At 34.4% G+C, this 72089-nt stretch overlaps 1 long non-coding RNA gene across 1 annotated transcript; it reads left to right on the top strand.

Annotated features, from left to right (window-relative positions):
• Positions 1–26503: 26503 nt before the first annotated feature.
• Positions 26504–47062, top strand: LOC124888995. Its single transcript, XR_007047632.1, has 2 exons — positions 26504–26998; positions 46748–47062. It is a non-coding gene; the product is annotated as an uncharacterized LOC124888995 (long non-coding RNA).
• The last annotated feature ends 25027 nt before the right edge of the window (positions 47063–72089 follow it).

Here is a 72089-nt window from a genome sequence, read left to right as displayed (position 1 = left end):
CTAAAAACTCTTCTCGCAAGAATCTGATAACTGGAATTTAACTTTATTTTGGGTTAACCGGGTCAAAGAAGACATAATAGAGGAGAAACCTTCAACAAAATAATGATAGTAACCAGCTAAACCTAAGAAACTCATAATGTCGGATAAAGAGATAGGTCTAGATCAATTTTTCATAGCTTCTACCTTTTGAGGATCAACTCGAATACCTTCAGAAGAAACAATATGACCCAGAAAGGTAACTGACCTTAGCTAAAATTCACACTTGCTAAATTTGGCAAACAACTGATGATCTCTAAGGGTTTTCAAGACAATTCAGAGATGATCTACATGATCAGTCTTATTTTGGAAGTATACAAAAATATCATTTATGAACACTATAACAATCATATCTAGGTACTGTCTAAACACCCGATTCATGAGGTCCATAAAAGCTACTGGGGCATTAGTTAGCCCGAAAGATATGACCAGGAATTCAAAATGACCATAACGGGTGTGAAAAACTATCTTTGGAATATCACACTCTTTGACTTTAAGTTGGTTATAATCGGATCTCAAATCTTTTTTCAAGAAACAACTGGCACCTTGTAACTGATCAAATAGGTCATTAATCCTAGGAAGAGGGTACTTATTCTTGACTGTGACCTTGTTGAGCTAATGATAGTCAATGCACATACAGGTGCACCCTACGGAGACATATTGGGCCTTATGAAACCCTTATTAAGAAGATCTTTGAGTTGCTCTTTCAACTCCTTAAGTTCCGTAGGGGTCATGTGATATGGAGGAATAGAAATAGGCTGCGTACCAGGAAAAAGATCAATCCTAAATTCTATCTCTCTATCGGGAGGTACCCCTAGGAGATCTTCAGGGAAAACATCGAGAAACTCATTGACAACACTAATGGACTACATAGTCGGAGTCTCGGACGTAGTGTCTTTAACTCAAACCAAATGATAGATACAACCCTTGGATATCAATTTCGTAGCCTTAAGGTAGGATATAAAATGACTTTTGGGAGCTACAAAATTACTGGACCACTCATAAATTGGCTCGTTGGGAAACTGAAACTTGACTACATGGGTACGACAGTCTATAGACGCATAACAAAAGTGAAGCCAATCCATACCCAAAATAATATCAAAATCAACCATGTCTAGCTCAATCAAGTCTACAAACATGATTTTGTTAAGGACGGTGATAGGACACTTCTTATACACTTGCTTAGCAATAACAGATTCACCTACTAGAGTAGAAACTAGAAAAGGCTCAAGTATCTTTTCAGCACTGATTTTAAAATTAACAGCCACCAACAGAGTCATATAAGAAAGACTTAACCCAGGGACCATTAACACATACATATCAAAGTAAAATCCAGAGAGCATACCAGTAAAAACATCAGGTGAATCCTTCTACCCCTAGCAGGGTGGTATAGCATAAAAGTGACTCTGGCATTGACCACTTAGAGTACTAGATGAGACACCCTGAGGAGGAGTATGACGTGCTAAAGAGGATGGAGCACTAATAGCCTGACTCTGGGCACGAATATCATAACTCATCTATCTAGCATATGGGCAATCCCTGAATCTGTGGTCCAACTTACCACAACCAAAACAACCCCTCCGATCGACTAAGCACTCACCAAGATGGTCCATACCGTACTTCAGACATGGGGGAGGACGAGGTTTGTTACCCACACTGTCTTAGGACCTGGACATAGTAGGCCTATTACCCTGCTTCTGCTTAATTCTGAATATGGGAGCACTGGCTGATGAAGGTGCTGGCACAAGTGAGCGGTTCTGGGACTGAGGGAGATTCCCTCAAGAAAATCTAGTCTGACCATACCCCTGCTTCTCTAATCTAACTCTATTATTTTCCCTTACTCTATCTCTCTCCTTCACCTTATTTACTTAAATCTGCTGAGCATGAATCATTATTCTTGAAAGGTTTGTGTCCCTATTAAGCATAGCGGATCTAGACTCTTTCACAACGTAACCAGATACTCCAGCCAAAAACTTACTCATACTAGTTCTATAATTAGCCATCATACCGGGAGCATACTTAGATAATTGGTTAAACTTATGACAATACTCCTTAACTGTCAGGAGGCCCTATCACAAGATCATAAATTCTTTTAGTTTTGCTTCCCTCAGCTATGGGGGAAAGAATCTGTCTAAGAACGCATCCTAGAACAAGTACCAAGTCATGGGACCAGCATCCTCCCCTCTACTCTTCCTCTATATCTCCACCCAATCATAAGTAACATATTTCAACTGATAGGATGCTAGCTCCACACTTTCTTTCTCCATTACATGCATAATTTAATTGATCTTTTTCACCTCAGCAAGATACATTTATGGGTCCTCACCTGTCTTTGACCCATAAAACTTTGGCGGATTCATCTGCATAAATTTAAGAACTCAAGCAGCCTTTGAATTACCTTTTTGTGGAGGTGGCACTATAACCTGTGCACGGATCTGAGCATTGGCGGTAACCGCCTGGGCTAATGCTTAAAAAGCTGCCTAGAATTCTACGTGGGATACTATCTCACCTAAAGGATCAACAGGTTGAGGTCATTCATTTTTTCTATGAGCTTTATAAAGAGGAATTTTTTATCATAATAGAGTACGAATTAGTAGCAGAGAGAAATAGTCATTGGCACGATAGGCTTTTGAAAGAAAGAAACAACTTTTCCTAAAACATCCTATAGCTTCTTACTCATAGATGTGGTGCGCTACACACCGATGATTAAGACTCTACGTAACGTGGCTTGTCAGACTCCCTAGGACTCTTTGAACCTTAGGCTCTGATACCAAGATTGTAACTCCCCAAGAACCTATCCCAAGATGTCACACGGTGCTTAAGGACACACGTGGCCCCAAGATAACCCTCCCAACCTATCATCAGTTTTAGAACTCACTATGATAATAATCAAGCTAAAACAAGGAAGAACAATCCTGTCATAAACATACTAGAATATGATGAAGTACTGGACTATACAATCAACATATCAAAATTTCTGTACATATTGGTACTCTAGTCTGACAAAAGCCTCTACTACATAAGACTGAGGAGTCATTGGGACAGATCCCCAACAAACTCGTACTGAACTAAAAAGAAACAACTATCTACTAACAAGGAAAAATTAGGGATATAGGTCCTCAAAACCTGAAGACTCACCAACTATAAAAATGTAGATGAAGGTACTCAAAGATCACTATTGCTGCTGAGACTGAGCACCCAAACCTACATCATGAGGAAATATAGAACACAGAAGAGTATGGGAATCAGTACTTGGGAATATACTGAGTATGTGGGGGTGTATGCAACATTATTAAATAATATCATAAATGTAAAATAAAATCATGCATACTAACAATAATGACTCTCTTCACTTGAATTTCCTGAAATATAATTTCCATAAATCATTAATAATAACACATGCTTCATAAATCTCATAAATCATTGGACTCAACTCAAAATCTTTGACTCATGACTTAGAGTGACTCGGTAACTCAAGAAACTTAGACTATTATGGACTTGGGAGTTTCTTATAACCGACATAAACTATGTGAGCCACATGCAGTCCAATATTTTGCCCTCCTAAGGAAAGAACCCCACATTTCTGGGAGCGTTATACTCCTGCCAGGGAGTATTACATCAAACTCATCTCTGTGATCACAACTCAGCACTTTGGCCCTCAAATCTTAATCCTATGGTGGCACGTAGTTCTGGGGAAGTAGGATGCGCTGAACCTATACTTCCCACTCTGAGCTAAATACTTCTCCCAGACTCAGCTCAGAATACATTAGGCAATCCATCTCAATTAACTCAAGGGTCTAACATGAAGACCAAAATATAAATACATCTCATCTATAAATCATAAATAGCTTGTGGATTCCTAACTCGACTCAAACTCAAACAATTTTTATCAACATCAAGTAGACTTGCTCATCAAATTATACCAGGTATCAAAAGCTTCAAAAAAATATCATAGGACTCATTCTTGATTCTCAAGCTCAATATCAATATATATATATATATATATATATATATATATATTCAATAATTAAATTCTCATGAAAAATCTTAAAATCATGACTCTTATCATTTATCACTTAGAATTCATCAATTCATAGTAGAAATGTACAATTCATTGCATAAATTTCCAATTTAAGTAATTAAACAATGAAATAGTCATGTATATCAATCTTGAAATAGCTTAATTCTCATAAATCAATGATAAAGTACTTTGGGTATAAACCCAATTGCAAAATCATGAAATTCCAATAGTAAAATCAATTCTTTGGTCACAAGAATGAAAGGATATTCTTGTTCAAGCCCCACATACCTTGATTATAATTCGGAATGAATAAACTTGCTATAGACTTCTTTTCCCACTTCTTGAGTTAGGGTTCTTGATGTTCTTAACTTGGAAGTTTTGAATTTTGAACTAATTTGTGAAAACTATGGCTCAAGTTTGAGATGTTTAGACAAGAATTGGATTGGATTTTGGAGAGAAACCCTAGCTTTTGGATGGAATGGAAGAGGAAAATGAGGATTTTCTCTTCTATTTGTATATATATAGTGGGTAAGGATAGGTGGAAAGACCAAAATACCCTTAAGTAAATTCTAGAACTGGAGCTTAGTTTTTGGTCCTGCCATGATGCGCCATGATCGTGTACCTTCACTGGATTTTGAAAATTAGAAAACTGCTCTATGGCATTATGCTGTGAAGTCACATTTGCCACCTTGGTCATGACCTGGAATGGCACCACAACGCGGTGAGATCACGTTGGTGCATTAGAATTTGACAATCCTAATATTGAGCCTTGGCGCAATGTGGTAAATATCATGGAGACTCATTGGAAAATGACAATAGTCATTTTGGCTGGCTTCACGATGGGCTAAAGTGCCAGGTGGCACACTGTCTCACTAAAATGGCTCTAATTCTTCACCCGCGTATCGGATTCAGGAAAATTTAGTATCGATGGAAAGCTTATTCAATGCTCTACATGAAAAAAAGTAGAAATTAAAGAAATACAACATGATATAAAAATCAATCAATTTGGAAGTCAACCATATTCACTTAAAAGGAAAATTTAGGCTTAAGGAATGATTGGGGTATTATAAAAATATAGCTGTGTGCCTAGAGCCATATTATGTTTCACAATACTCACAGTCAAGTAATGTTACATAGAATTCAGTAAGTCATGTAACTCAGGAATTCTCAGAAATATCATGAACTCAATACTCAGTAAGATCAGTAATCTCATGAACTCAGTCAGTTATCAGATATCAATAGTATTCCATCGGTCGATGGAATTTAGTAAACTCGGTCCATGTATAATCAGTCAATCATGTTCAGTCTCTTTAGATGGTAGTAGAAATTAGCATAGAATGAACCCAAGGATGGGAACACACACTGTCAGATAAGGGCGTGATTCTTAGCAGTCATCCTTGTGTTCCAGAACTATGTAGCCAGCATTGGTTGAGACATGAACACTTTCAGATGAGGGTTAATGAGGTGGATAAACACTGTCAGATGAGGCCCCCACTATTCTCTTTTAGGGACACTGTCAAATGCGGGTACCCACAGTTGTCCTTACCAGTGGTGCGGTATTGATACCCTTCTAATTCGGGCAACGATTAGACCCTAGCTCAGCTATTCTAGCACATTTGGGGCATGTCAGTTACATAACTATTTCCACAGTTTCAGTATCAGTCTTAGGAAAAGAACTTAGATAGTTCTTTATATTTTAGGGCTGCCAGATATAGTCAACTCAGTCACAGTACGGAACTCAGATAATTCCATCAGATTTAGGATTATCAGACACAGTCACTCATGTTATCAGTTATTTCAGTTATCAGAACTCCAATATCAGTCATGCTAGATATCAGTAAATTCATGTCATCAGTATATAGATTCAATTATCATGTTCTCACAATCTCAGTTCTATGTATTCATATGTGCACTCTTACGTCCATATTAGTCAGTCAATTGTTATCATTCATGCATATAAGCCTTATGTATTTAGCCTACCTCAAATGTATACTCAGTACATTCTTTTGTACTGACGCATTTGTGCTACGGTGTTTTATTTTTATGTTACACCATAGGTTCAGAGACACGACTCCCAGATCAGCAACAACAGTAGCATTCTAGGGTTCAGATTTTTAGCCATGAGTCCTCATTCTCTGAGGACGTGATCATATTCTATCATATCAGTTTAGTTTTCAGTTGACGAAGTTAGTTGGGGATATGTCCCATCAACACCTTAGTCAGACAGTTAGAGGCTTTCAGATGACTACAGTATTTTTCATATTTTTCAAACTTTAGTATTTCAGTTTTGTTTTGATATCGAGATACCACCCTTTGTTAGACGTTATTGTTATCATTCAGTTATGTTTAGTATTGGACCTTTCAGCCTCTTAGTGCATGTTTCCATATTTTTTTGTCATATTATACAGTTTACAGGTACAGATATTAGTGAGCACCGTATAGCGTTCCGGTTCAGATAATCGGCATGTTACAGAAGCCCTCATGGAGAAGCCCAAACAAATCACAAACTTCTGCAATGCGTCCACTATTGGCCTACCATATACAAAGATACTCATGATTTCACTTCTGCTTGTGATCATTGTCAGTGACAAGGTACTATTTCTAGAAGACATAAACTACCTATGACTCCTATTTTGGAATTAGAAGTCTTTGATGTATGGGGCATAGATTTCATGGGACCTTTTGTGTGTTCATTTGGCATAAAATAAATACTTATGGTTGTAGCCTATGTTTCTAAGTGGGTGAATCAATTGTGCTTCCTAATAATGAAGTACGTAGTGTCATTGTATCTTTTAGAAAGAATATCTTTTCTTGATTTGGTATGCCACATGCTATTATTAGTGATGGAGGGTCATATTTCTGTATTTACCTATTTAAAAGTCTGCTTGAAAAATATAGAGTGAGCCATAGGGTGGAAACACCCTATCATCCGCAGACTAGTAGATAGGTTGAAGTATCTAATAGATAAATCAAGTCCATATTAGCAAAGACTGTGAATACCTACAGGACTAGTTGGGCAAGAAAGTTAGATGGTGCATTATGGGCTTACCGCATAGCTCACAAAATCCCCATAGGTGCTTCACCTTATCAGCTTGTGTATGAAAAAGCTTGCCATTTACCAATTGAACTTTAGCATAAAGCACTATGGGTGTTAAAGAAGCTGAATCTAGAGTGGAAGGATGCAGCAAAGTCAAGACTGAATAGAATCAATGTGTTAGATAAATTTCAGCTTTGGGAAAATGAAAGTTCAGCACTTTATAAAGAAAAGATGAAGTTGTATCATGAATGCTAGATTTAGTAGAGGGCATTTGAAAAAGGTGACCAGGTGCTACTATATAATTCCAAGCTTCATTTGTTTCTAGATAAGCAAAGGTCGAGGTGGCATGGACCATTCATAGTTATAAGACTTTATCCCTATGGTTATTTAGAGCTAAAGAGGGATGGTGATCTCCTGTTCAAGGTAAACAGACAATGAGTGAAGCACTATACGGGAAATATAGAAGACATAAATGAATTAGCTGAGATTAACCTTAATAAAGGCTGAGTAATCAAGGCAATTGCATTATGTCGCAGTGGTAAATCAAGCACTACTCTGGAGATAACCTATGTTTTTGTACTTATTTCATTTATAGGGTAATATGTTTGTTCAATGTACAGGACTACGGAATGCAAACAAAATTAAGAGAATGTTAAAAGTAGTCATACAGACTCTTTACGAGTTTTATTTATACGGTACGACTCATAAGTAGGAGTCATATTGACCCGGGAATAAAATCAAAATTAGAAAAAGTTTCTGGAATAGATACGATTCTCAGAATGAGTTGTACCCTCAAGGTATGGTTCATCACCTTGAGTCGTACTCATTCCAGAAACCTAAGTAAGTTCTAGGGCTATACGAGTCAAGGAAATGACCCGTAAGCCTGGGTATGAGTCGTATACACAAATTGCACCCATTCTTACTAGGTCAAATCTTGGGTTGACTTGGCCTAACTATTCAATTAAAAGAAGAAAAGAGACACCCGATCAGGCACCCGATTAACCCAACTCTCACCCATATTATTTTTTACCCTAATTGCAAGCATCAATCTGCAAAATCAATGAGTTTTCAGCTAGATTTAGCTATGAACAACTTCAAATCTTTCATGTTTTAGGATTCAAACTTGAATTTGGGAAGAAATACACATTGAACTCGAGTACTCAAATTCTTCAAGCATCACATAAGTTCCTAACCTCATTTTCTCTACTTTGCTAGCTGAAATTAAGTTAGGTTCATTAGTAGGGACTTGGGTTGAGTAAGATTTATACAATCATTGAATTATTGGTACCCTATCTTAGCTCTTCTTGTTGAAAATTTAAAATTAGGGAAGAACTAGGGATTGGAAAATGAATTTGATATATTTGTGTTGAATTAGGTGATGGATATAGCTGAAATTTGTAGTGGGCATTTTAGGAAATTGCTAATGAGTGAAAATTTAAAGTTGGACTTCTATGTTGCAGTGGATGCGAGACCTCTTATGACTCGTACTTACCGGTACGGGAGGCATAATGGGACTCATACCCACTGACAACATAGCACTTTAACAAATTTAAGGTTCTAGAATGGATACAACTCGACCTTACAAGTCTTACCCAAACCATACTATTGAAACCTAATTTTGTCCCGTCGTTCTTTCAAGTCATCTCTCTGTGTTTCTAAATAATTTTTATAACTTAAGAACACATGTTATTTCTATAATTAGGAATTTCGCTGCCATGTTATATTTTAAACTAAGAATCATTGATAACATTATTATTAATATTATCTATTAGTATTTTTGTTATATTTTAAATTATCTTTGCATTTCCTATAAACTTTCACAAAAGACATTTATTTCAATTTAATAAGTATATTAGTGGCTTTCTTCTTTATAAATATTATTGTTCAAATCCAAATTTATCATGCAACTTTGTTTGAATATTTTAATATCAATAAATTTTTAGCATTTATTCTGATATTTATAATATGTTTTTGTTAAAAATTTTATTTAAATTAATTTAGAAAGTCTAAAAAACATAAGAAAGAAGGTATTTTAATTTAGTCTATTTACAATTTTCTTGCAATTTGGCCCAATTTCAAGATATGGCCCATAAAGACCATCTTTTCTCTTCCCTTTTCCATTTCAATATTACATGGATGCTACATTTGTGCCACATAAGGCGCCAAAAGATCACCGCACACACCTATCACACACTTGTAACACTTCTTCCATAATCAGCACATGCCTCACCACTTGTCTTGATCCTATTAGCAGGTCAAACCCAATAAATTTCCAAGAACTCTAAACTACCTCTTACCCTCACTTACCTAATTAAAATACCCATAATACCCTTAAAACCATAGAATTAGGCCTAAATCTCCTCTCTCTCCCTTTTATTGAATACATGATTTCTCTTTCCATATAGACATCAACGTCTTCTTTTCCCCCTCAAGCAAAAATATAGACTCCTTTCATCATGGATGAAGTTTTCTTCTCCATTCTTGTGTCATGGCTATGACAATCACGTGAAGAGTTGAATAGATCTAAGATCCAACGTTTGTATTTTCAACGTTCAAATTGAATGACCAATTCACGCTCAAGAAAGAGAAGCCTAGTTTCCTCTATAATTACTTGCGTTTGAAGTCCATTCTAGGGAGACTTTTTGGTAGTCTCTACTCCCACAACTCTTGAAATATTATTTCTCCTTCTTTTCTAAAAAAGCACTTCTGGTCTTACTCTATTCCGTTTCTCAGCTTTTGTTTCCCACGTTTGGTTCCTTCTTAGTTGAGACTTTAGCTTTTGAGTATTCTCTGAGTTTGTTTTTATTTAATTTCAAGTCTATATCGATGATGCAGCACCTCGATTCACTGCCTCATAATCGGTAAATTCGCCTCTTATTCCCTTATTTCACCGTTGTGAATAAAATATTGTGTGTGTTCTATTTGTGCAAAGAAAAATATATATATATATAGTTTACTTGGTTTAATCATAATATTTAGTGATCTTAAAGTATTTAGTTCTATTTTTTCCGAAGTCTGTAGAGATTCAATGTCATGCACCTTTCACGTCTTAGCCATCACGATTTAAGAAATGGTTTTGTTTTTGTGATTAAACAACCAATTAAAAACAATTTTGATTTGTGTTTATGTTGCCTGATTTCTCTGTATGGTAAAAGATTTTATATAGTTCATGCTTTTTAATGGTATGTCTATTTGTGGCACATTCCACTTAGTTTGAAATAGTATATAGACTAGTTGCTCCCTTTCTTCTGGTTAAAATACATATTGAAATTTTCTTTTTTTTTTTGTTTAACTTATAACATGTATAAGGGACTATGTTTAAATTTCATATGCACTTTAAACTAGTAGTCTCATTGTAGCTTAAACAGATCTGACTTAGTTACATTAGGTTGATCGAAAGTTATCTAATTCGGCATTTGTTCATCTCATCTTTTGAATACTACGTTGGTTGTGATATTTTACTTGGTTCTATGAATTTAACTGCTTTACTAATTTCATTACTCCTTTATGCGTTTAATGTTCCTTCTCGAATAAGAAATTTCGAACTCATGTCTTTCTATGTAGACACGTGTTAGATGTTTGCTATTCCACTTACTTAGAAATGTTGTGCAGACCATATCTATTTATTTCTTTTCATAGAAAATAAACCCACATGTATTTCTCTTCATGTTCTTGGCATATATGGATTTTTGGTCACTGTACCCATTACATTTTCTAGAGTATGCTTGCGAACTATTCTTTTAAATACATAGATAACATGTCATCCTATATATTTTTTGAGTGAACTCATTGTAGCTTAAATCTGATGGACCTTTAAGCTTAGCTTGTGCGTAAAATACATGTGTTAGGATTTAGATAATTTGAGTTTAGTCCAAAAGGTTATCTCATTCGGCATTTGTGCACATCTCGTTTTTCGCATAATGTATTCGTTATCCAACATTATTTGATTCTGTGTAAGTTGAATTGTCTTACTAATTCAATTACTTTCTGTTTATCTGCATGTACACTTTAGGAGCAAACAAATTTAGGGTCTTAAGGCTAGACCCTCGTACCCGCATGGAGTATCAGAATGAGACTGACACTATCTCTCATCTGACTGAGGAGTTATATTTCATACTCTTAAGTCAAAACCGCTAGCTGTCTAGTGCCTCTTCCTTCCCACTAAGTTTTATTTTCTATACATATGATTATCATCTTTTATTTACACCTTGAACATTATTGTTTGAAATTTGTGCTTTGTTGGCTCGTATTTGAATTGGTATAAGTTATTTAAATATGATTAACACATTTAACTATTTCTCTCCCTAACCTTTTTATTGAATTAAATTGTAAAGTTGAAGGTTAAAATTTGACAGGTAAGAAATACATCTTTTAGCGTTAAGTGACTTAGTTATTAGAAAAAATCATTTTCTTTTTGATTAAAGTTAGCTTTGTATTAATTAGTAATATGGGGTTGATAAATATAAATTTTGCGGTAGAAAAATTTATCGCCGCAAGACTTGAAAACCGACTTTAATAATTTTAGATATGGTAAATCAACCTTACTTTCTATCAATTTAAAATATAAGAGGGCAGCTTTGCCAAACCAACCTCTCAAGGCCCTCTTTTGGGGAATTTCAACTGACTAGAGAATATTTCATTTATTTATTTATTTTAGCCATGTCGTGATAAATAGTAAATTATCAAATTATTGTAGATTTAAACAACTATATTTTTATAGCTATTCATTTAGTGTAGGACAATTAACCTATATTTATAAAATTTGATTTAAAAGGGCAAAAGAGTTATTTTTTTAGAATAAAGAAAGCATGTGATGGTTTTTTAACATAATTAAATTTTTTATATTTTCAAAGAACCAATTTTAAAATAACTATCTTTTTTACAACAATAAGGTTGCACTATTTTTAAGAGGACCTATAAGAGTTATCTTCGATAATTTTGAAAAGTAGAGCGATGAAGAGGCCCCTCTAAAGTTTTTTAACCTTTTCTTATAAAAAATTAGCATGTTAATGTATTTTCAATACCTTACTTATATTTCTCTTAATATAAATTTAATTTCTTAATCAACCTATGTTTGGTCGGTTAATCATAGTTAGCGGATTCTTTAGGGTGTCTAATTCATTTCCTTTAGGATAATTAGAATCCTTACCTAGAGTCTTAGGTTAAGTGGACCTTAAAATGAGGTCTTTATTTTGCTTTAATCGCATAGTTTATAATAGGTGTCATAATTCACCATAGAATTAATTAGGTGGCAACTTCCTTAATTTGATGAGAAGTTTTTACAATATGTTGTACGCTATTTTGATGTCGTGTTAAAATGGGGCATAATAGCTTGGCGACTTTACTGAGGAGTTAGGTTCTTAACCATAAAAAACTTAGATTAATAAGTAAGTTTTTTCTAATATTTGTTTATTTTACCTTATTTGCTTTATGTGTTTTTCTTGGTTATGTGATATAAGCTATTTATTTATTATTTCCTTGTATGAATTATTTGTCATTGCATTATGTAAAATGTCATTCCTTCATATTTCTTCCATTCAAGAAAATTGACACAATCACACGTACACATGAGGTGCATTTCACACACTCACAAATTTCTTTCAAATTCTAAATTTTAAGAGAGTTGGCGTATGTGTGGTGACTCCAGATCTTTTTCTGTATGACCGTGTAGCCTTCTCACTCGAGTTGTCCACTCGGGAACATTGTATCTATATCACCAAATCTTAGAAGAACTTAAGATACAGCTTCCTTGGTGTCATTCTATGAATTTAGTAAAACACCATTATGTCAAATGGGTTTACGACCCGACACAACCTCTAATAATATGTGCATGTGATAATGATAAATGGATCCAAGCCTACTTATGACAACATGAGTTTGGAAAATGTGTTCTTATTTTATTGTATTTACATTGTAGGATGGATTTAGTTCTCCAAGTCCTCAAAATTAGAATGGTTGAAGGTGTTCCATACAAGTTGAGGCTATGGTGGGAAAATTTTGACGCGACCAAGAAATTAGTGATCACTAGGAAATTGGGGTTCCTCCCTACACTATTCAAGATCTCCACCAAAAAGCATATGGTTAGAGTGTTGATTCTATTTTGGGACCCAGATCAAGTTGTCTTTACATTCAAAGACTTTGAACTCACCCCCATATTAGAGGAGATCTATTATGTCACTATTTTGAAATATTAAGGGAGAGGTCAGATCATCCCACACAGTCAGTCAGGGAAGAAATTTCTTCTCTACTTTGGATAAAAGAACATTGATAAACTCCATTACCTCAAAAGAAATTGGGTTTCTTTAGATTATTTGTACGAGAGATATAGTCGGCAAGATAGTTATAAGCTATTCAAGAAGGAATTCACTTGCATTTCTACCCATTGGAGGGTTAGATGTTCGATTGCATTTTCTATTGCTTTGCTAGGGACTTTGGTATTCCCACAAGAATATGGAATGATCGGTACTTGCATATGTTCTGTGGCTCGAGAAATTTTTAAAGGAGTTGATGGCACAGAAATCACTTTGGTTCCTATGATCTTGGCAGAAATATTTCGCGCACTTGGAAAGTATACAAGAAATGAAACAAAGTTCTTTGAAGGTTTCAATATACTTCTGCAGATGTGGGAAAAAGAGCATTTCTACAAGCGTGACAATATCACTGACATAATGTTTAGTGCTTCACATAAGATTGACACTTATGATGACCGAATGAGGAGGTTCATGTCCTCGGTCGGTACTGATGATTGATTTGAGTTCTTAGCGTGTCATACCAGTGTCCAAATCTAGTGGAGATACCCATTACATTTATATTTTATGCAATACATATGATGGAAATGGATTTATTATATTGATCTTATCAAATTAAGAGGTCTACAACCATATGCCCTAGTGCATGTGCTCTGACAGTTTGGTCATACACAGATCATCTCTCTTTGAGAAGATATATGAGTTTTGGAAGTCCTTTTTAGACTATACATCAGAGTTCCCAGGGCCAGTAAAATTCTACATGAATGGAGTAACATTATCATAATAGAAGTGAGATGTGGACCAGTAGATTGTATGATAGAATATCAGGTATGGGTTAGAGAATATCATGGAGATATAAAACCCAGTACCGAATGGGAACAAGGTTTTAAGGATATTGTGATGACTATTTGGATAAGACATTTTCATCATAGAACCACAGTGGTCACGCCTGAGATGTCATCTCAAATGTCCAACGTAATGCAGTATTTGGATCATGCAGGAGAAGTTCTTAGCAATGTTCGAGCATTTCTTCCCTTCCTCCACTAACGTGATCAAAAGCAGGGTCTAGGCCAAACTTTAGGGTTGTCTTTTTAACTTTTCATATATTTTAATTTTATTTCTTACCATTGTACTCGCTCAGTATTTCAATGGAACTTGGCCTTTTTATTTCCAAACTCAAAATTTTTCTCAAATTAATGACTTGAATCAATTTATCATAATCTCAATTATTTAGTGCTATGGCCCACCTCTTGGCACAAAAGAGGTCCCTTGTATAATAGGATGCTTCTTGATTATTGAATTTTTGTTTTATTTATGTGCTTTGTTTACAACATGAAACATGTTTTTCTTTTTCAACATTGTTTGCTTAATTGTGGGTTATTTATTCAAAATTATTCTCTCATACTGATATATTTATATCTTTTAAAGGTTTTTCTTTCTTTTAATTTACTTCCCCAAGGGTTGATTTGTGTTAAATACGAACTGATTGATCACCCATACTTTACGAGATCAAAAGCACAAGCAAACACCAACATGACTGATTTAGGTACACTTGATAGCTTAGGACTTATCACTGTCCCCAAAGGTGAACCCAAGACTTCGAGCGATAGGGGTGAAACCCTTTATGATGAACATATAGCTTATATGATACAACAAATGGCCGACATACAAAGTGAAATCGATCGACTTCGAAAACATATCAAACTATCTATTAGCAAATATACTCCACTTCCTAAACATGGAATGTACCACTGTACCATCTTCTTTTCCACCTGATTATTCTTCCACTTCCCACCAAATACCTCACTCCACCAAAACAACCCAATTTATTTCAAATCTCCCATTAGCCTATAAGAAAACAACCCATAATAAGTTGACTCGCAACAAATAAAGCCATTGCCCTTCACTACTTCTTATGTTTCTCAAGCTCCACATACCCAAACTATCCTAATTGCCAAAACTACCCCAGTCATCCAAAACCACCAAACAACCTCATATATATTAGGGTCAAATATTGTAATTCCTAATATGCAATATGTGAGACAAGTATATGTAGTGGGAGCTTAACCTGTCATTATCCCAATACTAACCACACAACAAGTCAATCCTTATAAGGAGATGGAAAAGGAAGTAAGATCAAAGGTAGATGAGAATGTAGCAAAGGAGATTCATAGTTTAATGGAAGCATTCAAAACCATCCAACAATAAAAAGATGTGAAGGTCTTAAGTATGAAGATTTATGTGTTCATCCAGATGTTGAGCTGCTGGTAGGGTATATGGTGCCAAAATTTTATATGTTTGATAGGAAAGGGAATCCTCATGCCCATTTGAGGTCATATTGTGACAAACTAGTGGGAGTAGGGAAGGATGAGGCCATTACAATGAAGCTATTTATATGGATTTTGGAAGGAAAAGCTCTAGATTGGTACATGAGCAAAAATCCATTAAAATGACGTGGTTGGAATGCCTTGGACAAAGAATTTATGGATAGGTTAAGGTTTAACACTGAAGTTGTACCGGACAGGTTCCATCTGATGAATATGGAAAGAAAATTAAAATATTCCTTAAAAAAATATGCCATGTGGTGGTGAGCATATGCCATCAAAGTTCAATCTCCGATGGAAGAAAGATAGATGAATTCTATTTTTGTGAAGTCTCAAAAAGGTGCAACATACTATGACAAGTTGATAAGTGTGGTTGCACAAAAGTTCTCTGAGGTTGTTAGAATAGAAGAATTCATTAAAGAAGATATTAAAACTGGGAGAACTGATAATCTGGCAGTTTTACAAGTTATAAGTAAGGCAATGCAGTCTGATCTAACGGGGGGAGTGAATAAAAAGAAAAATGATAGAGTTTCTGTTGTCATGACTATTAAGGAAAAAAGACCAAACCAAATGTTGACATAACAAAATCCACCACCTCAGCCTTTTTACTATTACCAATATGCCCAAACTCCTCATCAGTATTACTAACCTTTACCTTTCCTTTATCCAGTTTATGCCACCCAGCCAGCATATTGCCCACCTCGATCACTAAACCAACCACAATATCAACCTATCTATCATCCTTAAATATACTATCAACCACAAAATCGTCCTTTAAATTCACCCAAACCTCATTTGAATTATGAAAAAAGGACAACCAAAACCTATACACCTCTAGTTGAACCCTTATCCTACATATATGAAATATTAAGAATTGCAAAAGTACTCCTGCCGATCTAAGGTAGAATTCCCAATCCCCTTCCTGGATGGGATGATAGGACAAAGCATTGTGCTTACCACTCTAGGGTTGCTGGGTATGACACTGAGAATTGCCTTACTCTCAAGGATAAGATTGAGGCACTAATCAAAGAAGGAGTTATTCAACTCAAAGGAGATCCCTCTAATTTAAAAAACAATACCTTGCCAAATCATGGGAGTGCCCACATGAATATGATCACCATCGATGAAGAATGTAATTCAGAAAGAACTATTGTATCAGTCGGTGATGAAGAAAAAGTGGAAACATCAGCTTTTGTTACACCTATAATTATAGTCTAGATGCGAGTGCCAATTGAAGTAGAAGTTTCTGTTCCCAGGCCCACTATCACAGCCTTAGTTTCTTAAACACCTTTAAATACTAAGGAAGTTCCTTGGAATTACTCGAATGATGTAATGGACAAAGGAAAAGAAAAGTTAGTTGTAGAAGTTATTGCTACGGGAATGACAAGATTTGGGCATTGTTATGCCCCTAAAGGAGTTGTGAAAGGTTCTTCTAATAAAAAGAATATACAAAGAAGGTTTGTGACAGAGGCTTAGTTAGAGGATTTTTGGAGAAAGATACAAACTAAGGAGTATTCTGTTGTGGAATAACTGAAGAAAACTCATGCCCAAATCACTTTGTTGTTATTATTGATGAATTCTATAACTCATAGGAGTGATCTGGTGAAGGTGCTAAATGAAGCTTATGTGCCAACTGAGATGACTAGAGAAAACCTTTCAATTTTGGTGGGATAAGTTTTGGAAGCTAATTCAATCTATTTTCATGAAGATGAGTTGCCGCTTAAGGGCTTGGGGCCTAATAGATCATTGAACATCACTGTCAGGTGTAGGGACAAGTTTGTTTATAAAGTTCTCATTGAAAATGGCTCAGCTGTTAATATTTACACTTTTACTACCCTCCGATCTTTAGGAATTGGCATTGGGAAATTTCGTATATAGATGAAAAGAATGGATTGATCTATTTATTCAATATATAGATGTGTTTGCATGGTCCTATGATAATATGCCGGGTCTAAGCACATACATTGTTTCGCATAGGTTTCCAACTGATCCACCTTGTTCTCATTTAAACCAAAAGTCAAGAAAGATGAAGACTAATTTGCGTTTGAAAATAAAGGAGGAAGTGTACAAGAAATTTGATGCCAACATCATTTGAGTCACGAAGTATCCCACTTGGTTAGCCAACATTGTACCCGTGCCAAAGAAAGACGGAAAATCAGAGTATGCGTGGATTATCAGGATCTCAATAAGGCTATCCCAAGAGATGATTTCCCTCTCCCAAATATTCACATACTCATAGATAATTGTGCAAAGGATGAGTTGCAGTGATTTGTTAATTTCTTAGTAGGGTACCACTAAATCCTGATGAATGAAGAAGATGCCAAGAAAACTGCTTTCATCACACCTATGGAGTGTATTGTTATTGGGTAATGCCTTTTGGACTCAAGAATATGGGAACAACTTATATGAGGGCCATGGATACCATTTTTCACCACATGATACATAAGGAGATTAAAGTATATGTTGATGATGTCATTATCAAGTTGCAAAATAGCTCAGATCACTTGATAAATTTGAAGAAGTTCTTCGATAGGTTGAAGAGGTACGATTTGAAATTAAATCCTACAAAATATGCATCTGGTGCCCCTAATGGGAAGCTATTGGGTTTTATGATGAGTAGAAAATACATATAATTGGATACTTAAAAAAATAAAGGTTATCCAAGACTTGCCTCCCCCAAAAAAATTGAAAGGACGTGATGAGTTTCCTAGATCGACTCAATTACATCAATCGATTTATTGCATAATCCATGGAGATTTATGAACCAATATTCAATTTGTTGAGAAAGAATGCTGCTACAGAGTGGACAGAAGATTTCTAGCAAGCTTTTGACAAAATCAAGGAGTATTTGTCTAATCCACCCATTTTGGTGCCCCAAAACTTGAAAAGCCTTTATTTTTATATTTTTCTGTGTAATACAATACATTCGAGTGTCTTTTAGGACAACATGCTAAAACCAAAAAGAAGGAGCAAGCCATATATTACTTGAGCAAGAAGTTTATGCCCTATGAAGCCTGATGTACGTTATTAGGGCGTACATGTTGTGTCTTAAATTGGACTCTACAAATTTAAGGCATTTCATATGTGTATACCACTTTTCTCATCTCTAGGATGGATCCGCTCAAGTATATCTTTCTAAAGAACATGAATACTGGGAAGCTAGCAAGTAGCAAATTTTGCTGAGTGAATTTGACATTGTTTATGTTACTCAAAAGGTGGTGAAAGAACAAGGTTTAGAGGACCATCTTGCAGAAAACCCTATAGATGAAGAGTTCAAGCCTCTTACAACTTATTTCCCGGACGAAGAAGTTCCATTTATTGTAGAAGGCTTTTCAGAAAAATCTCCAGGTTGGAGAATGTTCTTTGATGGGACTGCAAACTTCAATGGAGTTGGTATTGGGGTAGTAATAATTTTAGAGTCAGGACAAAATTATCTGATCTCCGCAAAGCTCAAATTTCCATGCACTAACAATATGGCAGAGTACGAGGCTTGCATTCTTAGTCTTCGAATGGCTGTTGATATGAATATATAGGAACTCTTTGTTATAAAGGATTCAAATTTAGTAGTTCATCAAGTAAAAGGAAAATAGAGTGTCAAGAATGTGAAGATACTTCAATATCCAGAGTGCGTGAAAGAGTTGCATAAGAAATTCGTCAAGGTTGAATTTAAACATGTCCCGAGAACTCAAAATGAGTTAGCAGATGCATTGGTGACCTTGTCCTCTATGATTCAACATCCAGACAAGAATTCCATAGATCCTATCAAGGTGAATATACAAGATCAATCGAACAACTATTTTCACATAGATGAGGAGATGGATGTAAAACCTTAGTACCACGACATTATGAGGTATCTCAGAGAGGGAGACTATCCGGAAGGCATAACCAATATTCAAAAAACAATACTTTGGAGATTAGCAAATCATTTTTCCTAAATGGAGAAATCCTTTATAAAAGGTCTCCAGATTTAGGATTGTTAAGGTGTGTCGACGCTCAGGAGACAACCAAGTTAGTCGAAGAAATACACGGAGGCATGTGTGGGGCACATATGAATGGTTTTGTTTTGGCAAAGAAGATTCTTCGAGCAGGTTATTTATGGATGAAAATGAAAATATATTGCATTTTCTTTGTGCGAAAGTGTCATCAGTGTCAGATTCATGGTGACTTGATTCATGTTACACCAAATGAACTAAATATGACAAGTTCTCCCAGGTCGTTTGCATCTTAGGGCATGGATAGAATTAGTCATATTGAGCCAGCTGCTTCAAATGGATAGAGGTTTATTTTGGTAGCTATTGATTATTTCACTAAATAGGTAGAAGCCTCTTCATACAAGTTTGTAACAAAGAAAGGGGTGACTAGTTTTGTTTGTAGTAACATTATTTGTCTATTTGGAGTTCCTAAGTCGATTATAAAAGATAATGGAGCTAATCTCAAAAGTGGATTAATGCATGAGATATGTGAGATTTTTAAGATTACTCATCATAATTCCACCCCTTACCATCCTCAGATGAATGGAGAGATTGAGGTCGCCAACAAGAACATCAAACGAATACTATAGAAGATGATTGATAACTATAACCATTAGCACAAGAATTTTCTATTTGACCTCTTTGGCTATCACACCACTATTAGGACTTATACTGGAGCAATAACTTATCTAATTGTTTATGGAACAGAAGCAGTGTTACCCGCAGAAGTAGAGATACCATCTTTGAGAATCATTCAGGAAGATGAGTTGAGTGATGTCAAATAGATTCAAAACCTGTATAAACAATTGTTACTGATTGATGAAAAAAGGATGAATACGGTTTGTCATGGGCATTTTTATCAAAATAGAATAGCCAGAGCTTTCAACAAAAAGGTGAGACCAAAACAATTCAAACTGAGAAAATTGGTGTTGAAATGCATATTTTAACACCAGAGTAAAACTAAGGGAAAATTCGCACCCAACTGGCAAGGTCCTTACATCGTTCACCAAGTACAAACAAACGAAGCATTGATCCTAGAAGAAATGGATAGTGAAGTGTGGCTGAAATCTATCAATCCAGATGTTGTTAAGAGATACTATGTTAAGAAATATTTACTAGTTTTTTTGTAATATTTCTTTTTCTATGTAATAAAACTACGAATGACCTAGTTCCCTTGGAGGAATGCATAGAAAACCCACGTCAGGTTTGGTCTATTAAGTAGAAATTTCCCAAAAATACCTTTTCCTTATAATAAGAACTATGGTTGACAAAACTTCCTAGGCGGATACATAGGCCGCCACATCGGTCTCGGTCACATTAGAAGAAAAATCAAATTTTCCCCCTTTTCTATTTCATATGTAATGAACTACGTTCGGCCTGATTCCCATGGGATACGTAGGAAACCGATGGAGGGTTTGGCCCCTTAGCTTTTGAATTTTCTTAAGAATATTTTACGAACTGCGCTCACCCTGATTCCCTTGTGAGGATACGTAGGCATCCTATAAAAGGATCGGTCTCATGATCATGAGACGTCAATGTTTCCCTCAAGTCAAAATTGGGACAACTTTTGAGGGCATCATTTCAAGAAAATGTTTGAGAAGACATCAAAGGATATTAAAGAAAATGAGTTCAACCAAGTAATTGAAGTAAAAGGGATATTCTCTTGTGAAATGATGTTCGTATTGTTTAACAATATATCACAATTCAAAGGTTAGCAGTATTTCATTTTACTAGTATGCATATTTGCATATTTATTTATCAGGTTATTTACCACCTTTGTTTATATTTATTTTTATTAATTTTTATTATACATTTTTTATAGTCTATCGGCCAAGATTGGAAGCGGATGGGGTTATGAGTGTAAGTAAAACTAGAAGTATGAAGTATCAAGAGATAGACCTTCAAAGTCAACACAAATCAACCATACCCCAAACTTGCAAATTTTTCTTTAGATACATCTTTTACAGATTAGTAGAGGATGAAAATTTAATGGAATTCATAATGTTCAAATGATTGCACCTTGAACAGTTTTATTTGTTGTAACGCTCTGCTAAATTATCTCCTATTTTGAGCCTTGGAGAGTGTTCAGTAAAGCAAAAATCTGGTCCCAAAAGTTTGAGAGGTCTCTTCCCAAGTATGAAATACTTGTCATGTAGAGCATTGAATAAGCTTTCTATCGATACCAAATTCAGCAAAATTTGATACTCGAACAAAGAGTTAGAGCTATTTTAGAGAGATAGTGTGCCACCTAGCACTTTAGCGAATCGTAGAGCCAGCCAAAATGGCATTTGTCAAAACCCTTATTTCTTCATCAAACAAAATCAACAGAGATCAATAGAAATCAAGGAATCAAGAATAATATACGTGCAAAGTATTTGATGCAAGACCTTATTGAATAGAGTATGATCCTATAGGATGTTCCCCCTATGCTATTACATGTTTATGATTACTAAATGCTTGAAGTGATGCCTTAGTGATTGTGATAGTTAATACATGTTATGATTCCTTAATGCTTGAAGAAATTCTTTAGTCATTGTGATGATGAATGAATGACCGTGGTTAAGACTAGTCAAAAATAGTTATGTTTTACTAGTACGCTATCGAGTCCTGGGGGTATTTATACTCGACAACTTAGCTGTTGTCTAGAGCCCATATCAATTTTCACGATAATCCCAGTCGAGCTATGATTCTCAAAACTCAGTGAGTTATAGAATTTTATTTCCTCAGACAGATACATAACTTAAGAAATCTCTGTAATCTTCAAAATCTCAGGATCGCTAGTAATCTAGACTCAGTTTTATACTCAGCTCAGATCTTGTAGTATCTAAGTGTTTAGTTCTCGCCTCGATAGTGATTGAGTAATCTATTCAAACTTTGAATCATCAGTCAGATACCGTGATTTAGTAGTTTTCCTTTAGATACGGAACCAAGTAAATTCATCTTAACTCAGTTAGATCATTTAAGAAATCTAATCATTATCAGATTTAGTTCAGTTTGTGTTCAGCTAAGAATTTAGTTCAGAGTCTTTCATTTATAAGTAGGAGCTAGTACCGAGAGAGGAAAGACATGGCGGCTCCCCATCAGAGAGAGGCTTAGTCGTTAGGAGCAATCCCTGAACTCCAGAACTGCGTAGCTAGCACAGGATGAAAGAGTCCCCATCAGTAGAGGATATCACCGTTAGAGAGGTTTGACTATTATATTACCTTAGGCTGACTTCCTACGATGGTCATCTGTTAGAGAGGCTTGATCAAAGAGGTCTTTACTCTTGGCATAGTATTGACACCCTTCCAGTTGGGGTTACAGGTTGGACCCCCACCTATGGGAGGCTGGGGTATGTCTGCTAAGTAACTACTTCCAACAGTTGCAGTTTCAGTATCAATCTTTTGAAATTAGGACTGTGAGGTACAGTCGTCTATCTCAGTGAGGAGTTTAGATAGTTTCATTAATTCATGACCATCCATCAGATAGGCTTGGTATCATATAGAGTTATTTATTATTATATCCAGAGATTTCCCGATAGATAGGCTTGATCTCAGTCTCAAATTCTGTTGAGTATTCTTGTTATCAGATTCGTACATCTCCCGATAGATAGGATTGATGTCAATCTCAGATTCTATTGAGTATTCTTGTTATTAGATGCAGAGATCTCCCGATGGATAGGTTTGATCTCAGTCTCAGATCCCGATAAGTATTCTTGTTACTAGATCTAGAGATCTCCCGATAAATAGGCTTGATCTCAGTCTCAAATGCAGATCCAAAGATCTCCCAATAGATAGGCTTGATCTCAGTGTCAGATCCTGTTGAGTATTCTTGTTATCAAATCCAGAGATCTCTTGATAGATAGGCTTGATCCCAGTCTTAAATTCTATTTATTCTTGTTGTCAGATTCGAACATAATCATTTTTTTATCATTGATAATAGATTTCGGAGTCATCCATTAGAGAGAGGTTAATCTCCAATTCCATTAGTCTAGAGCAGTGAGCTCAGAATTCATTCATTTATGTGAGTATATTTAGTTAAGTAGTTATCAGTATCATATGATTAAGTGATTCAGTATCTCAGTGTTAGTAGTCAGTTCAGATTACCTTAAAGCGGTATCCAAGTTTCAGTATCTAGGGTTGTGATGATTGTGATTATGGTTTATGCATTCCTGTATGTGTTCTCGTTTGATACTCTCATGATTATTCAATTATGTAACTATTCATGCATGAGCACTTGTATTTAGCCTTACCTCATCTGCATACTCGGTACATTCCCGTAATGACGTATTTGCGATATGGTGTTCTATTTGACACCATAGGTCCTAAGGCACGTGATCCAGATTTCCCTCAATGGTTCAATTCTAGTCAGCGACGTAGAAGTGAGTCCTCTTCAATCGAGGATGATCCCTGTATTATTATTACATCACACTTTGTTTATTTTTTGTTGACGAAGTTAGTTGGGGACATGTCCCATCAACTCCACAGTTCAGACAGTTAGAGGCTTTTTGGACGGATGTATTAGTATTCAGTTTTCAGTTTTGAGTACTTATAGATGTGTTGAACCTTATGGCTTGTTTCTGCGTATTTTTCTGCATTTATTTTCAGATATTATGCAGTGTTCATGGTACAGATATCACGAAAGGGTTAGCTTCTGGTCCTTCAGGGTCATGAGCTCCGTGTAATGACTAGGGGGTAGTCTCGGGTCGTTATATTTCCCTTAAAAATATCTAGAAGAAATTATGCCTTTATACTAATATTGATTAAATAATTTTGAAGATTTTACAAAAAAAAATAATTTAATGTACTGCCCATAGCTTCTATCTGGTCTATTTAATGCCTTCAAAATCATTATACAAATATTTCAAATGCTTAAAATGCACAATACATGGTTTCATCTGCTTTGCGTATATGCTCTAACTGCACCACACATGCACTGTACACGTTCTTTAAAATATGTTAAAATGCAATGCATATGGCTATAATGGCTCTGCATAAGCACAGATGCATTGCACAATCACTTCAAGTTACTTCAAAATTCACTACACATGTCTTTTAATTACTTTAAATATATGCTCTAAAATGCACTGCACATGCACTACACAAATTCTTTAATATATGTTGAATTGCATTACACATGGATTTAATGGCCGCGCATAATCACAAAAGCATTGAACATAACTTTATTGGATCAACATAAGCACAAATGCACTACAAAATTGCTTTAAGTTATTCTACACTACGTATGACTTTCATTTTCTTCTAAAGGAACTGCACAATTACTTTAAGATATATCTCACTCTTCATGGATTTCATTTCTTTTATAGCGTTGCATAATTGCTTTCAAATGCACCGCCATAATCTCTTTCTGGTAACTGCTCAAAACTTGTGGATGCATCAGATAAATGCTTTATAGAAATCCATTGCTTGCAAAAGTAGTTTTTCATAAATCATTGGCTTAGAGGAAAGACTCCATCCATCAATCATTTGGATAAAAAATTACCATCATCATAATTTACTTAGTTTAAGGCCCCATTCTCATGAATTATCAGCCTAAAACTTCATAAGCTTTTTTTCAGCTTGCAAAACCGGATCTGCATGAACTAACGCTCGAGAGGCGTTATTTTCATTAATCCACTGAATACATTTATTATTTGTGTACTAATTACTTTATCTAGTTCATGTTTCACAAGAACTTTAGCACAAACATGGAACCATTTCTTAGAAGTAAACTGAGGCAATTTGTTGGGAATGAGGATCAGACTCTCAACAAAGATCAAGAGTCTACCTCGAACTTCAAATTACCTAACTCTCAAATATCTTACTTACATTGACACCTCAATGATCAATATTCCTAAATCAATATACTCAGTGTCATCATAATTTGACACTAAGACTATATTCATAAGCTCGTGTTTATCCTCTTTTCCCAACATCCCAGTATTACATGTCTTGAACTACATATGGAATGATTCTCATGAAACCCGAGATATGTAGGAAACTCAGAGACTAGAGTTCGGCCACAATCCTTCCCAATATTCTTGACACGTATCTCCTAGATCCTGTTAGCTGGGACAAAATTAGGTTATTAGTCAACTTCTTTGTTCGAAAACTCTTTCATCATTTTCAACCAAAGAGGGACAGTTGTTGACACCCAATTTTATCTCGTCATTCTTTGAAGTCATCTCTTTGCGCTTCTAAATAATTTTGATAACTTAAGAACATATTTATGTTATTTCTATAATTAGGAATTTCTCTGCCGTGTTATAATTTAAACTAAGAATCATCGACGATATTATTATTATTATTATTATTATCTATTACTATTTTTTGATATTTTAAATAATCATCGCATTTCCTATATACTTTCACAAAATATATTTATTTCAATTGAATAAGTATATTAGTGGCTTTCTTCTTTATAAATACTATTGTTCAAATCCAAATTTATCATGCTACTTTGTTTAAATATTTTAATATCAAATGATTTTTAACATTTATTCAGATATTTATAATATGTTTTTTTGTTAAAAGTGTTATTTAAATTAATTTAGAAAGCCCAAAGAACATAAGAAAAAAGGCATTTTAAATTAGCCCATTTTATAATTACTTGCAATATGACCCAATTTCAAGATATGCCCATAAAGCCCATATTTTCTTTTCCCTTTTCCACCTCAGTACCATGTAGATGCCACATTTGCGCCATATTAAGCGCCAAACGGTCACCACACATGCTTGTAACACTTATTCCACAATCAACACATGCCTCACCACTTGTCTTACTCTTATTAGCAAGTTAAACCTAGTCAATTTTCAATCGCTCTAAACTATCTCTTATACCCTCACATACCTAATTAAAATACCCTTAATACTCTCAAAACCATAGAATTAGGCCTGAATCTTCTCTTTCTCTTATTGAATACATGGTTTCTCTTCCCAAATAGACATCAACGTCTTCTTTTCCTATTCAAGAAAAAATATAGACCCCTTTCACCATGGGTAAAGTTTGCTTCTCCATTCTTGTGTCATGGCAATAAAAATCACGTGAAAATTTGAATAGATCCAAGATCCAATGTTGTGTTCAAATTGAATGACCAAGCCTGCTCAAGAAAGAGAAGCCTAGTTTTTCTATATAAATACTTTTGTTTGGAGTCTATTCTGGGGGGGTGGGGTGGGGGGGTTGGGAGCCACTGCTCCCACACCTCTTGAAATTATTATTTCTCCTTCTTTGCTAAAAAACTATTTTATTTCTCAGCTTTTGTTTCACATGTTTGGTTCCCTCTCAATAGAGACTTTAGGTTTTGAGTATTCTCTGAGTTCGTTGTTATTTAATATCAAGTCTAGACCGGTGACAAAGCACCCATGTTCACTTCGACGCAATAGGTATGTTCGCCTCCTATTCCCTTATTTCATCATTGTGAATAAAATGTCATGGGTGTTCTGTTTTTGCAAAATATATATATATATTTTACTTGGTTTAATCATAATATTTTGTGATCTTAAAACATGTAGTTCTATTTTGTCCAAAGTTCATAGAGATTTGAAGTCATGCACCTTTCACATCTTAGCCATCACGATTTAAGGAATGGTTCTGTTTTCATTATTAAACACCCATTTGAAATCAATTTTGTTTTGTGTTTATGTTGCTTGATATCTCTGGATGGTAAAAGCTTTTATATAGTTCATGTTTTTTAAGGGTAAGTCTATTTGTGGAAAATTAGACTTAGTTTGAAATAGGATATAAACTAGTTGTTCCCTTTCTTCTGGTTAAAATGCGTATTGAAATTTTCTTTTTTTGTTTAACTTATAAAATGTATAAGGGGATAAGGTTAAATTACATACATACTTTAAACAAGTAGTCTTGTTGTAGCTTAAACATGAATGACTTAGCTACTTTAGGTTGACCAAAAGTTATCTAATTTGGCATTTGTTCATATCATCTTTTGAATACTATGTTGGTTTTGTGATTTTACTTGGTTCTATGAATTGAATTGCTTTACTAATTTCATTACTCCCTTTACGCGTTTATTGTTCCTTCTCGGATAAGAAATTTTGAACTCATGCCTTTCTATGTAGGAACGTTTTAGATGTTTGCTATTCCACTTACTTAGAAATGTAATGCAGACCATCTATATTTATTTTCTTTCATAGGAAATGAACCCAAGTGTATTTCACTTCATGTTCTTGGCTTATATGGATTTTTGGTCACTGTACCCATTTCATTTGCTAGAGTATGTGTGCGAATTATTCTTTTTAAATGCATAGATCACATGCAATCTAGTATATTTTTGGAGTGAACTCATTGTAGCTTAAGTATGATGGACCTGAAGCTTAGCTTGTGCATAAAATACATGTGTTAGGATTTAGCTAATATATTCGTTATGCAACTTTATTTGATTCTATGTAAGTTGAATTGTCTTACTAATTCGATTACCTTCTCTTTATCCGCACTTACACATTGGGAGAAAACAAACTTGGGGTCTTAAGGCTAGACCCTTGTACCCACATGGAGTCTTAGAATGAGAATGACACTATCTCTTATCCGAGGGAGGAGTTATGTTCCATACTTTAAGTCAATACCGCTAGCAGTCTAGTGCCTCTTTCTTCCCTCCAAGTTTTACTCTTATACATACGGTTATTATCTTTCTTTACACCTTGCACATTGTTGTTTTAAATTTGTGCTTTGTTGGCTCGTATTTGAATTAGTATAAGTTATTTAAATATGATTCACAAATTTAATTGTTTCTCTCCCTACCCTTTTTATTGAATTGATCACTAGGCTTCAATATATAATTTGTAAAGTTGAAGGTTAAAATTTGATAGTTAAGAAATACATCTTTTAGTGTTTAGTGACTTAGCTATTAGAAAAAAAAAATTCCTTTAGTTTCAAGTTAGTTCGGTATCAATTAGTAATATGGCATTGATAAATATAAATTTTGCGGTAGACAAGTTTATTGTCGCTAGACTTGAAAACCGGCTTTAATAATTTTAGATATGGCAAATCAACCTTACTTTTCATTAATTTAAAATAAAATAGGGCAACTTTGCCAAACCAACCTCCCAAGACCCTTTTTTGGGGAATTTCAAATGACAAGAGAATATTTTATTTATTTATTTATTTTAGCCGTATCATGATAAATAGTAAATTCTCAAATTATTGTAGATTTAAACAACTATATTTTTATAGCAATTCATTTAGTGTAGAAAAATTAACCTATTTTTACAAAATTTGATTAAAAAGGATGAAAGAGTCATATTTTTAGAATAAAGAAAGAATGTGAAATTTTTTTTTAACATAATTAAATTTTTCATCTTTTAAAAGAAATGATTTTAAAATAACTATCTTTTTTACATCAATAAGGTTGCATTATTTTTAAGAGGACCTATAAGAGTTATCTTCGATAATTTTGAAAAGTAGAGTGATGAAGAGGTCCCTTTAAAGTTTTCTAAACTTTTCTTATAAACAATTATCATGTTAATGTATTTTGAATACCTTACTTATATTTCTCTTAATATAAATTTAATTTCTTAATCAACCTAAGTTTGGTCAGTTAATCGTAATTAGCGGATTCTTTAGGGTGCCTAATCCCTTCCCTTTAGGATAATTAGCATCCTTACCTAGAGTCTTAGGTTAAGTGGACCTTAAAATGAAGTCTTTCTTTCACTTTAATCGCATAGTTATAATAGGTGTCCTAATTCACTATAGAATTAATTATGTGGAAACTTACTTAATTTAATGAGAGGTTTTTACAATATGTTATATGCTATTTTGACGTCGTGTTAAAATGGGGCATAACACATATGACTCGTACACACTTAGTCGTACCCACCTGGGAAGATATAGGTTAGAATAAATGATTCTGATCAACTTACAACTATTGGTAACAGGTTGTAGCCTTTTAGTACAACTAGTTTGGAGGAGTCATAAGCCGACCAATGAACAAAGGTCATGTACTGAACACAATACAACTCGACTATACGAGTTGTACCTAGTTGGTACAACTCGTACCCACCATTTGTACCCAAATCAAACCAAGCACATTGAACTTTCGTTATAAATTTTTCTTTTTTTTCTTTACTTAGTTACTAATAATGGTGTATTTTTAGGAACGATGCCTCCAAAGAATGCTTCCTCATCCAAGAAAATTCTAAGAAGGTAAACAAATAAATATCTGTTGCAAGTATAGAATCTAGTGATTTAGAGTATGAGACTTTATTAAAAGAAGCGGGGAAGTTTATGATGGAACCTCTAAAAAAGCAAGCTGCATATAAGGGGAAGGCAGCTGCAAAAGCCAAGGGGAAGAAGGTAGCTCCACAAAACTCAGAATCAACCCAAAGGGGCCGAGAAGGAAAAATCCTACTATATCGCCTCCCCGCTCACCACAACCTACTAATGAAGATGATGATGAGGTTCAATCTAGATTAGCAGAGGCTAGTTCTGAAGAGGCCCAAGTTCTGAAGAGTTAGATTCTAACCCCATTGCTAGACAAGACCCCCACTTGCACTGACCACTGCACCGGTGCCCATCATTAAACGATAGGGGTACCCTAACATATAGGAGAAATTCAACAATGGGTTATTTAGACTTCTGGACAGCAAAATAAAAAGGGTACTTTATCTATAGCAGAGATTGACTACTACCGGGATGTTTGAGTTACCAAGTTTTAAAGATCACTTCCATCAGTATGGGTTTGAATGGATGACTCAAGAACCCGAAATATGCACTGAAGTTCTTGTTCGTGAGTTTTATGTAGTATACAAAGGTGAGATACAGAGGCAATATCTACAGGGTCAGTTGTATAAGAGAGGCAATTCTATTACTCCCTTATGATTCGTGGAGTTCGGGTTGATATTTCTTCCTGAACCATTGGGAGATTCTTGTATGGGCCAAAATATCAGGCTCTGTCCAACACAGCAGAAATGGATTATAGGATGGTATATATAAGAAAGATACCTCGGTGAATGCTGGGTTTTGAGGAGTAGATGGTGATATTATGATGGATTGCAGAGCGAATAACTTACAATGGTGTGAACATAGTATAGGTTGTAGGAGGCCTTGGCGTATTCTCATAGCAGATAAATAAGAGTAACCTCAACTTTGAGGGTAAGGATTAGTGGACAATAGCCCGATATCGACTGTATCCCACGATAGGTGATGATGTTCTAACCCCGGTCCAGATAATATGATAACCGACTTCACAGTCGGTTAGGAGTTTAATATTGGTGAGTTCTTATCCCGAGATTTGAGGGATAGGGCAGTTGGGGGTCAAAAGTCATTATTGGCCTACCCCTGCATGATTACACAGATTTGTATGGCTGCGGGAGTGTTAGAGCTCACTAGAGTAAATAAGATGATTGAGGCCAGGAGGACATCTGACATTAGCCTGATTAGAGTGCAGCTAACCCTTTGGCCTGACCAATGAGATATGCAACAGATATTATGGTGGGATTTTTCCCTCAAGAGGATCAGACTGACATCCCTGCTATAGTTTTAACTACTGAGGTAGAGTCACAGACAGAGGGTACATATATAGATGCAACATGTACTTTTAGTGTCCCATCATAAATCCAGTTTGTGCCACCTAGGCCATAGGGTATACCTCTAGGTATTATGATGATTTCCCAAGATGCATGGATTAGGGTGGTGACTAAATTAGCTGCACTTGATGCAAAGGTATGTCACATAGAAGAGGAGTGAAAAAATGAAAAGTATTCCAAGGGCGCCTGGGTTCTTTTGAGTTGAGGATCACTCGACAGTTGAGTGAAGGGCATATGATATCAGATAAGAAATTGCAGAAATCAAGAAAATGGTCTCGGAGCTTTATGAGAGACCAATGGTTGCTGAGCCCATTGTAGAGATAATGACTCCTACTGCCATGTGCCAAATATTCGGATAGACTTAGATAATACACTGGTTGAGAAGATTGAAGAACAAATATGAGAGAGGACGAAAAAAAAGAACAAAATCGAGCAATCAGGAAAAAAGCCTGATAGGAGAGTATTCAGGATGAGTTGGATCGGTAGATGCGGGTTCATAAGATGGCCGCTGGAGTTGGTGGTTTGAAACCAGCTGTTGTTGATGATGGGGGGAAAGTACTATGACCCTGACTATTGATGTTTTAGTTTTGGTTGATGGGACAATAGCTAATGAGAGTGGGACCCTATTTATGGGCCTATGTGCTGATATTGTTGAGCCGATGCCTTGAGCACCTAGGTATGACCTTTATCCTTACTCTATTTTAATTTTGGTAGCATTGGGGATAGTTCAACAATGTTTATTTGGGGTGGGGGTTATTTCAAAAAATTTAGGATTATCTAAAAAGAAAGATGTAGCTAAAACTAATAGTTTGTTATAACTTGCAGTTTCGATACAAGCAGTTGAGATAGGGAGTAGATTAGTACGCCTATGGAAACATTTTAGTTTTTATTATGATTTTGGATTATTTTTAAAAATTTCAGTTGTACTGAAAGAATCTATTTTGATTTTTAATTTTTTATCGTTGAACCACTGCTGATTTGAAATGCTATTGTGAAAAGTTGTGTTTAAATTGAAAAAGTTGAGCCCCCTTCGAAAAATTTTATTTAAATAATTGTGTGATTGGTATACTTGTGTGAAACTATTGTGAATATGAAAATGGCATTAGTATTAGGGATAAAATAGTGAAGGACAAAATAGTTGCATAGTTGGATAACTAGTACTGAGTAATATGGCCCTGTGCAAGTGTGTATGAGATATACTGAGTTCCCACTGTGTTAGAATCTAGAACTTGTTCGGTTGCATTTACCTAGGTCTAGGATATTTAAGTAGAACATAATTATAGGCCATTTTGGTATGAGTGCAGTTGAGCCTAAAATTCCCTAACCAAATGAATAAATCCCTTTGATCCATAAAGCTGAGCCTTCATAGACAAATTTTTCTTGTTACACCTATCACCTTCCTGTATAACATACAATGAACCTGTTTTGGCCCTGATTCTCCTGTGGACACTGTACACTTTAACTCAAGCAAATCGCTTAATTAGAGGGTGGATATTATAGAAGTGCATAAAAGGAAACCGAGTATGAAGAAAATGGGTAGAATAAAAATAGTTGAAATCTAGAAAGGTATGGTAAAAAGAAAAGAAAGAAAAGTTGTAATAAAAATCAAAAGAAAAAGTATAAGAAAAATAAGTTCTAGAAAACTACACCTGACCAATTAGAATCTTCTTAAAAGAATAAAGGGAAACATAGGGGCAGAAATAAACAAAGTGAAAAGTGAGTGGACCCGAAGAAAGGCATAACGTCCAGGAGACGTAGTCACAAAATGAATCCCAAAAGATATCATACCAACCCAAAACCTACGTTACAAGATAAATAAAGTCCTATAGTGATCTTACCATGACATTTTGAAAATGTTGGAAAAAAGCATAAGGGAAAGCCTATGGTATTCTATATATATAGGTGATACTTTGATTTGAGTAACAGAGTCATTTGTATATCCCTTAATAGATTAATTTATCAAAGTGAAGAGTGAATGGGATTTCTTTGACCGTGAGCACACATGGGCCATGTTTCTAGGTTGATAGATTGTTTAATAAATACAATCTATATCGATGTCCAACTGTCTATTATAAATATAATGTCATCATCAGATTCCTTCATGTTTGTATGTGTTCTAAATTGTTACATAAAACTGAGTTTTGAAAGTTAGAAGTAAAGGGCGGAACAACAAGATTGAAATTAAGTTCAAAATTACTACAATGGCTTTCTAAAGAACTTCTTATTTAAGCATCGTCTCTGTGCTAGAAAATAGTTATTTGGTTTTATTTACCTGTGGACATGTAAAAGTCTATGTTGAGGGTGTTGGTGTGACATTGAAACACAACACTTTCAATGTTTAAAACCATGAATTTATGTATGAACTCAGGATATTTTGTTGGATATGATGAAATTTCGTGTGAATTATAGGTAAAACAGGTCCACAATAGTGTTTGAATGAAAAGAGAATAAAAAGACCAACTTTGGGCAGTATATGAGTCAGCTCTTGAATCATAACCATCCGATACAACTCGTATGTTGAATCGTACTGACAACAAAACCAAAAGTCAACCTGTAGATCCAAGTATGGGGAAGATACGACTCAAGTATCCAAGTCATAAGATTGGATACAAGTCATACGAAGAATTCATAAGAATAACAGAACCTAAGCTACTCAAGAATTAAAGTGTCAAAAGTATACGAGTTGGAAGTTTGAGTATGACTCGTATAGGGATGTCGTATGCAAACTAGTGTTCAAACCTTGGAAAGACAAAGTCCCAAGTGGATGCAAGTGAACGACACGAGTTGTAAACTTAGGTACAACTCATAAGAGAAAGTCGTATACTGAATAAAAAGTTGAAGCTTCGGGAGACCAGACAGTGGAATGGATACGAGAAGGCAAGGTACGACTCATATCATTCTTATACGAGTGAAGACCAAGTCGTACTGACTGTCTACTTAACTTTACCTTTCCCATTTTTATTAGGATTTTAATGTTATTTGAGATACTACAAATACCCTAGGGTTTATATTTTATTAGTTTACACTCTTTTACATATTAATACAATACTTTTACAATTGTTCTTGAGATTTTAGGTTTTATTCAATTAAGGACTTTGGAGTTTAATCATCTTATTCTTTAGCAATTGATTTTATGTATTCTTCATTGATAATATGGTTTCCTGCACAAACATGAGCGACTAATCTCCTTGTCTAGGGTTGTGGGAACCCTGCAGATTAGCTACGTAGAGGAAGTGTGAACTCATTTTTTCTAGGGTTTCTACATGTATCTTAATCTTCTTCACAATAATTAATCTCAAGTATCTTGAGTAACTTGAGATAGCCTGTATTCACATCCATCCCTACAAGAGATCTTATGATTAGAAAAGTGATGTTGGATTCACCTCTACATATTCATTCCCGCCACAGCATCTAATCACTTAATCCTACCCCATGATAGTGAACTGAGGTCATAGCAAGAAGCAACAAGGAGACACTCTGTGACTTACCCAGTAAAGGGTGAAAATTATCCTCATGCTCACCAGGCAGCTAATAATACCTTTCTTGTATACTTTGTATGCAGAACAACAGAACAGTTGGGTTGATCACGAGAAATTTTTGGAGTTGAAAATCCATAGGGAACATAAACCTATTGTTTATCTCATACTGTCTACAACTCAAAAGCACTCAAGATTTGGTTGCTACTTGCGATTGATACTACAATCCCCCATTTCCTTTCCTATATTACTCAAGGATTACATCAAGTCAAGAAACTATTCATGTTTTCCCTATGGGATCGACCCCAACCTTGTTGGGTTATTATATTTGCAATTGACCATATTATACTTCTAATTGGAGTATAGTTTTGGGCGAAATCAATTTCTCTATGTCAAAGTCTGGTAACCCTGCTGGAATGAGGTAGAATTACATAAGATAAGAGAAGGAAGAAAACTTCGAAGGGACCTGGTCCCAGGAAGAAAAAGTTTCTATTAAAAGAACAAAAGGAAAGAATAAGACTAAAGGATAAGATGAAGAATATGGGTGGTTAAAAGGGGATTAAAATGCTGATGACCCAGAAAGTTCTCCCAAGAAAGAACCCTTGATCCCAAAATAAGTGAGAAGAAAGAGAGATATGAAATGCCATACGGGTACATCCTAAATAAAGTATTTGATCACTTTGGGGTACATGGGAAAGGAGATCACATAGAATAGCTAAGCTGATATTTATTTTAACAAAACTTGTGGAGAATGTATAATAGGTATTTGAATTGGTAGCTTTTTAGGAGAAGTTGGGAATAGAAATGGAGGAGTTAAGAATCAAGTCAGCTGTCAACGATGTTAGACTAAATGTATTTTACATTGTTGAATCAAAGGTTATCATTTGAAGGACTAGGTGGCACTGATGAACATGCATCTAGAAATGCAAAACTCCAGCCAAGAATGGTCAAACTGAATGTTGAACTAAGGATCCTTACCAAACAGTTTGTAGAGACACATGTTACTATAGATGTAAGAATGGAGTATTGCTTAAGTCTTTTACTCAATACTCCTCCCACCCAAGCTCTGTAATCCTTGTTTACTTATCAACTTTGTGTCAGTTCCACATCCCGGTTCTCATAATGGCTTTTAAAGATAGTTATCTTAGCCTACTATACTGGTACTGACTATTATGAGTGAATGAATCTTTAGTTTGTGTATCTCATTTGTCTCCTTACTTTAAAGTTATTCTATATATTAGTGTTTCCTCATTGGCTATGAGTTAACTAATCTATGCTTATCTTTACTCTTGACTTACTATTAATACTTTTCAATAATGCTAAAAGGGGGAAATATTGAATTCATGTAGTAGGGACCAGGCACCAGGAAAATTGAGATGAAGACCTTAAGAGAGTCATACTGACAGAGGGACATATCTAAATGCAAAGGAACCAAATAAAATAAAGGTGTATAATCATAGGGGAGAATTACTACAAAGTGACATCATAGGACCAGGTCCCTGTGTTGCATGATAGAGGAAGAATGATGATGGGGGGAACATTTATCTTCAGGTGGTAATCACTCTGATTAAATGTGATGAATATGCACTAATGCTCAAATTCTAAGGTTTCATTTTTATCATCAAAAAGGGGAAAATTTATATATATAGTTTTGATGATCAGCAACTAAACTACGAGGGAGCAGTTCCCTGGACATGCAAAGTACAGTAGCTGGCACACACCTTCTGCATAATTTATCATCTTGTGTAAAAAACTTACCAGTTCTATGTTGTACCTACTTGGACAGCTGGTCCAATGATCTTTCAAGCCCTAATCATCACCCAACTATAAAAGGAAAGATATGCCACTTCAACAATCAGTTTTTTGCAATCGTAAAGAGTGTAGAGAGGTAACAAAAACTCTATTTCAAAACTGCTCAAGCGTTGCTCATGTTCTTAACTGCGTACTTTACTTAAAAAGTGATTGAATATTTTTTAGTGTTGATTGTTAAATGACTACTCTTGTTATAATAGTAATGTTTCTTGTTGAGAGTGTTGCTTAGTTATAGTTTCCTAAGCTTGAGATTGATTAGAGCTAATTAGTGTAGGGAGAGTCCTTGGTAGAGTTACCAAGAGGAGCTGGTAGTAGAGTTGCTGCTAGCACAAGGAGCCTAGAGTTAGGCTGAAATCTAGAATGTAATCAGGAGGTTGATTATAGTGGATTTTGTTGGTGCATATGAGGGAAAGTCTTGGTTTTTCCCATATTGGGTTTACACATAAAAATCCTTGTGTGTTTTACTCTATCTATACTGTCTTTAGTTTTCTTCTACTCTATTGTTTGATTTTCTGTGATTGATTCTAAAGGACCTGGTCCTTCACTATGTGGAGTAAACCCACACGATTTCAACACATAATATCAATAGGCATTTAATCATCTCTCACATCGGGGCATAATATCAATAAACATGTAATCATCTATAAGATATCTCATATCAATGGGTCATATATCATGACTTATAAGAATATCACCTCTCTCAGCCATTTGTAATATCTAAGAGGAATATCATCTATACAAGTCCAATAATCATAACTAAAAGGAGATAGCATCTCTACAAGCCCGGCATCACATCTAATAGGGAATAACATCTCTATAGGGTCAACATCGTATCTAAGAGGAATATCTTCTCTATAGGCCCAATAATCATAACAAAAAGAAAACTCATCTCTAAGGATCCAATGTTTGTCTAAGAGGAAATATTATCTCTATGAGCCAAATATCAAGTCTACAAGGAAGTAGCATCTCTATAGGTCCAACATCATATCAAAAAGGAAGTAGCATCTCTATAGGCTCAAATATCATTATCCGAGGAAAATACATCATCATTCAAGAAGCCACGAAGTAACCTTATACTAAGGTTTACTAGTCTCAACTATGCCTAACATCCAAAACTAACTCCACAAGGCTAACACAAGTCTTGGCCTAAGTGGGTTTGACAATCCCACTTCTAATCCTTAAAGCCCATATTTTGGCAAACCATGCCCCAAACTAAGCTAAGGTGTCTAGTTGAACTTCTAGATGTTAAGTAAGCCATAATCAATTCTAAGATAGGAGCTTTTTCTAGAAACATGGGCATTTATATCAATTCTATCCAAATTACGATTCTAAGGTCACCACACTAGCCCAATAAGATATATGTATACTAATAATGCTTCAAATGCAAAAACCATATCCCAAACATAGCATTTCATCAATTCCATACTACAAATTAGTCTAAACTAGGGAGAAGGCAATTGGGTTCTAAAAGGTTTTAAACATACCGCCTTACGGGTCCAAAACCCTCATCTAATCACCAAACATCAACAATCAAGTCTAAATTATCCTACTCATATATCAAGCCTAACATTCACATTCACACGCAATACATATCACACAACATCTACGAAGAAAAGTTGATAGGAACCTACCTCAAAGGCGAACCGTAAAACCTCACTACATTCACTAACATCCATCTTCACTTCACAATCCCAAAATGCCATCACACTATCAAAACTATAATCTTCTCATCAATACAAGTCTAACGATATCCATATTGCACTATTGTGCTTCGAGTCCAAAAATGACACCAAAACCTAAAGTAAGTTCCACTTACAAAAAATGCATTTCTAAGACCAACCCAATGTTCACACGTGAATAAAGAATCATAAACCTCAAGAAATCGTGAAAACTAAGCATACTTTGGGCTAAACAAAAGCCTTGAGCTAAGTTATGGTTTAAGGTCCAAACTAAGAAATTCAGGCATGAATTCAAAGGATTATTACCTTAAATTTGGAGATAATTGCGATAAAAGATGATAAACAAGCTCCCAAATTACCCACCATGATAAGTTTGTGGTTAGCACACCATATTAGGGTTTCTAGGTCTTAATGGAATAAGAAGATGGCCAATTCTCATCCAAAATGGCTATTTAAAGACCCTTCCCAGGTCTTCGATCCTTGCAATCATGAACACACAATCCACGAACGCGACATTGCGTCTCCAGTTTCCCTTCGTAATCATGGTATCCTATGTTGCACCAAATAATAGCTGAAACATTAAAAATATTGCAAGTTTCATCCAATGCCTCGGGATGCATCCAAAATCAAAAATGAGCACATAAAATATATAACCATACTAAATTCAATGTTCTAAATGCATTGGCAGATTCGGATTTTCAATCCAAGGTCGTTTCAACCAAATATGAGTCGCACACCCATATTCTAATTTTTCCAACTTTACGACAAAAAGGTAGAAATGAGCTCGGATGCATTGATACCCAAACCAAAGTTCTACCTAGCCTAAAATTGATGTTTCGGAGCTGTTGGCACAGTTAAAATTTGCATTCAAAATTATTTTATTGAAGTTTTTTCTCGATGGCCATTGGGAACCAAGGAAGAATTCAAAATAAGGAATTGGCTCTAAAAATCAAATAGATTGCCCAGTAACCAAACCGTCGATTCCAGTAAGTCATAAATGACTTAGGGAGCTAATGGAAAGCTCAAACGATGGATATAAGAATAAATATAGAAAATGACCTGAAGGGTTATTACATTATCCAATATGTCAATGGATAGAAAGAAACTCAAAAGCTCGGAAGGATGAGCTACTGGGCCGGCATGCTCCCAATATGGCTTCCCAAGTAACCTCAACGAAAAGAGAACACTTGCAAGGGATTTCACCACATATATCCCGTTTTCAACCAGCACTCTCGCTCTACTTGTAATCAGCCAAAACTCAACTTAACCGCTACCTGGCCACAAACTAAACCAAGAAGGCTGATTCACGTACATTTGAATCTTAACACATTGATACCATCTCTATATCCACATAAATCAATAATAGCTCATCCAAACCAATGACAACCCAAGTTAGAAGTCATGCCAGTAAATCCAAATCCAAATATACACTCCTTTTACCATTTTACACCAATTAGCCACCCCAATTTAGGAGGAAAATCACCTGAGTCATGCCCTCCCAGTCTCAACACGGACCCTAAAAGAATTGAAGCTGACCTGCTGAAAGCCCATATGGAAAACATGAGAATAAACTCATAAGCTGTTGTCTGGGCACACAAATGGGAATAATAAAGGAATGAAATCTATGCCAGTGCTGCAACTAGTCTGGATGAAAATCAAACTGAAATCTCAAAATCTAAGGTATAACTACTCATCACTGAATATTCCACTCCAGGATAACTTATCCACCCAGAATGAAGTCATACTGAATCCAAATCAAGTATATTACTCCTATTGAGTAAGTCATCCAAAATTCCAAAAGAAAAATAGAGACTTAAGGTCAAAACTGAAGGTCAAAATTGAAATAACTAATACAACATCCATGGGCTATCATTTGAATACTTATCAACCATATTCCAACTGAAGTCGTGGAGACCGAATAGGCAATCCTCTAAGTAGGCTCAACTAGTCTAATAATGAAACCTGAGAGAAGACAAGTCTAAAACAAAAGCTGCATACAACCTCTACAACACCAAACTAAAATCTCAATACCAAGGCTAAATCACTCGGTCTTAAATATCTAAACCAAACCTAAAAATGGATAGGCATTAATGCTCCAAATTCATCATATTTCCAAACTATCATTCCAAGGCGTTAAGTCTAAACTGAACCAATAAGCCTAATCATTACCAACCATTCAAATTGACTTTAGTATCTAAATCTGACATATCTGAGATAAATCATACCAAGCCATAGTCGAGACATATCTAAAGAAAAAAAACCACCATAGGGAGAATCATCGACTGAAATTCAAGCAACCAACTCTATATTAGTTGGAGGGTATGAAATATAGCCACAAAAAAGGAATCACACCAAAGGACAAATCACTAGCTGAAAATGCATAAAACCCACTCCATATTCACTGGAGGGCATAAACTATTCAAACATACTCAAAAACATCCCAAGGCTGAAAACCACACCAGTATTGACAAAAACTCTAGCAAATCAGAGAAATAAAACTTTACTAGAAAACTAATCAATCTAACACTTTATTTCAGCAAAAAATAGTTCAGCAAAGAATAGCCACAGGCACATATCATCAAGCAGATTCACTCAACCAAGCCTCACTAGGCAAAACAAATACTGAAATGGGGATTTCCTGAATCCACCTAAGAATCACATCATCAAAGAAGAATACCAATCTCATAACCAAGGAAAATGTCGAGACCACTACCATAGAATCAAACAACTCAGGATAAAGAATTTTTAATTTGCCAACTTAAGAAGCAATCACAAGAAAGACCACCTACCTCTAGCATTCCAACTCTACTAGAAAAAACCATGTCAAATCTAGAAAGAAGCATCTAGTCTCCACAATAATAACAAGGGTAAGAAATCATAAGGGAACAAACCCAACAAATTAAAGAAATAAATCCATGATATCTCAATCTTAAAACCACTATCGGGCGATAAAATAATCGCAAACAAAGAACGAACTTTGAATTGGTCAATCTTACAAATGGGATATATAGGAAGGGATAGCCAAAGCAAAAACCTTCACAACACAGGAGGCAAGTTTAAGAGTCTCAAAATCAAGAACAGGCGATACAACCATATGTTCGACCTTAGAATCATATGTCCACCACAGAAGGACAACTTTTCTTTGATATCACAATACATCCCCAAATCAATCTAATACAACTAACCAAGAGGGAACACAGTCAACCTCACTGATCTAGGGGAAAGAAATCATCAAATTGGGCTATATATACTCAAGCCACCGAATAATATCACAAGAAAATAAAAGTCTAACTACATATCACTAGTCAATACAACTACCCAATGAGGATCAAATTCAATAGGTAATAACATCAAGTAATAATATCAAGCAATATCAATAACCACATATAGTGGTAGCAATAGCAATAACAATATCAAAATCAATATATTGAACAGGCGGTACCAAAATAAATATCAATATTAGGTACCACTCAATGGCTACAATAAGGATAATATTCCTAAATAAATGGGACTTGAACCCAAAAACCACACCTATAAAGGAAAATACCAATACAGATCCACTCCATTCACTAGTAAAAGAAATAAACCATGGAGTAGTAACATAATCATGAATTCAATAATAAGGCACATAATAACCGTTATCAATTCATCAAGGTATCTAATCAATAATAGGTATGATAACCCCAATACACATAATAAGAGATAAATGTAGGAAATAAAAGCAAACTAATCATGGTGGCATCCGCACTCATATGCTTGACAGGCATAGGGAAAAATAAATCTGAATGGGTCCAACTCAGTTTCGACCAACTGAATCATCAATTAGGGTACCACACATACTATCTCTAACTAAAGATGCCACAACATCACGAGTTGATCTAAATGAGTTGAATGACTAGAAATACCATGTCAGAGATACTCTCTAGACTAGTAGTCGGTCTCTCTGCATTTGAAGTAAACTTCTGATGTACCAACATGGCGAGTAACAAATTGATCCTAAATGGCTGGCCAGCTGACACTGAGAGAAATCCAAAAAATTATATCTATACTTCTAAAATCACAGCCCATCTCAGGAACTTTATGCTAGAAGAGAATACATACTAACTCTAGCTGATCATCTATCTCATACCTGGGTATTCTTTAAAGAAGTATTTTATCATGAGACAACCCAACAAAGATCCTAAAATACTTTGAGATACTGCCCCTCATAATCCATAATGGTCTATATGTCTCAAAGAACCATACTTGACTCCACAAGTCTGATGGGGACTCCACCCATTATGTTTACTACGATTTATTTGATAACTACTTATAGTATGGAATATTGTCTGAGTAAAGTTGATGGGCTACAGGTGAAGCTGAACTCTACCGAATGAATCCTCACTTTTGAATAAAATACCAATAACACTATACTAATAGCATACCTATTGCCGCTATTTCTATAAGTCTCTATACTTTTGCTCTCTATGGTACTCTCATAATTAATATCCTAATGAAAGGATGATATAGCTTCTATCCAGTGCATCGACACCAAATGGGGTGAGAATACTAAATCTCTAATATATCCATGCACCAATATTTGACTTAGAAGGATGTAGCATAGGAAAATGCCATGACCACATGAGAAATCCAATCTCAAACTCAAAACTAGTAAAGAACCGTAATGAACACCAATAGACCCAACTATGGTCTAAGACTGCTCGATGAATCAAACATCATCTATGAATGAGAGAGATCTACAACATAACTTAAATTCCTAATGTTGAATCTCTAAGGTTGAAGGAGTCATAAGCTTTGCTAAAGCCTAATATGCCCAAATTCTTTTTGGCTGCCATTGAAGATCTTTGAAATCCATCCCTGACTCTCTAGTTCGATGCTAGATTACAACTTTAGAAACGTGTGCTGAAGTCTCATCTGTATCTATTAACAATTTTCCATCATTATTATAGGATAGAATAGAGTAAAATAATGTGTTTAAGGTTCATAGGAATATGAACACATGATAAAGAGTCAAGAAGTAAATTTTATAAAATGTCACTATAGCCTCTCAAAGATAGGTTATGGATGTCTCTGCACCTATTCGTAGGACTCTACTAACATTTATCTCTTGTACTAACACAAAAACCTAGGCTCTGATACCAATTTTTCACGGCCCAATTTCTCAGGTCATGATGACGCCTACCAATATCCATCATTAGAAAACCAATACATGGTCCGGAATGACTAGTAACGGACTCCTCAATAATATAAGAAAAAGAATGTGAAATAAATAAAATAAAGATCACTACATAATAAATTCCAAAACTTATTGGAATTAGTACAACAACTTATAACATAATAAGAGTACAAAAGTGAAATATCAAGAGAAATACTCTGATAACCTTACCTCTAAATACAATATAGAGACCGATCTAATACATAAGAGAGATGAGTATTACTCTGAAGGTCAGGAGTTCACTTTAAATCTCTAAAGCATGGCTGCTCTACATGATTCATACAACAATGGTCATAACCTATACAATAATCTGCAGGTTGTAGAAGTGTAGTATGACTACCAAATGAATGGTACTCAATAGGCAACTAAGAACTAAGCTCCAAAGATAAAGCATATATATACAACATATAAATAGAATGGAAACTATACCCAAGAGTCCAGATTTTAGATAACAAATCAATGAGAATAATAAGGGACAACTATTATGTTCAATTCTAAGAGTCTAACATGAGAAGACTAAGGAAGTATCAGGGTTAACTATCCTATTCATGCTACATTCAATAGACGCCACTACTATACTATGTGTCGCAAGTCAATATACAAATAAAGAGAGCAAGAAAGATATATAGCAATATACAAGGTCAAGAATGAATATGCAACCTGAACAAATGATGGAAGGGATATATTATAGTCCCATAGCTTTATATATATATATACATATACATATAGATAAGAGGTAATCTCAAGGCATAGCCTAGATCCTCATATCCTTATTCTAAGACCTTATCATAATACTATCAGTATCTAATATTATTGTACTCATAATTTCTAATCCAAATGGCTAGACATGACATAATCCTGCATCATAATGCAATCATAAGATAGAAGAGGCCGTATACATAACTTAAATCACAATACCATATTAATGACCAATCTATGATAAGCTAGACACAATAATGATCATAATAATAATAATAACAATATTAATAATAGCATGAATAATCGGATACTTCAGACAACCAAATACCTAGACAAGCCTATAAGTTCTTCCACCGCCCCAAGCTTAGAAGGTTCAATCAACATACAATAATACAAGGCATATTACTCACCGGTATCAATGCAATTATCCCATACCAGATGATAGACATAGGTGCATACTGGTGATAGGCAATGTGCAAGCTAAAATAAATGCAAGGTACATAATCAATATCATAATCTCATCAGTATACCCATATATATCATAACTGTCATCATCAGCATAACAAACCTTTGTCCTTATCGGGTATCAATATATCATATAAAATACCCTGTATTTTTGGGCTAGTCTTTAATCTATCCTTCCAATGTGTACAAGATAAAATCCAAATGATTCCCTAGTGAATATAAGTTTCATAATCTTTATCCCTTTTTATGTGCTTTTGAGGTGAAAAATGTTCATAAGAATCACTTAGAACAAAGTTGAGCTCAGAGCCTTTGATTCGTCCAAAGTTTGGTATTTGATTCTACAAGGGTCTAATTTGAATGTGTATAACTTTTTATATATGTACAATTTTGCAATTTAAGGCCAAAAAAATTATAGATAGTTGAATTATCTTTCCAACGATATTAATTTTGCCTTAATCCGATACCCGAGCAAAAAGTTATGGCATTTTTTGTGTGAGGCAGTAAGCCAAAGCAATTGGGATGCATGCATCAACAACATGATTAGCGATGCGACGCATTGTCAATTGAGTTACGGAACTTTTTCACACACTATTTCAGTTCTTAAAGGGTCTAGGGGTACTTTGGTCACTTCCCCTCACCCAAATCCATCCATAACACTTAATGTCAGTCCTAAAAGCATTAGATACAGCATAATTCATCTCTTTATCTCCAAGAAAACCCTATCACGTTCAAGAACACCAAGAAATCCACCAAATTTTCTTCAATAAAGTTAATAATCCAAGCTTTTGGGTTCAAGAACTTCAAGAATAAGCTTCAAGAACACCATTAGAGATTCAAACTTCAAGATTTCACATTCAATTTATCAAATAAGGTATGTGGAGTTATGAACATGGATACTTCTTTCATACTTGTGCCCAAAATAAGTTTTAAAGTTGAATTTACATGAATTTCAAATTAGGGTTCATACCCTACTTATCTTGTTTTGAGTTTATGCAATTGTAAAGTGATTTAAATGTTAAAGTACATTCTTGTTCTCCTCTATTTATGCTTGATTTAAAGATTTTTGATTGAGATTTAAGCGTGATATTATGTTGCAAGTTATATGAAAGAAAGCATGAGATTCAAAGGCTTTAGTGCATCAAGATTTTGCATGCTCTTGTTTTGATCCATAAGATTCATATTGTTATTTTGATTTCATTATCTTGATAGAAATTATTGAAGTATTTCAAGAAGAATATTGAGCATGAAGTATTATTTTGATTTGACATGAATTTAAAGCATGGGTTATTAAGCCTTATTTTGAATATTGATATTTCAAGAAGATTATGCTTTTAGGCATCCTATGATTAGTTTATGCTCATATTTTGAACAAGATTTGATCTTTTAATCCTCGGTTTAGATATGGAATCCACTTTATAGTTTTGATTATAGTTTAAAGTAAACAGATGTATAACTAGTTTTTATAGTAAACCCTCATGCTAGTTTTAAATTAGATTTTATATAGATTGAGCATATGGATTAAAGGGAGTAGTATTTAGCACCAAGCGAGAAGTGTAAGTTTAGCATATCCTACTTCCCCAGAACTACGAGCCAACGTAGGTACAGATTCAGATTATATTCTATTTATATATGGATACAGATACAGATTGTGATCACTTAGCTAAAGTTATACTCCTTGGCAAGAGTATGTCACCTCTCTCCAATATGAGGTTTTCCACTAAAGGGAACTGGATATTGGACACTATAATAGCTCACATAATGTATGTCAGTTAGAAGAACTTCCCTAAAGTCCTAAAATAAAATAAAAGAACAACTTTTAGAAACTAAGTGTAAAGGCTTACGATTTTATAAAGATATTGTTTTACATAAGTCATTAGCTATGAGATTTAACTTTTAGCTTACAAATACAAAAGTGAGTCCTTTTTCGCTTAGCCTACATGATTTGAAAATAGACTTAACTTCAACTCTACTTAGTTTACTAGAAGAAAGAGTAAAAGTAAAACTTTTAGAACTAAGTCTTTTGACTCACAAAATTTATGCAGTATATTTTATCATTCATGATTCATGTTTTTTAGCTTTCAACTATTCCAGGCAGTGTGAGTCATTTATACTTAGCAGGCATTATTTTACATGTTCATATGAACATTGAGATATTGTTTTACTTATACATTTATCTCCATATGCTTAGTACATTCCAAAAGTATTGTTCTACATATACATCTATGTTCTACATTGTTTAATAATGTAGGTACCAGTTCAGTTGTAGTCCATATATCATGATCAAATAGTTGCAGATTCCAACCAATAAATGATGAGTCCTCCTACTTCAGGCACTTCAGTTAGATGTTATTTACGTACTTTAATTTCTTACTCCTATGTATTGATTAGTGGTAGTTGGAGTAACATCCCAGCTATCTATAGTTAGTATAGTAGAGGCTTCACAAATGTCAGTCAGAGTTAGTTATGTAATTTTAGTTCTGTTTATTAGTTTTATCAGAATATAAAATTGTATCTGTGTAGTATTTTTTCTAGATTCCATCATAATTATATTTCCACACAGTAAGTTCAGTCATTTTATACATATGTAAATCAGTTACTTAGCAGTATGCCAGTGCAAGGGTTAGATTGGGATAACTTGTGGTCCAAAGCACCGTGTGACATCTCGGAAACCATTTTTGGGGCATTACAAACTTGGTATTAGAGAACAAGGTTTAAGTGTCATTGGGTGTTTATGAAGTCGTGTCTAGTAGAGTCTTGTGGAATGGTACGGAGATGTCTGTACTTTTTTTTTGAGAGTCTATAGGGTATTTAAGAAAAGTTTTCTTTCTTTCGTACGCTAGATCGTGCTGCAATGTTCTTCTCTCAGAAATTTCTATTTATTCATGTGTCACTCTATAATCCTCCATCTATGTTATATTCGTCAGATTATATGATTAGTAAGTTCTAATTCATTCTAAGATGATGCTCTCAGATTTACAATCAGTAACTTTAGAAGTCATACAAGGGGCTTGAGAGGAGCACACTAGTGTGTTATAATTTCCTCAAATTAAAATTTATGTCCTCATCTATATGAGTTGTTTAGTTAAGACAATATAAGATATGCATTCAGATTTCTCATTATTCATTCAATACAGATAATGCTCATAAGAGAAGATAGTATGAGCCTAGATTATTGAATAGAGTTTGCATTTGAGAGATATTGCAACCTGGAGTGTTATGATTCATAAGTAGTGGAACCTTCTTATAGTTGGAAGTATGGGTATAGAAGTGTAGTGACAAGAAAAGTGAGAATGACAATTGATAGAAAGTATAGAGATAAACTTATGCATGCTATATATTTTACGTTATGGTAATATGTCCTGGTGTTAGTTTAGTGGAAGGTAGATAAGGAGTTATTAGTTAAGGTGAATTATTGTTTGTTTGAAGTATGAAAGGAGTTATTGATGGTGATTATTGTGTTAGAAAAGTACAGATTATTAATAAAGTATTTGGTGGTTTAGTATTGTTAATTTAGGTTTTCCTTAAGGTTGCAAAAAGGAGTTTAGTTGAAACTTATAGAGCTATGAAGGAAATTTAGGTGTATAGATGGGTGAATAGTAGTGATGTATAGAGGGATGATGTGCTAACGGATTATAATAAGATAGGCCATACGCTCGTGATCAATTATTATTATTATAGATTTCTAGTAGACTAGTGTTTCTTGATATCTTGTTTTATAGCTTCCAAGTGAGAATAGTATGTGAGGTTGGGTTGTTAATCATGCCTAGCCCTAAACAATAAGTTTGAACAGTGGATGATCATCAAGGTGGATGTAATGGTTGCTTGGTTAGTGATGCTAGTTATATGGAGGTGAACAAATAGGCTTGAAATAGTTATTGCAAGAATTTAAGTTTATTGATTTAAGATTAAGTATGATGTTGTAGGTATGTTGTAGAGGTGTGCCCAAGGTGATATAGGGTTGCATTATTTTCTAAGGTTATTAAGTGTCGTGTGTGGTTAGTAGTACCCTTGAGTTTATAAGTGGAAGAAGTTTAGTTATATAGTACATGGTGTTCTTAATATCTAAGTTAAGGTGTTATGATTGATGATATTGAGCCTTTTGATATGATCTTGATTCTCATGGTTGAGAAATATAAGTTTAGAGGCATGATATTGGTAGGCTATGATGAAAGTAGTATGGTTCAATAATGTTTTAGTGATATCCATATCAAGTGTTAGAATCTAAATTTGAGTCTTTGAAGATTGAGCAAATGGAAATAAGAGTTGAAGCACTAGATGGCGTGCACTCCGGCTATATGGATAGTCATGAAGATTTGAAATTATCAAGTGTTCAAGTTTTATATGATTATTATTAGGGCTATATAAAGATAGAGTTATATCTTATAAGGAAGTATTAGTAATAGGTTTAACACTTTCAGGTGTAGTCTTTCGAGTTAACTTCTATTATTTACGTGTATTGTTATACCCCAGGAACTAGAGTAAAGTTGTTGAGGTTCAGTTAGATTTTAGTAAAGAGGGTTCCACAGACTTAGAATGATGGCTTAAATCTGAGGGGGAGATAAAGATAAGTAACCAAGTCAGATTCTTAGATTCTAGTAGTGCTGCCAGTGTGGGAGGAAGATGTCCAGCTCATTCTTATTTCGGTATTAGTATTTCAGTAATCATGATATGTACTCATTCCTTACATGTCAGCTCGATAATCATAGTTTTGTTTATGCATATTATAGAAAATCATGTATTCACCTAGTCCTTAGTATAAGGAGTTCCAGTTCATTCGGTAGTACGAATCATGTTCCAGGAATTTATGAACTCCAAACTCAGGTCATATAGCACATGACTCTTGTACTCATGCTTTATAGTATGATCAGTTCCAATAACTCATGATACACTCCTAATGATCAGTGAGATTTATCTTATAGCCATGTATGCCCTTAATTCAAATTTCATTGGTGAATCTATGATGTTGATCCTCTATTTCTCAGACCTCAGTTAAGTGTCAAGTTATGTACAGTCTCGTTCCATGATTCAAGGTCTCATGTTCTAACCTTTCAGTGAACCCACTTTATGTAATGATAGTGGTGATGAGTAAATGTTTCTTATTGGTGAAAGATAATTGTATGCTTGTTTTAGCTAAGGCCATAAGTGTGAAGTAAGATTGAGGCCAAGTCTTTGATCCTTGTTGTGGTTAGTTGAAATTTTTGTGTGTATGTTCTTGGGGTAGTGTGTGGAATTTATTGTAATAGAGGTTTAGCGAATATGAGAAGTATGCTATTATGGGTGTTTTTTTAGATGTTCATATGTGGTTATAACAATAGGCTTGAATCTCATATTGGTGTATACATGGATGAATGTAGTGCACATTAGTTTCTGACCTTCTTGACTTTGGAATATAAATCTTTAAGTGAATTCATGATCAGAGTTGTCAATAGAACATTTCGTGTAAGTTTCATATTTTTTGGGTGAGGTTTGAGACCTATTTGGATAGTCAAAATAGTGACGCAACGTGATATGGTTGTGGTGCATCACATATCACATTGGGAGGGAGCAACATGATGCATCATATATTACGTTAGTTGAGTGACGCAGAACATCACTTTTCTCATCGGTAGTTCAGTTCAGTTATGGTGTTATATATTGAATCTTGTGATTTTGAGCTAGGCTTGATCATGGTGAGAGGACTTAGTTCAGTTTAGACATTAGTAGATGGATTTATGAATGACCATGTAAGAATTAGAAGTTGAATCAATGAATATGGTATTTAAGGGAAATAGTATGGTTAAGGAAGTATTTGAGAAGTATTGCTAAGCTTGAAAGTAAGAAGTTCTATTGCCTAAGGCCTAGTAATTCTATCCAAGGTTATGATTTATGTGCCTATGTTCCAAGCTATAGAGTTGTATCAATGTTGTGATTCCTTAATCAAATGTCTTGTTCAGATCATGCCCAAGATTCTTCACTCCTTTATATTATTAGAATTTCATATAAGAGTTTTGAAGAAATAGTCCATTTGAGTATGGACAGTCAGTATGATCAAGTCCATATAGCCTGCAATCCCGTTGAACAATCAATCAGATAAGCTCCTATAGATTTCGAACTTTCCATCTAGTCGTACTATCTGAAGTTCCATGAATATGGCCATTTCAACAGGTAGTTTTATAACATCTATGTAATTTGTGAATTCATCTTAGTTCATGCATCGTGCATTAGTTTCAAATTCCAGATATTCAGTCATGATTCAGTCTGTAAGTGTCCCATGCATCATCTCTATCTTTCCTTAGTATTTCAGCTAAGTCATTATCATTTAGGAGACGAAATATCCCAAGGGGTGATGTATTGTAATACCTTGAGCATTCATGTCCTAAACCTTTTATCTTTTCTTCATGAACTAGATCCGACCTAAGGTAATGGTTACTCACAAGTCAACTCTCTCTTTCCTATCACAGCCTTATAACAATTCTCATGTCATTGCATGTAGTCAAGAAATCAGTTCATTGCATGATATGTAGTTTATGTATCATATTTCAGCATTATTATGCAATCATGTTTTTAGTCATGCATGCTCAGAATATAATCACAGTTTCCTTAGTACCCTCGGTCAAATCGGCCTCAATCAAGGACAAATGTTCCCAATGAGGAGATAATGTAATACCCCAGATTTTCGGGCTAGTCTGAACCATAGTTCCGACGTGTATAAGTTAAAATCCAAATGATTCCCATGTAAATGTAAGTTTCATGATTTTTATCCTCATGTTTTATTTGCTTTCGAGGTAAAAAATATTCATAAGAATCACTTAGAACAAAGTTGATCTTAGAGCCTTTGATTAATCAAAAGTTTGGTATTCAATTCTACAAGGGTCTATTTTGAACGTGTATAACTTTTTATATACATAAAATTTGGCATCTCAAGACTCTCCAAATTGTAGATAATTGAATTAGCTTTCAAATGATACCAATTTCACCTTAATCCGATACCTGAGTGAAAAGTTATGGCATTTTTTGTGTGAGACAGTAAGCCGACGCGATTGGGATGCAATGCGACGCGATGGAAATCACGCTATGGAACTATTTCACATGCTATTTCAGTTCATAAGGTGTCTAGGGGTATTTTGGTCATTTCCCCTCACCCAAATCCATCCATAACACTTAATTTCATCCCCAAAAGCATTAGATACATAATAATTCATCTCTTTCTCTCCAAGCAAATCCTAGACCCTTCAAGAACTCCGACAATGTTTACTCTAAGAAAGTAAATAATCCAAGCTTCTGGGTTCAAGAACTTTAAGAATAATCTTCAATAACACCATTAGAGATTCAAAGTTCAAGATTTAACATTCAATTTAGCAAATAAGGTATGTGGGGTTATGAAGAAGGATACTTCTTTCATCCTTGTGCCCAAAACTAGTCTTTAAAGTTGAATTTACATTAATTTACATGAATTTCAATTTAGGGTTCATACCCAACTTATCTAGTTTTGAGTTTATGGAATTGTAAAGTTATTTAAGTGTTAAAGTTCATGTTTGTTCTCCTATATTTATGCTTGATTTAATGATTTTCAATTGAGATTTAAGCATGATATTATGTTGCAAGTTATATGAAAGAAAGCATGAGATTCAAAGGCTTTAGTGCATCAAGATTTTGCATGCTCATATTTTTATCTACAAGATTCATATTGTGATTTTGATTTCACTATCTTGATTGAAATTATTGAAGTATTTCCATAAGATTATTCAGCATGAAGTATTATTTTGATTTGATATTAATTTAAAGCATAGGTTATTAAGTCGTCGTTTGAATCTTGATATTTCAAGAAGATTATGCTTTCAGGCATCCTATGATTAGTTTATACTCAGATTTTGAACAAGATTTGATCTTTTGACCCTCAGTTTAGATATTGAATCCACTTTACAGTTTTGATTACAATTTAAAGTAAATAGATGCATAACTGGTTTTCATAGTAAACCCTCATACTAGTTTTAAAGTGGATTTCCTACAGATTGAACATGCAGATTAAAGGGAGTAGTATTTAGCACCGAGCAAAAAGTGTGGGCCTAGCGCATCCTACTTCCCTAGAACTATTAGCCAAAGTAGGTGCTGATTCAGAATATATTACATTCATAGATGGATATAGATATAGATTGTGATCACTTAGCTCAGTTATACTCCTTGGCAAGAGCATGACACATCTACCCAACTAGAGGTTTTCCCTTTAGGGGATCAGGATGTTGGACACTATGATAGCTCACATAGTGTATGTCGGTTTGAAGAACCTCCCTAAATCCTAAGTCCTAAAACAAAATAACAGAAAAAATTTTAGAAACTAAGTGTAAAGGCTCATGATTTTATGCAGATATTGATTTACATAAGTCATTAGCTATGAGATTTGAACTTTTAGTTTACAGATACAAAGGTGAGTCTTTTATCACTTAGCCTGCTTGATTTGAAAACAGACTTAACTTCAATTCTACTTAGTCCACTAGCAGAAAGACTAAAAGTAGAACTTTTAGAACTAAGTGTTATGACTCACAAGATTTATACAGTATGTTTTATCATTCATGATTCATGATTTTCACCTTTTAGTAATTCCAGCCAATATGAGTCATTTATACTTAGCATGCATTATTTTATAAGTTTATACGAACATTGAGATATTGTTTTACTTATGCATTCACCCCCATATGCTCAGTACATTCCTAAAGTACTGATCCACATATACGTCTATGTGCTACATTATTTAATAATATAGTTGCCAGTTCAGTTGTAGTCCATATATCATGATCAGATAGTTTCAGATTCCGTTGTACAGATGATGAGCCCTCCTACTTCGGGGACTTCAGTTAGATGCTATTTATCTAATTTACTTTCTTACTCATATGTATTGACTAGTGGTAGTTGGAGTCACGTCCCAGATATATATAGTTAGTATAGTAGAGGCTTCACGAATGTCAGTCAGAGTAAGTTATGTAATTTCAGGTCGGTTCATTAGTTTCATCAGAATGTAAAATTGTATTAGTATTTTATATTTTTCTATATTCCATCATGATTATAATTTCGAACAGTAGCTTTAGTCATTTTATACATATGTAAATCAGTTGCTTTGTAGTATGCTAGTACAAGGGTTAACTTGGGATCACTTGTGGTCCTAAGCATCGTGTGACGTCTTGGGACCCATTTTTGGGGCGTTACAGTATAACAGTATCCTCTAGCTTTTTCGGGTATCAATATATCATTACTGTATCCTACGGCTTTGACGGGTATAAATATATCATCACAGTATCTTTCGGCCTTGCAGGGTATCAATATACCATCATAATATTCTTCGTCCTTGTCGTGTATAAATATATCATAACAGTATCCTCCTACCTTGCCGTGTATCAATAATTCATTACAGATTCCTTCAGCCTTGTCAGGTATCAATATAAACTTAAAAATTAATACACATATATTTATAGACATATAATAGTTACATGGGCTCAAGACGTGGAAAAATGGTGGTAAATCTACATGCCTGTTAGTATACTCATAATCATTATTGTATCATCATAAAACATCTAACTTGTTAATACTTCCCAACTATCCGCTATTATCTAACCAACACTTATGATCATTAAATCACTAATTTTCTTGTCTTCACATGACCTCTAATTATTATCCTAAACATTATCCTTCACATAATCCTTATTCATGGGATAACAACTAATAATATATAATAAGTAGCCAATGCCCAACATCTTGTCAAGATTCATTACTAGACCCTAACCGCTATTTATCCAATAATCAACATTATCAACTAATCATCCTATATCCATTAATTATTATTAGTCAACACACTACCATTTATCATCTAACCATCTTTTATTCACTAACACCATTCACTAGCAAACAATCGTATACCAGCTAATCCTCATTTATCAACTATTCATCATTATTAACTAGCCATCTCTTATCACTAACATCTCTTACTATCTAGCATCGTTAATACACAACTCCTCGTTTAACAACTAATCGATGCCATAAACACAGTTATCAATATCAACTAATCATCACCTACGCAAAACTCAACATCATCATTAGCTATGTATCAACCATCGCTAACTACCATATTTCAACTAAGCAAGACTCATTAACTAGTACATTAGATTCCTAGCCACCAAGTGCTATAGTCACTTAATATACAACTAGCTACCACATATGTTAACCCTTAATTAAGAAGAACAATCATAAGATCTTATTTTAGCTAGAATCACATCAATTATCGATATAATAATCATGAATGTACCAAAGCTATGCATGGCATCACCACTATACAAATTAATACAGTTGTAGGCAACATACTGTATCTTCCTCTATCCTATATCTGAGAGATATGTATATTAGCACATATATGCATATTCATAAACTGTAATCATATCCTTTACAATGATAAAGACTTCTCAAATATCCAATCATTATCATAACATGGCCCTTGGCCCAATAATATTTCTGGAATAATCACAACATCATAATCATGGTGTCACGCCCATATACATATCCAGAACTCATATCAATATTTATATTTATAAGCCACAACATATCTCTAATTATCTCACATATAGAAGGCATCTCACATATAGGAGGCATAATATTAATAAGTATGTAATTATTTCTAACATAGGAGGCATCTCACATTTAGGAGGCATAATATCAATAGACACATAATCATCTCTCACATAGGGGCATAATATCAATAAATATGTAATCATTTATAAGATATCCTATATTAATGGGTCATACATTATGACTTATGGGGAATATCACCTCTCTCGAATAATTATTGTATCTAAGAGAAATATTGTCTCTATAAGACCAATAATCATAACTAAAAGGAGATAGCATCTCTATTGACCCAATATCTCATCTAAGAGGGAATAGAATCTCTATAGACCCAATATAATATCTATAAGGAATATCATCTTTATAGGCCCAACAATCATAACTAAGAGAAAAATCATCTCTAAGAACCCAATGTTATGTCTAAGAGGAAATATCATCTCTATGATCCAAATATCAAGTTTAAGAGGAAATAGCATCTCTATAGGGCCAAGATCATATCAAAAAGGAAGTAGCGTCTCTATAGCCCCAAATATCATTATCTATGAAAAAATAAATCATCATTCAATCAGTCATGAAGTAACCTTATACTAAAGTTTACTATTATCAACTATGCCTAACATCCACAACTAAGTCCATAAGGCTACTACAAGTCTTGGCCTAAGTGGTTCGGACAATTCCACCTCCAATCCTCAAAGCAAATATTTAGGCAAACTATGCCCTAAACTAGGCTAAGGAATCTAGTTCATCTTCTAGATGTTAAGTAATCCATAATCAATTCTAAGATAGGAACCTTATCTAGAAACATGGGCATTTATGTCAATTCTACCCAAATTATAGTTCTAAGTTCACTACACTAGACCAATAAGATTTAAATATACTAATCATGCTTCAAATGCTAAAACCAAATTCAAAACATAGCATTTCATCAAGTCCATGCTACAAATTAGTCTAAACTAGAAAGAAGGCAATCAAATTCTAAAAGGTTATTAGCATACCACCTTAAGAATCTAAAACCCTCATCTAATCACCAAACATCAACAATCAAGACTAAGCTAGCCTACTCATATATCAAGCCTAATATTCACATTCATATGCAATGCATATCACACATCATCTATGAAGAAAATTGGATAGGACGCTAACTCAAAAGTGAACCACAAAACCTCACTTCATTCACCAATATCCATCTTAACTTCACAATCCCAAAATTCCATCAATGTATCAAAACCATAATCTACTTATCAATACGAGTCTAATGATACTCATATTGCACTATTGTGCTTTGGGTCCAACAATGACACCAAAACCCCAAGAGAGTCCCACTGATGGAAAACAGATTTTCAAGGCCAACCCAATATTCACACATGAACAAAAAATCATAACCCTTAATAAATGGTTAAAAACTATGCATACTTTGGGTTAAAATTAAGCCTTCAGCTAAATTGGGATTTTGGGTCCAAATTAAGATATTCAAGAATGAATTCAAAGGATTCTTACCTTAAATTTGGAGATAATCACAATAAAAGATGATAACTAAGCTCCCAAGTTACCAACCATGATAAAAATATAGTTATCCCACAATATTAGATTTTTAGGTTTTAATGGAAGAAGAAGATGGCCAATTCTCATCCAAAATGGCCCTTTAAAGACCATTCCAAAGTCCTCAATCTCTGCGATCATGAATATACGGTCCACAATTGCAGAATTGTAAGTCTCACTCCCTGATCACAGTATCCTTAGTTGCACTATATGATAGCTAAAACTTGGAAAATATTTCAAGTTTCGGCCAATACCTCTGGATGCATCCAAAATCCAATGAGCAAATGAAATATGCCTAGAAAATGACCCTTGAGGAACCTTGATAGTATGTTTATTGATGATGTCATATGAGCTATTGTATATGTTATTAAAGAAGCCCATGATTGTGTTATTCATTAAGATATGGATGCGGCTATTACTCGGGCTATTGATTAGGTTATTGCTTGGCTATTGATTAGGCCAATGAATACCTTATTTAATGAGCCCTTGGCTATAACATGTCTTAAGCCATAAAGTACAATATCCACTATGCTATGAATAAGCTATAGAATATTCTATGGATTTGATATTGCTCAAGTTAGTGATAAACTTTCTTTACGCTAATGGTGGGCCAATGAATAGGTTACTTGTGGGCCATTGCTAATGATAATTCTTATGGTTATGCTCATGGTCTAATAGACTATATTATTTACTTATCACTTATAACATTCATATTACATATATGTACACTTATTGATAATATTACATTGATGATCAATGGGGAAATATGGAGGTATGCTCTTCTTACTTCTCCTATTATGTTTATTTACTTTAACCTTCATGGGGCCTGTTCTTTATTTTAGCCCTCGTGGGGCTTGTTTCTTACTTTATCACTCATGGGACTTGCCATTTACTTTATTATTTATGGGGCTTGATCTTTATTATTGATATTAATATGGATTTTATGATGATACCTGGTAAGGCTGGATGATAGTATGATGATATGATGATGCCTGGCAAGGCCAGGGGATATTATGATGATATGATGATACCCGATATGGATGAAGGATATTATGATAATATGATGATACCAATAAGTCTATAGGCTATTATGATGATATGATGATACCTGATATGGCCAGAGGATATTATAATGATTCAATGATACCCAGTAAGTCTGGAGGATACTATGATAATACTTGGCAAGGCCAAAAGATGATTATTGATATGCCTATGATTACATTTACCGGTTTGAGTCCAGCTATCCCTATGTATGCCAACTATATGATATGTATGCTTATGTATAGTTGGGTATAATGTTGATATTAGAGTTGCCAACCATAGTTTTCAAGTGATCAAGGTATAAAGTGGTATAGTTGTTGATTTAAGGTTGATAAGATGATTAGTGGTGAATATTAATTAATAGGTTAATAATGACTTATGGATAGTTGAACCTTAGAAATAACAAGGACTAGCGGTATTGGCAACTAGTAATTATGATGATTAAGCTATAATGATGTTTAGCGTAAATGAAGACTTATAGCAATGATGATTAGTTGATTATAATGATTTAGTTAATGATGATGACTAGTTGCCAAATGAGGATTTGTGGATTAGTGATGCTAATTATTAAATGGCATTTAGTCAATAAATTAAAAAGTAAATAATTAGTGATTAGGGTTATTGGATCAATGGTGATTAGTGAGTTTGTGATGGATAGAAACAAATATCAGTTAGTTGATAAATATGGCTTAGTAATGAATATTTGTTATGTGCTAGTTATTGATTAGTTGGTAAATAATGACTAGTTGCTGACTCATGAATAGTGATTATGTGGTGAACAGTATATAAATAACAATTAGAAGGTATATGATGACTAGTGAGTAATTGGATTAGTATATAAGCACTGGCTAGCTAATAAAGAGCTATTAGTGCTTATCAAGGATATAGTTGTCTAAATAATGGTATTGTTATGGTTATATTATGTTGTTATTTGTTGTTCAATTATGAATGTTGATGATAATTGATAAAGGTTGGTAAACTTTTGATTGATGATAATTGTGGAATATTGGTAAATTGACAAGTTATAGGTAAGCGTGGAATGATGGTTGATCAATGATGGAGTCAGATATATTGTTTAATTGATTTCTTTATGTTTCTCTTGGTTATACTCTCTAGTGGCATAGGAAACTATGATGAGTTGTTTACTTTATGCACCAGTTGGCGTATGGAAGCTAACTCTGTACTTGTGATTTCTTGCATTGATGCTTTATGATGCATTATTGTTCTGAATTGTCCTATTCTTATGTATAGCGATATGGTCATGCTTTGATGCCTTATATTGAATTGATATTATGATATTTATTACTTATTATGTACACGATATTGGCATATGTTGATTCCTTATGTTATACTGCTATTTCGTTTTGATTACTTATTATATAGAGTGATGATGGAGATGATTCAAGTTTGATTCTATACCTTGACTTAGTTATGATTATCTTGCATTATATTATCTTTATATCATGACTTAGATTAGTCAGTCGATGATGCCTACTAAGTACCCATTGTTATTGTACTCATACTACACTTCTGTAGCCTGCAGATTATAGTATGGGTTATCATTGTTGATATGTGCACATGTAGAGCATCCATGGTTTGAAGACTTAGAGTGAGCTCCTGACATTCAGAGTATTACCTATATTTTTCATATGTATTAGATTAGTCTCTATATTGTATTTGGAGATAATTTATATCAGTATATTCAGTTAAACTTCACTTTGCACTCTTGTATTATTAGCAGCTCTTGTACTGATACCACCAAGTTTTGGGATTATATTACGTAATTGCTTATTTATTTCATCTATTTCGCAATTCTTTTCTTTATCTATTTTGTAGTTTGTTACTATCCATTCCAGACTACGGGTTTGGCCTGCCTAATAGTGGGTTATAGTAGGCACCATCATGACCTAAGAAATTGGGCCGTGATAATAATAAAATTTTCATACTCCATCTCCAATCGTAAAGCATCTTTATTATCCAAAAAATATGTTAACCAACTTTGTTAGCCACTCCATACCTGTAGGGCCTGTGCCCTTCTAAAAATCTACCTGAATCTCGTATGGCCTAAATACCTTACTCCTATGCATACTAAAAATAACACCCTTTACCCTTTCAACCTCAATATGCCTACCATATCTGTAATTGTGACATCTCTCTAAGTAATCCAAATCCCCCAATACAATTCCTTGGTCCTCCTCATTATTCAAAATTCTATGAAAATAAGATTGTCACCTCCTCCTAATGAGGGCATCCTCCACCAAAAATTTATCGTCCTCCCTTTGATGCGCTTCATTTGGTAAAGGTCATGGCCCCTCCACTTCTTAGCCATGGTAAGCCTATATAGCTTCTTCCCTGCTTTTCTCTTCTAAAGCCACACACAAGATCTCAAAAGTGGTTGTTTTAGCCAACATAACCTCTAACTTAGCCTCTTTCCTAGATAACTTATACACCTCTCCATTTGCCTACTTCTCCTCTTCATTCTTGCTCTCAACCAACTTAGCATAAGCCATCTTTCTAGTCTCCACCTTCCATCACCAATCCACTCGCCATAACCAATCCACTCGATGATTGGTAGATCAGCCTCTCTAGACTCCCAACACCTCTCTAGTTTTCTCCCTAATAAAATTGGTAGTCAATTTACATATAAAGGATTATGATGATACATTGATATAGTAGTCAATCATAAGGATTTTTTCTCTCTCTATTGCAATTACATTTCGGTTACTTCCTGCCAAATATAGTTGGTGGCTATCAATTTACTACCACTGGCAAAATTTTTTCGACCACCGAATACTTCTCCTCTAGGGCGGCATACATGAATTCGATCTGCACAAAAAATTCCACCCACACATATGACACATATCTCCAAGCAAGTGCCCTATTCTAGTGAAGGTACAACTCAAATTTCTTAAGAGCAAGTATGCTGGGCTCAGGCAATTATTACTCAAGATTAATTAGAAGTGCAATACAAACTGAGAGAGGTAAAGCAGAATTCATCAGTACTAAATTCTGAACAAGCTAAGACAAGCTTACTAAATTTAGAGGAATTGAAAATGGGTGCAATCCAATCACATCCCATTCTGAGTAATCCAACAATGGTGACAAAAGGATATAATAACTTCTATCGGTATTAAGGCCTCTATCACATCCTCTAACCTATATAGTGCCAAGCCTGACCTGGTTGAATCTGCGCGCAATAATGGCCCTAATGTTGTAATTATGATGCCCATGTTGGGTTACTACCTAGTGTTCCAATGAATTTTAGGAATCTAGGTTCTAATGTTGTATGGCCTAAAGCAAGTCATGGGACTGAACCCCTTATCCCTAGGGTTACTCACTGATTGACTACTAAATTGAGAGCCTAAGACGCTATGAAGGCTAAAACCATTCAAATTGATCCCCACAAAATAAAAACCAAAGAAGGCCTCCCTGCGATTATGTTTAAGTCTGGAGACTACAAAGTGAAGTTAGTGCAGAGGTGTAAAGTTACCCTAATTGGAAAGTTTGAAAATAGTATGCCCAAGATAGAGGTGATAAGGTGATAATTCATTCTTCAAACTGAACTAAAAGGGAAGGTAAAACTTACACACTTTAATTCTAGACACTTATACATTAATCTTCATAATAAATATGATCATTCCACTATTTGGTCAAAAGGGAAAATGTACATTCAAGGATAGATGATGTGTTTCCTGTTGTGGACCCCCACTTTTAATCTACAAGAGGAGAGTCCTCTGGTTCCTATATGGGTTAGCTTGCCACAAATCCCCTGGCACTGTTATTGTTTAGAAGTGTTGACTTATTTATTATCTCCTATAGGAAAGGTGTTATTTCTGCACTTGGCAACTTATAAAAAAATTAGGGGTAGTGTGTCTAAGGTCAAATTACAAATTGACCTAACCAAGCCAAAGGCCCAGCATATTTGGATAAGATTTGATGTTGATGAGTATAGTGAAGGCATATAGAAAACCATTCAATATGAAGATATTCCAGATTATTGTTATTATTGCAAACATAAAGGGCATGTTGTAAGATCTTGTATTGTTAAATCAAGAGATGAGGCTCCTAAGACAAAGATGGATTCAACTAAAAATTCTCAGAAGGAAAGTTACCCCTAGATAAATCAAGGGGAGCTAATCTCACCTGATATAGTGTAGCAACAAAATGAAGATAAAGAAAAAGGCCCTATCAATGAGTGGCAGAATAAAAAGAGAAGAGGTAGAAAGAATAATCAAAAGTTGATATTTAAGCCAATGTCTCCAAACAAGAACACAGGGGGTCAACATGATACTGCAAATCCATCTACATCTAATACATTTATAGCTCTCCAATATGACCAAGTAGGATTTGAACAAATTCTCCAGTCAATAATGGTGAGGCTATCAAGGATATGCCACAACAACTAGATGAGTCTAATGATACCAAGCTTAATAGTCTTGAGGTAACTGAGGGGAACAACAAGAATTTGCTAATTAATTCTACAAGGAGAACCAGTCGAGCAGATCAGAAGATACACAAAAAGCTGATATAGATGTGCAACATGTGGCTCCTGAATTGGTACAAGGTGTTTTCTCTCCCACGAAGCCTTTTTCTCAAGAGAAAGTGGTTATTGAATAGGTGCAGACCACTGAAATTAGAGACCAACCTATTGTAACCTCAGGCATGGGGGTTACTCATGACTCTTCTCAAGAGATAGAAGATGAATATAGAGAGATACACTCTGAAGATGAACTGGATGATAGTAAACTGGAACACATGAGGAATATTGATTAAAATCTGACTGAGGTATTTGATCTAGGAGACCAAGAATACAATACAAGGGAAGTGATTCAAATTTCTAGCTAGCAAGGGCTTTTTCCTAGGTGGTCCTTACTCAAATCTAAGAAGGGGATCAAGCAAACTTTTCCTAGCATGACTGGACATATAGCCAGACCTTTTACCAGGTCTCATACTCACAAAACAGCCAAATGATTAGGCACCTTACTTAGAATGCGAGGGGTATCTTTACCCAAGGTATTCTGGAGAGACTTCAACAACTTATAAACATCCATCAAATTTATTTGGTTACAATCTTGGAACCTTTCTCCAACAATACCTATATTGAAGAAACTAAAAAGAAACTCAAGATGGAGCATGCTATCTGTAATCCTAGTTGCAAAATCTGGATCTCTTGATCTCTGGATATCTTATGTGACATTATTGCTAATGATGATCAATAAATTACCTGCTCAATTAATCATAGTGCTCTTGCTCAAACATATCTAATGATCTTTGTTTATGCCAAGTGTAGAGAGACTCTAAGAAGACATCTGTGGGAAAAAGTGGTTCAACTGTCTGTAATAACTCTTCCTTGGTGCGCAATTGGTGACTTCAATTTGATTACTAAAGTTGATGAAAAATTAGGAGTTGGGAGGCATTCCTTATGATATGAGGAAAAGTTTTAAATTTCTAGGGGTGATTAAAGCTTGTGGATTAAATGACTTAGGCTTTCATGGTCCCAAATTCACCTGGTCTAATCTTAGAGGCATCCACTTTAGAATATTGAAAAAACTGGATAGAGTAATGGTATCTGATACATGGTTAGAGAAAATGCCAATGTCTAATATTACTTATTTGTCTTCTATAGGCTCTAATCACTGTCCATTATTAATGAAGATGCAGGAAAAGATGGATTCACACATTAAGTATTTCAAATTTTTGGATTGCTGGGTGGATAATTCTAATTTTCTTAACATAGTGGAGACATGCTGGAAGAAGCCTTATATAGGTGCACCTATGTGGAGATTTCAACAAAAGCTGAAAAAATTAACTTTTACTCTTAGGCACTGGTCTAAAGAGGTATATAGTGACATCTATTATAATGTGAATACTTATAAAGAGAGGGTCAAGAATGCTGAGGAAAATTTAGTCTTAAACAATACAGATATCAATAGACAGGAATTCCACAAAATGCAAGCTGAATATATCAGACATCTTAAGGTGGAAAATGCTATCTTAAGACAAAAGTCTCAACTGCACTGGTTTAAATATGGATATGCAAATTCCAATTATTCCCTTATTAGAGGAAAAAAATAATCACTTATTACTACCAAATCAATCTTTTCCTCCACTGTTTCAAGAGTTAAAGATGCAACTGGCTTTCAACAAACTTGGATGTCCTACTTACATTGGTAGATAAAGAATCAGTCACTATATTGGATTGGTCATTAAGGTTGCTTCTAGAATAGTAGGTTGGCATTCTAGATTACTTAGTTATAGAGGCAGAGCTATTTTGGTAAAGCATGTTCTGCAATTAATCCTTTTTCACATCCTCTCAGCATGTATTCCTCCTAAGACTATTGTAAAACAACTCTTGTGTTTGCTTACTAACTTATTTTGGGGATGGAAAGACAACAAAAAGAAATATCACTGGGCATCCTATAGAAACCTTTGCTTCCCAACTACTGAAGGAGGAATTGGTATACATGTAAAGTTATGCAGTTGAAACAATGGTAGATCTTTAGAACTAAAAAGACTCTTTAGGGCAATTTTTTGCTAGCCAAATACTATCAGAGGGTTAATGTTGTGGTCAAAAAAGGGTTTAATGGCCAATCTCTGCTATGGAAAACCATGATGAATAATAAAAAGGAAGCTAAAAAACATATACTATGGAGAATCAAATCTGGTATATGCTACTTTTTGTGGGAAAACTAGTCTAGTTTGGCACCTCTGCACAACTACAGATCTAATGGAGTAAGGTCAAACAATGCTAAAATTATAATCTTTCTAACTGATGGTGTATGGAATATGCATAAACTAACTACAACTCTTCCCCCTCAGCTATTACATCTTATCCTCAGAGTTTTATTACACTTCCAAGAGAGGGTTCCCGATTCCCCAATTTGGACACTAAATGCAAGTGGAGATTTTAGTTGTTCTTCTTTCTGGGGATTGATAAGAGAACACAGAGAAACTACAATGATTAATACTTTACCTGGCATATGCTAATTCTTTTCAAATGCTCTTTTCTTCTTTGGAGAGTTCTAAGAAATAAATTACCTATAAATAAGAGACTCATCCAATTTGGTATATCCCCTACTAACTATAGATGTTGTTCTAATCTTGGCTGGGAAAACATCCCACATATCTTTGTTGATAGACCATTTTCCAATCATATTTGGCAATATTTCTCATCATCTCTGGGGGTTTTTCATGACATAGTACTACTCAAAACTTTGATGCTGAAGTGGCGGAAGTCTAATATCACCAATAATGCTTATAAACTAGTCAATCAGGATCTTCCAATCATTATTTGCTAGAACCTATGGAAGAATAGATGTACTGTCAAGTATGGTGGAAAACAGTCTCAACTTGCCAGAGTTAAATTTCGGATCTACAAAGATATTTATCACTTATTATGCACTGCTTTTCCATGCATCACTTGATGTAACGACCCATTTCATCGTTACTAAATTATTCGTAATAAATTCATTCCTCAATATTAATTTGGGTCCAAATTAGCCAATATTTTATTTATTATGTCACCTTACACTTTTCGATGAAGATTTTAGCCTTCGGATGTGTCCAGATACACTCAATCCCAATGAATTTAATTATTCATGAGTTCTAATATCAATAATTTAGTTTAAAATTTCTTTATCTATTAATTAAGGTTATAAAATATCCCTAACACAAAGTTAAGTTTAAAACTTCATTTTCGATAGAGTTTCAATATGGGTTATTACTAGGGTCAACTTCAAATGATCATATCTCTTAGAATATAAGGAGTTACGAAACCGAACACCCACCAAATTAGATATATCAAAGTCCTCTTTCCAACCCAATAAATTGTTCCTCAATACAAGTTTAGAGTAAAAAGTTATGACTATTTTACTGAGCACTATCCGGGTTGAAATAGGATTTCGCTGTAGCAAAATTTTTTGTTGTATTTAAATCAGCTTCAGCCGTATTTTAGGTCTAAAAATCTCAAATTTCATTCCCCAACCCTAGAGATGTGATTTCCCAAATCTTAAGGTGAAATTACTTCATGTAGGTAAGTTTTCTCATTGTTTTCTTTGTCTTTTAATCATTTAATATCTTGGAATCCTTAGAAAGACCTTTAATGGTGGAATTCTTTTAGGGAATACTTATGGGTGTTTTTAATATGACCTAGAGCTGATTCTAAACTATAAATTAAAGATTCCTAATATTAATTTCATAAACTAGATTATTAATTTTGATGGTTAGGAACCTTGAATTTCGTAAAGATGAGACCTTTAGCATAAAAACTCGATTAATGGAGATGGGTTAAGCTTGAAAGAACTAATTAATGGCTAAATCACACTGGGGGATGATATAGACCTTAAATTAAGGGTAGAATTAGTGTATTTGAATCTCCAAGATATTTGATTGAAAAGTAATTTCTTATTACTCTTATTATTGCTTGATTTTTATATGGTTGATTATTCCAAGGCATGAAGAAAAGGAAAGATCATCTTTGTTGTAGCTTGTTTTTTTTCAAAAGCTTGGCGTCCAGATAGGATAGGTTTAATGAGTAGAAGATTGTGTTATTTTATATATTCATAATTTAGAATTGATGGGAGAAAGCATATCTAGGCCTGCGGGCATGGAGTTGAGATGGATAAAGACACGAGTACTTAACTTTAATCCCAAAAACTATATTATTGATTGATTATGTGATATTTATAATATTATGTGTTATGTGCCTGAAAGGAGATTGTTGTAAATGTGTGACAGTTTGTATCAGAGCCTTAGGTTCACCGGTCCCACAGGTACAAGATAAATGTCAAGTAGAGTTCCCTAGATTGGTGTGTAGGGCCCCTTACCCAATCATTGGAAGTCTATGAGGCATGTAGAAGTCATTTTTCTTTCTTTCTCTCCATCGTGTCATCCTAATCTTAGACTATTTTATTGAATTTAACTGGTATATAGACAATTCTAATTGGGATCTTAACAGAGCTCAATTGGAATGTAGTTAATTCTGATTGGTATCTTAGTAATTTTGAATAAAAATCTAGGAGATTTTAATTGGTATCTGTTAATAAGGTGTAAAAGTTATTGTTAATAGGTAAAGACTTGTGAAAGTTGTGAACTTATTGATTTCTTGTATTTGATATTTGGCTAAACTTGTGTTGCTAGATTTTTTCGATTGTTGTGAATTGTTTTTTTTTTTAAATTTAAGTGATAAGAATTGACTAAGTTGTTTTTGTTGATAATTGCGATGAGATTATTTGATTTCTTGCTATTGTGAAACTATCATTTCTATGGTGCTTACTTTTTTTGTACTATTATATTGATGAAATTGATGGTATGAGAATTGAGAGGATGATATGAGAAGATGATGTCAAGAAAAGATGGTGAAAAAGTTACATGAATAAAAGACTGAGGTGATATGTGCTTTCTGTAATGAGAGGTTCTTGTTAATGATGTTGTGGATGGATTCTTATGTGGTCCAATTATTTGATATTAAGTGGGGATCCTTGTTCCGATCATTGAGACTACATTTAAAATTTTTGTGCATTTCTATTATTGAAATTATAATAGTTTCCTTGTGAGGACTAGCTAAGTGACATTATTTTTAAGGTCCTTATGTGAACAGATTCTTAATGCTTGACAAAATAATGAGTTTTAAATAAAAGTGACAAAAACTAGTAGAGGTTGTTGATACTTAGAGAATTTGATCGATAACTTGTCTGATATATGATATTGGTGATGAGACTTTTAATGACCTGTAATTGATTTATTTTGTTTTATCTTACTTATGTGCTAATAGTGTGAGGACCACTATTGAGGTGATTAAGAGTTAAGTGAAACCCGTAATAAATAAGAATTGCACTGTATATCTTAAATTGGTGTTAGTGATGTAAGAGTGGTTTGACTTGACCATGAAGTGTTGTTCATTGAAAAACATTTGAGTTAGCGATTGTCTGGATATAAGTTACAGCTGTGGATTTATGCATTAGGGAAAATCTTGAGAAGATAAATTATTATTGACTTGACCTTGTGGCTGAATTATGCATGTATATATCCTGTAGAGCTAGATGATGTATGACTCTTTTAGAGGATATTAATTCCTATGATGGTGGCAATGCAAAATCATATGTCTTAGTTACACTCATAAAATAATCAAGAATGATCCTCAATGGGAGAATAAATAAATTGTTAAATGGAATGATTGGGTGATTCTTGGTGGATATGCTTTTTTAGTGATTAAGATATGATGATTAAATGGATATTAACAATATTATGAAGGAGAATGTGTTGTAACCTATAGCTCTTTGGGATCTTTATGGCCAATTGTTGTAAGCTTGTGTAATGAGTGAGAGGTTGTGTTGTCATCTATATATAGTAGTAAATACTAGCTTGAACCGTGGGTGATATTGAGGTGAAAAAAATAGTGTTTGTGAAATGTTGAAGCTAGATTTGTAAAATAAATTTAGTAGTCTTGATTGAGTACATGCGAGTATCTACGTTATGTGACTTGTAAATGGTGTGGTGACATCCATATGATCAAGACGTAGATTCTCCATGGGGTAGTCTTGGGTTGAAACAGAGTCAGGTATCTTAGTGAGAGCTTGTGTGTTGGATGGATTAGATGTTACTTCTTTAGTGTTGAAGTTCAAATAGTAGATTCATGTAGCACCTCGTAGCACTTTTCAGAATTGAATTCAGGACTCTAGAGCTTCAGAAGTGAAAAAGAGGTTTTTTTGGATGTTTGTCTTCATCAAGGTGAATCTTTTAACCATCTTTATCTTACTTTGGTGAAACTCAAGTTTTACACTTAGGTCGTTGAAAGAAGAATAAGTGATTTGTGTGTAAATATTGTGCTCTATATCTCGTATTTTGACAAGCTTTATTAGAATGATTGAGTATAGAATGTGGGTTGATCGATAAGGATATCAAGAGAGTGAACAAGGAGCAGTATAAGAAACTCGGTTAGTAATGTCTCTCTAATTCCAACCTCGTGCTTTTCTCCACTGAATGCCCGTTTGGGGACGAACGGATGGTAAATTGGTATCTGATTGTAACGCACCATGTCATCGTTACTAAATTATTCATAATAAATTCATTCCTCAATATTAATTTAGATCCAAATTAGCCAATATTTTATTTATTATGTCACCTTAAACTTTTCGGTGAAGATTTTAGCCTTCGAATGTGTCTAGATAGACTCAAGCCCAATGAATTTAATTATTCATGAGTTCTAATATCAATAACTTAGTTTGAAATTTCTTTAGCTATTAATTAAGGTCATACAATATCCCTAACACAAAGTTAAGTTTAAAACTTTATTTTCGATAGAGTTTAGATATGAGTTTTTATTAGGATTAACTTTAAATGATAATATTTATTATAATATAAGGAATTATGAAACCCAATACCCACCAAATTAAAGATCTCTGAGTCCTCTTTCCAACGAAACAAACCGTTCCTCAATCCGAATTCGGAGTGAAAAGCTATGACTATTTTACTGAGCACTATCCAGGCTGAAACGGGATTTCGCTGTAGTGAAATTTCTGGTTGTGCTTAAATCAGCTTCAGCCGTAATTTAGGTCTAAAGATCCCAAATTTCTTTCCCCAACCCTAGAAAGGTGATTTCCAAAAGCTTAAGGTGAAATTACTTCATGGAGTTAAGTTTTTCCATCATTTTCTTTGTCTATTTAATATCTTAGATTCCTTAGAAAGACCATTAATGGTGGAATTCTTTTGGGGAATACTCATGGGTGTTTTTAATATGACCTACAGCTAATTCTAAACTATAAATTAAAGACTCCTAACATTAATTTCATAAACTAGATTATAAATTTTGATGGTTAAGAACCTTGAATTCCATAAAGATGAGACATTTAGCATAAAAACTCCATTAATGGAGATGGGTTAAGGTTGAAAGAGCTAATTAATGGCTAACTGACATTGGTGAATGATATAGACCTTAAATTAAGGGTAGAGTTAGTGGGTTTGGATCCCGAATATAGTTGATTGAAGAGTAATTACTTATTACTCTTACTATTGCTTGATTTTTAGATGGTTGATTATTCCAAGGCATGAAGAAAAGAAAATATCATCTTTGTTGTAGTTTGTTTCCTTCAAAAGCTTGGCGTCTAGGTAGGCTAGGTTTAATGAGTAGAAGATTGTATTATTTTATATTTTCATAATTTAGAACTGATGGAAGAAAGCATGTCTAGGCCTGCAGGCATGGAGTTGAGGCAGATAAAGACACGAGTACTTAACTTTAATCCCAATACTATATTATTATTGATTATGTGATATTTATGATATTATGTGTTATGTGCATGAAAGGAGATTGTTTTAAATGTGGTATATGAACATGATGGTTTTTCAGTTGTTCTAGTGATGAACCTAGCTAAGTTGTAATGCTATTAAGTTGTATGTATTGTGCAATAATATGATGAGGAGAATTATGCTAAGATCGAATATTGATGAGCATAGCAATATCTAAGGGATAAATGACTTTAATTAGTATGATGATTGTATTATGTAAAAAGAGGTAGAGGATAATGATACGCGTGAATGTGCTAGTTATAGATGGTGAGGTTGGGACCCAAGTTGCAGTATTTAAGAAGGTAATGATACTTTTAATAATTAATGAGAAATTAAGACTCCAATAATGACTTGTATGCGTAAGAATTAAATTGTGATTTAATTTATGATATTCTTGTTTTGATATTGATAAAAATACTATATCTATTGGACGCCCATGAGAGGCTAAATTGGTGATAATGATGGTTTATTGAATTTTGCCTATGAGTGGCTTGTTTGATAACGATAACTCCTTATAGTAATTCTATGAATACTTGTTGATTGGTATTCGGACATACTTGAAATTATTGATGCTTGGATTGTTGATGCGTGTATAAATAATTACTGAAAATTTACTTGATGGAATTGTGTTATGACTTTTAGTGAATTTTTAAACTTGGTGCATTGTTGTATGCTATGAGATTGTGTAAATTTGATATTGATAATACTTGTTTATGGTGGATCAGGTACCAAGTTGGTACAGATATATATATGTTGGATCGGGTACCACACCGGTACGGATATGTATATATTGGATCGAGTATCACGCTGGTACGGATATATATATATTGGATCGGGTACCATGCCGGTATGGATATGTATATATTGGATCGGGTACAACACCGGTACGGATATATATGTTAGATCGGGTACCACACTGATACGGATATGTATATGTTGGATCGGGTACCATGCTGGTACGGACATCTATAGGTTGGATTGGGTACCACGCTGGTACAGATATGTATATGTTAGATCAGGTACCACGCCGGTATAGATATGTATATGTTGGATCGAGTACCACGCCGGTACGGTACATGCATATAGATTATTTCCTACAAGTCATGACTATTTGGGCAAAAATAATTAAGTCCCATAGCATGTGTGTACATATTTATGTTGAGTCTGTGGATGTTTACAGTATTGTTGACACTCTTGATGGTTATGTGGCTTGTTTGTGACCACTATTTGATTTGTTATTGTTGTATTGTTGATTCATTGGGTATTTGATTGTGTGATATATATTTGAAGAAGTGAAACTTTGTAGTTACCTATATGTTGGTTGACTTGCTTCATTTATACGTGTTTTAATCGTAGCCTACCAAAATAGCTAGTTATCATTCTTTAATATTATATGAGAACATTTGGTTGTTAACCCAAGAATTTAGTGTAGGTTGTCTATGATTACGGGTTTGTTCCTGTGAATATGAGTGATGAAAAAATAAGGTGAATAAAGAGGAATAGTGTTGTATTAGCGTTGGGTTATAGTTGATGGTGTGAATTAATGAGGCTAGAGTATGTTAGTAGCGAATATAATATTGATGGAGTTCGAAGAGTAGTGGGATGTTGTAACTTACATAGGTAAAGTAATAATTTTATTACAACCTTAGTTGAATTATATTCCATTCAGGATGTCATGATTTATTTTTCTTAATTCTATTTTATGATTATATGGACTAACACAGTTGTCCGATGATGCCTATTAGTGTGTGTGGTTGTACTAACCCTACTCTTCTATATTCCTTCTTGGAGTGTAGACTGAATGCATGTTAGTTGCAGTTACTAGATGGATAACGATACTCAGCACTAACTTCTGCACTTTCTTCCTGGTAGATTTTAGAGTCTTTGTATTATTTATTTTATTATTAGTCTATGTTGAAGTAGATAGCTCTTGTACATGTCTGGCCAAGTCTTGGGATAGTGAAAGACATTTGTAATAAGTTTTTGAAAAAGTTTATTTATTAGTATTTAATTTACTTTGTATTTCCTTAAAAATAGAAGTCTTTCGCATATTTTTTGTCGGGTAATAAGGTTTCTCCTAGCTATTTAGAATAGCATAGGTGCCCGCATGGTCTGTTAGTCTGGGTCGTGACACTTGGCCT

This window comes from Capsicum annuum, chromosome 11, assembly GCF_002878395.1.
Source record: "Capsicum annuum cultivar UCD-10X-F1 chromosome 11, UCD10Xv1.1, whole genome shotgun sequence".
Lineage (NCBI taxonomy): Eukaryota > Viridiplantae > Streptophyta > Magnoliopsida > Solanales > Solanaceae > Capsicum > Capsicum annuum.
Note: the sequence above shows the minus strand (reverse complement) of the source record. Positions and strands in the feature narration are given on the sequence as shown.